Genomic DNA, 72,089 nt, shown 5'->3' on the forward strand with positions numbered 1-72,089 from the left:
AAATTTATTTCCATTTAGATGACAACTGCTGCAAATGAGGCTAGCCATCCCTTTTAAAGAAACATAGCCTAGTCGAATTGAGAAGCTTTCATCTGTTGAAGGGTTCTAAGTTGGCAAATGCAAAAAGCTTGAGTGGTAATCCTTCCACCAATCCACCAGAAGGCTTGAGTGGATATAGGATGCGTATCTTTTGATTTATAGGGAAGATGATGTCACAAGGGGAGCTGCCCCAACACTGAGTGATGCAAGAGCTATGAGATTTTCTACTTTGATCATATTCTAATTGGATGCTAAGTTGTCACAATCTGCTTAAATTCTAAGAAAACTGAAGTCTACACTGAGTGTGTTAATGATTTAGTCAATTCGGTGTATTCTATAATATGCTATCTTCAGTTCTGTATATTCAGTCTCATGATGCTATACAATCTTTTGACATTTTGCTTGACAGGCCCTTGTTGCTATACGTGAAAGTGAATTGAGTATTAGAACATTACACAATGTATTTGAGTTTTGGAAAATCTGGTGCCAAAAGAATTTCCAAAATTTGTTATATTAGAGGAAAGAAATGTACGATTAGAAATGTGAACACAAAACATCTACCAACATTGTTTTTGGAGACTAGTACTCTTGATGATGCGTTCGCCTACAAGCTGATAGGTTTCTGTATCTTAACCTATCATTTACTACAATCAAAATTTTGCTAGCTATGTTTGCAAGCTTTATATTTTAATCAGAACAAAACTTTTCCATTTCATATTTTAATCAAAGTACATACAATCATTTTACTTACACAACCGGTGGCCTAGTTTTAGTATCAGCTATACCAAACTTTAAGATACCACCAATTCAATGAATCTCATTGTTTGGTTGGTCAATGAGTGGATGTGAGTTATTGTCTCTGTTAGTAGACAAACCACTTTGTCTGCACAATATAAGCATCGACAGAGAGGAGACATGAGAAGAAAGGTCAAGTTTCCATTTTGAGTTTTTATCAATGTTTTTAGAACCGGACCGGATCGGCCGGTTTGACCGGTCAAACCGCGAACCGGACATGTCACCGGTCCGGTCTGATACCAAAGCCGGAAGTTAATGAAAAACCGTTAAAAACGGTCGAACCGTGTGAACCGTTAAAAATCAATCGAACCGTGTGAACCGTTAAAAACCGTTCGAACCGTAAACCGGCGGTTTTCTACTTAATTTAAATAAAATACTAATAATCAGATTTTTAAAAAAAATAGAGAACCGTTGAACCGGCCGGTTCGACCGATCGAACTGCGAACCGGATCCCTCTCCGGTTCGCTGGCCGGTCCGAGTTTAAAAACATTGGTTTTTATGGGGATGGAAAGCATAAAAATGGACAGATATGAGCGGATGGCTTTTGGAGCCACAGTTAAGAAAGTGTCCAATTGGTGAGAAATGGATTAGAGTAACCAAAATGCAACTTTTAGCCTCAAAAATATATAAAATAGGATAGCATTAAATTTACCAAACCATTTCTTTCATCTCTTGAACTCTAAAAACAAGATTTAAAAGCTCTCTAATCTCTTGCTTCTCATCTCCTATCATTTTTTGTGTCATTAACTAATTTTTCTTCTCTCTCTCCCCTAAACTCCAAAACTAGCTGTACTTATGCATTGATTCATTTTAACACGTTGCCAGACCCCGAAGTTTTTATCAATGTTTTCAGAACCGGACCGGACCTGCCGGTTTGACCGGTCGAACCGCGAACCGGACATGTCACCGGTCCGGTCTAATACCAAAGCCGGAAGTTAATGAAAAACCGTTAAAAACGGTCGAACCGTGTGAACCGTTAAAAATCGATTGAACCGTATGAACCGTTAAAAACCGTTTGAACCGTAAACCGGCGGTTTTCTACTTAATTTAAATAAAATACTAATAATCAGATTTTTAAAAAAAAATAGAGAACCATTGAGCCGGCCGGTTCGACCGGTCGAACTGCGAACCGGATCCCTCTCCGGTTCGCTGGCCGGTCCGAGTTTAAAAACATTAGTTTTTATGGGGATGGAAAGCATAAAAATGGACAGATATGAGCGGATGGCTTTTGGAGCCTCCTAAATCAATTGGGAAGCTAACTCATTTGCGGTACCTTGATTTATCAAGACCTTCAATCAAAATAATGCCAGACTCTCTTTGTCGACTTTATCATTTGCAGACATTAAGAGTTGAAGGTTGCAAATCATTAACAAAGTTTCCAGAAAATTTCACGAATTTGGTGAATTTGAGGCACTTTGAAGTGCGAAATTGCACAAACTGCAAAGAGTTACCAACTCTTGGGCACATGTCCTCCCTCAGATCTCTTCACTTGGAAAGTCTTGATGGCATAACAAGCATAGGACCTTCTTTTTATGGAGAATCGACCATACATAGTGGAAGCGGCAGTCAAAGTCCCCTAAAATTGTTTCCAGCACTTGAACATTTCATTCTAAGGTACGCGCACAATTTGACTGAATGGACGGAAGCAGAAGTTCATGATAGAGAATTGATGGTATTTCCTGTCCTTGAGACGATAGAGATTAAAAATTGCCGCGAACTAGCAACTTTTCCAAGTCATTTTCCAAGTCTCAAGAAATTGCACATCGAGTCGACTAAGAATGGGTCAGCAGTAATGGAATATATTCGCAGCAGCGGAGTTAGCACTCTCACTGTTCTTTGCCTTTCGTTTGTGAATGGGTTCACCAAGCTACCAAATGTGTTATTTCAAAACAATCCAAATCTTGCACATCTCCAGTTAAGAAGTTGTGATGATTTGACCCAATTCTTGAATTTTCCGTCTGATGTTCCTCAAACTTTAGAAGGTCCAAATTCCCAAACAGTGCTTGAGTTGAGCCAACCACACACTTGTATTGACAATAGTGCTACTCAACGTTTGGTTGGTCTTGAGTCCCTTGAGAAATTACTTGTTCAAGAATCAGGAATCAGGAAAATCAGGAACTGTAGAATTGAGTTACTAAAATGGAGGAACACGTTTGCAGCAAACTCTAAAAGGAAAATTGTAGAGGTAAAGGAAAGACTGGAGGCCTTAAGTAGATCTGAGGATCCCAGTAAGAAGGAGAAGATGACTGAGCTTAAACACCAGCTTAAGGAAGCATATCAGGAGGAGGAGAAATTCTGGAGCCAAAAGGCTAGACTTGACTGGCTCAGGGAAGGAGATAAAAACACCAAGTATTTCCATACCTTGGTGAAGGGAAGAAGGATTAGGAATAGAATCAGAAAACTGCAGAGGAAGAATGGCTCTTGGGCTGAAAGTGAAGAAGAAATAGTTTCAGAAATTTCTGGGTTCTTTCGAGAATTGTTTACAAGTAGAGGAAGGAATGAGATGTCAGAGATCCTTGAGGGTATTCCCCATTCTATTACTCAGGAAATGAATACAAATTTGACTAAACCAGTAGAGGAAGAAGAAATTCAGTCAGCTATTTTTTCCATGCAGGCTGATAAAGCCCCAGGTCAGGATGGCATGTCCCCCTTATTCTTTCAAAAGTTTTGGAGCATTATCAAAGGGGATCTTACTCCAGCCATTCAAGCCTTTTTCAGTTCAGGCCACATGCTAAAATCTATAAATCACACGGTTATTTCCCTCATTCCCAAAACTTTGCACCCTTCTTGCTTGAAGAACTTCAGACCCATCAGCTTGTGTAGTGTTATTTACAAAGCCATCTCCAAAATTTTGGCCAATAGAATGAAACAGGTTCTAGGAAAATGCATTAGCAACACCCAAGCAGCCTTTATCCCAGATAGGCAAATTTTAGATAATGTAATCCTAGGACATGAGTATATGCATTACCTCAAAAATAAAAGACAAGGGAAAGAAGGTTTTATGGCAATTAAGCTTGACATGGCCAAAGCTTACGATAGAGCGGAGTGGCATTTTTTGCAAGCTATGATGCAGAAGATGGGCTTTTGTGCAAGATGGATCAACTGGATTACTAGCTGCTTGAGTTCAGTAACTTATTCCTTCAACTGCAATGGGGAATCTAAAGGTTTTGTTACTCCAGAAAGGGGAATAAGGCAGGGAGACCCTCTGTCTCCATACTTATTTCTGATATGCTCAGAAGGATTCTCCAACCTTTTGAAGAAAGCAGAGGAGAGGAAGGACATAAATGGTCTGAGAATCAGCAGGCAAGGTCCTCTCATCACTCACCTTTTCTTTGCTGACGACTCACTAATTTTTTGTAAAGCCAACACCAGGCAAGCTACTGAAATCATGAAGATTCTCAGAACATACGAAAAGGCATCAGGACAGTTGGTCAACTTGGATGAATCAGCTATCTTCTTCAGCAAGAATGTATCGAGGGAGCTGAGAAGTGAAGTGTGCAGCTCCTTAGGAGGAATGGCAGAGATGAAACAAGGCAAATATTTGGGGCTGCCAATGGTGATTGCCAGGACTAAGGATCAGATCTTTGGGTTCATCAAGGAAAATATAAGAAGAAAGATGCAGGACTGGAGGAATAAGTTTCTGAGTAATGCAGGTAAGGAAGTTCTCCTCAAGGCAGTGTCAATGGCAATGCCTACTTATGCCATGTCTGCTTTCAAACTATCTAGAAAGATGTGTAAAGACATCAGCTCTCTGATGGCCAACTTTTGATGGGGAGAAACAAATGGCAAGAATAAAATGCATTGGGTTTCCTGGAGGAAAATGTCAATGAAGAGGAATGAAGGAGGCCTGGGATTCAAGGACATTGAAACTTACAATAAAGCCTTGCTTGGGAAGCAGATCTGGAGGATAATCACTAAACCGAACCTTCTGGTTAGTAAAGTGCTGAAAGCTAGGTACTTCCCCAAAGACTCCATCTTTTCATGCAAAACCTATAGGAATGCGTCATGGTTCTGGCAAGGATTACTAGGAGCCAGAAACTTAATTGACCAAGGCATGATTAGAAGGATTGGCAATGGGAGGAGTACAAGTATCTGGGGTCATCGATGGATTCCTGGATCCAGTTCTGGGAAGCCAACTACTCCAAGACCTCTAAACTCTGAATGTAAGATGGTGCATGAGTTAATTAACCAACAGAGGTGGAATAGGAACACCATTTTTAAGTATTTCAATCATGAGGATGCTGAGAAGATCTTAAACATCCCCTTAAGTCTGTCTGGGAGAGAGGACTGTTATTATTGGCAGCATAATGTAGGGGGGCAGTATACGGTCAGCTCAGGCTATCAATTCCTTATGAAGGAGAGAAATGAAGCTGAAAAGGAACAAGTAGAGGCCGCTGGTTCAAGCATCAGAGAAGGAGGTCAGGCAGCCAGACAAATGTGGAAAACATTATGGAAGCTCAACATTAAACATAAGATTAAAATTTTCATCTGGAAATGCATAACAGGTGCACTACCAGTGCGAGCTGAAATCTATAGGAAGACAAGGTTGGGAGATCCAGTGTGTCGAATGTGTAGGGAAGAACAGGAGTCAGTGGAACATTTATTCTTCAGCTGCCCACACATACAGGAGGTCTGGAAGGTTGCTCCAATAAAGTGAGATGGTGTGGTGGACCAGCAGGGGAGCTTTAAACGATGGTGGTTCACAGTATCAGAAGCTAGGAGAAGGCCAAGAGGGTTGGAGCATATTGGTCTGACAGCAAACATTTTATGGCAGGTGTGGAAAGAGAGGAACAAAAAAGAATTTGAAAACAAAGGCAGTTGTCTACCAGCTAGGACTATAAGTAAAGCCCATAAGGAGTGGTTGGAACAGGAGGGAAGCTTAAGTAGGATAACTAGGCCAAGCACAGGAGAAACAACTCCCATCATTGAAGAACCTTTCCAGGAGCTAGAAGAAGCAGACACAATTGTTTTGGAGGTGGCAACAGAGAGTCAGGTTGGGAAAGTCCCTTTGGGGATTGGAGTCAGAGTGAGGAGGCATCCAAACACTTTCCTGGCAGAATGGGCACTTAGAGAGAGAAGTTTGGGTGACAGAACCATTAATGATGCAGTGGCCATAAAACTGATTCTGTGTAAAGCTCTAGAGCAGGGATGGAGCAGAATTGCGATTCATTTCCATAACCAAGATCTGATGAGACAGATGAAAAATAGGTGCCCCTCCAACAGCAGTTTAGCTACTTTGATAGAGGACATTCTTAACTTGCAGTGAATGTTTCGCATGTGCTTGTTTAGGTATGTTAGGGATGAAAGAATAGAAAGAAGTAAATGTTTAAGTCATCATGCCTTTGGCATTATAGTGGATGAGGAATGGATTGTTCCTCAGTGCTTTTGAGCACTGGTTTGTACAGATATTTCGAGCCTTTGCTCGTACTGTGTGGTTTACACTTTGGAATGAAAATGATCCTAACGTTTTGAAAAAAAAAAAAAAGAGAAATTACTTGTTTGATTTTGCAATTCACTCAAGTCAATTTCAATCCCCAAGGAGACAAGTACCTCACTGCCCTTGCGAGAATTAAAAATTTACTATTGCGATGGGTTGACCCACTTGTCCATCCCCCAGCTATCTGAGTCAGAGTGGGATTCCACTTCTTCGCCCTCCCTCTCCGCTGCTTCTCCTCCTCCTCCTCTACCTCTCGAGAAATTGGAAGTATACAGCTGCCCCGATCTCCTTTCCAATTGATTTAACCCGAACACCTTCTCTCTCTACCCTGGACATAGCACGTTGTCCCAAATTAACGGACTTGCCCCAGGAGAAGCTTTGTTCTCTTACAAGCTTGAGAACCTTATCGATTGGACCATTCTCAAAAACCACAGAGTTGCATTCCTTCCTATACCTCTCTGATGCTCTCCCACCACCGCACCCCTACTTCCCCTCCCTTTCAGAATTAAATCTGCACGGACGGTCTCATTGGGAATCTCTGCCCGAGCAACTTCAGCGCCTCTCTGCCCTAACAACTCTTTATTTAAATGGTTTTGGAGTGAAATCATTGCCCGATTGGTTTGGGAAGCTTTCGTCACTTGAACAACTTTGGCTCTGGAATTGTGAAAAGCTAGAGAATTTACCCTCTCACCAATCTATGAGAAGCCTCACCAGACTAAGAAGGCTGCAGATTCGCTGGTGTCCCCTTCTAGGGGAAAGATGTAAACCAGAGAGCAGCAGTAGCAGCACCACCGAATCCAATTCTGAGTGGTCGAAGATCTGCCACATTCCCGAAATTGAAATTGATGACTAGCAAATTAGAAGCTAATCCCCATTTGAAGCTCATGAATAACGTCAGTTTCCCCAATTAAAGCTACTAGGTATTCCTCTGTCTTACTACTTCACAGTTTTTTCAATTAATTTTGCTTCTTCTATCTATCTATATTTCTTTTCCCTTAAAATCTTTTCTTTGTATTTACAGCTGAAATGTATTGATAATATTTGTTAATCAAGTCTCATTTGTGCAGCCTAACTTCTACTCAATAATTGATGCGAACTATTTTTCCTTCGTCCTGTGCGTTTCTGCTTTCTAGGTAATGTTTCCATTTATGTTTGTGTGATCTTTTTTCCCTGAATTAGCACTTTCCAGATATTCCTTTGTGATCTACTACCTTGTTTTACTTCCTCCAATATTTGTGTCTTTCAACATGTTAAAAGGATTAACATTATTTGGAACTTTGTTAACGAGAGAAATTTTGTGAGACCATTTTTGAAATTTATTGCAATATGGTCGGAAAACATAATTGTTGTATTAGCTATGGTTATCCAAAACCTTTCTCAGCTATCATAGCTTATGTTTGAAAATAGTAACTACAGGTCATTCTTACAGCTAATAATTTCGAAATTTTGCAGTTTATAGTGTGCAACATAAAGTTTGCAAATTCATTGCTATGAATAATGCTAACTTTTCAGCATCCACCAAAGTATGTTTGATCAAATTTGATCATCTTATTTTTCTTTCTACTTTGCTTATGCATTTAGTATGCCATATCTATCCTTTATCTCCATTTGTTTTTTACATTTGCATCGTCGATTATTTCAGTGAATTGTTAATTCAAATTTGGTCTATATGCAGTGGTGAAGGTTTCAGACTAGTTTAAGTCTTGCTTTTAGCTCAAACAAATTCCTAGATTGCGTTGGTGTCTTTTGAAATTCTATAAATGGTAAATTTTGTATGAGTGATCCTCTATGTCAAAAATATTTAACTACAGAAGCTACTTCAGCCTGCCATTAACTCCTTAGAGTCAATCTTCATGGTTACTCTTTTATTTTGGCATTTACTTATTCATCCTTGCATATTTCTAGTTTGAAATTTCGACACGAGTAATGTGCATGTGAGATTGTAAGGATTGACAATTGAAGTAGCCAACTAACACCACTATTACTTTGAAGTTTTAAGAATGTTTTACGTGAGAATGACTGTGGACAAGCTTGGCGACTCATGTAAGCATACATTCTTTTGCGTATCTTTCTAGTAAAAGATTTGTAACATAATGAAAAAGTGACATTTTCTACCAGTGTTTTCCATTCAGCTCAGGATTTTCACTTATAGCTGAAAGTAAGAGCTTTTTCCTCACTGTTTTTTTTTTAAAGAATGCATTTCATGAAGTAAACTGAATTCCCTATGCTTCCATGGAGATTCTAAACTTAGCATGATTTTCAACATGATCCTATATGTTACTTTCTTCGAACAAATTGTTATAGTACTGGGAGATTGTTAGCCTTTAAAGTTATGAACTTGAAAAAAGTCAATATTTCAAGTGATAAGGATAACACTGGTTTGGGCTTTATATGGTTCTGGTAAATCATCTCTTCCAGCTCCCTTTCAGGATCTCAGGGAAGTTAACCTGTTAATTCGTGGAAGTAGTGTGGCTTTATTTCGTTTGCCATTTCTGCTGTGGCATCAAATGCTGCAGAAACCCATCTTTCACTACATTGGAAAATTGTAATGACTATTTTGCTTTGTCTGACAAAGTATTTGATAACCATCCTATTTTGTGTCTCTGCTTTTATTTTTTATTTTTTCCATGTATGATCTTTTCTTTATATGGGCACAGAAATTTTGGAACAAAAGTTTTCAGCTATCACAGCTTCCTGTTATATGGTGACACAGATAAATACCTACACATTCTTGGACTTGCAAAAAGGAGGGGCTGTTTTCTTGGCAAGGGCTTGTTTACGTCAAATGGATCCAGCATGGCTCTCTCAAAGGGAACTCATTCTCCTTCCTTATATGGAGAAGGTTTAGATTCAATTCAGGATGGCTTTAATGCTTTCCCTTTGCTATATTCAATTATTGTGCAGCTTTTGATCTGATAGCATCTTTTCTTATATTGTAGGCAATACTACATCTAGTTTGAGAGTCTAGAATGAACCATTGGTAAAACCCATGGTATAATATTGAAGGCTAAGGGTGTAATAGATTTTCTTGGGGGCTTGGAGCTCTCCAGGATGCTGCAACAAAGATTATTCTGCTTGGCTACTGGGATTCTCATACATGAGGTAAACTCTTCTTTCTGATGAAAATTTTATGATTCCAAAAAGTTTTTTTGACTTTTAAGGCAATTTAATGGACTAGCTTATGAGGTTCTGGATAATCAAATTCACAAACATCATGAATACTTCTTCTTTTGGAAACCCCTGTTCAGACCCTCCCCCCAAAGGCACCACTTTATGTATTCCTCTTAGGCAACTTTTTCGGTTATTAATCCTTTAAATGTCAAGAAATATTGAAGCTTGTCACATGGTTGAATAGTCAAGCAGTGCAAGCAATTCCATGATATATCTTCCATATAGAGCTACTTGGGGTCATAATTAGGCAATCTGCTTTTATTTTATTTTATTCCCACTGGGTCTACAGTAATTTATTGCTGGTCCTTGAAATTACTTGTTTATCTATAGTTAGCAAACCAGAATATTTGATGTGGTTCATCTCTTAGTTGTGGAGTTAGCTCTTATCCTGTAATACATTATGTTCCTGTCGTACAATATTACAGGAAGATTGCTTTCTTTTATGTTCTTAATTCTCTAATGCAACTCTGCTTTGTTATACAGTTGTTTGAGAGCTGGAAATCTGAAGAATGGTCGGAAAACATGTTCTCAAATTTTTTTTGTGTATGAAAAGCTAAGAGCACAAGCTGTTCTCTAAATCTAGTGATGGGGCAGCTAATTCAGGACTATTAGATGGCTGATGGAAAACATGCCATGGTTAGTACTCTCCCTCTGCTCATCTCAATGTTGCATGAAATTCTCCAGCCTATCATGAGTTATTTATCATTGTGTCTCTGAAATGAACTAGGTATTGGACTATGAAGATTGTCAAATTTTTTGCATAGGAGAGGAGGAGTTCGACATGTAGAGTGTATGAGCTGATGGATAACATTCAATTAGGAAGTGAATTTCTAAGATGAGAGATCAACCATTTTAGCAGTAGAATCCATGTGGATGGCAGTCTTTAGATGAAAGAGTTTCTATGCCTGACTTGGTGAGTTATTTTTCCTTTGCAAGGATCTTAAGTATGATGAATGGGCAAAGTTAAAGACCGTTTGTAAAACATACTGAAATTAGAAAAAAATATATGAAACTAGAAGATATGAACCACCTCAAAGGATTACCGTTTGTAAGAAAATATGAAGCTGACAATGACAGATTTTCTTGAGGATTAGAGCTATCCAAGAAGCTGCATCAAAGATGATTCTGGTTTGCTACAGGGATTCTCATGCATGAGGTACAATTATCTTTGTGATGAAGATTTTCTGATTCAAGAAAATTTATCTGATTTTCATCACTTCTGCTGATTTCTTTGTGCTTTCTTCAGACTTTCACAATTAATAGAGTCGGCAATGTCTCTATAAGTTGCCATTTATTCTAAAGTTGTCTAAAGCAGTGAGTTTTCACCAATGTTTACCAGGTAAAGAACAGAGCTATGGATAAGCCAATACATGGGAAAGCTACCGGTTGGATTTTTGAGTCGTGGTATGTCCTTCCTCTCATAATCATGGATATACTTTCTGGATCTGCTACTTCCATTTTCTGTAGTTTGTCTACTATTGCACTTCAACTGGTGGAGATTGAATTCCCTTGAGGCCTTTTAGAAACTAAATTTGTCTCCATTCAGATGACAAATGCTGCGAATGAGGCTTGTCTGTCGTTTTATAGAGATATAGCCTGATCGAATTGTGAAGCTTTCATCTGTTAAAGGAATCTATGTTGGCACATTTGAAAAGCTTGAGAAATGACCATTTGACCAGTCCATCAGATGACACCCTGTAGAATGTGCATCTTTTGATTTAAACAGAAGGTGCAGCCACAAGAGCAACTACCCTGTCTATGAGTGTGGTGTGTTCCCAGATTTCGCACTTAGAGATTGACCATATTCCAAGGAAACTCTAGTCTACACTTGTATTTAGGATTTCTTCAATTCTGTGTATTCAATAATACTGTCTTCAGTTCTGTATATTATTCTCATGATGCTATACATTTTCTCTGACATTTTGCTGAAGAATACATTATTGCTAGATGTAAAAGTGGACGAGTATTACAATATACTAGCACATTGTAAAGTATGTGATCTTGTAAATTATCTTCCATCTTGTGTCAAAAGAAATTGCTAGATTGCATTTTAATCATTTAGAGAAATGACATTTACGGTTAGAAATGTTCGATGGGAGATATCTGTAGAACATTGTTTTTGGCGACTAGTACCCTTGATGCTGTGATTACTTGCAAGTTTCGCGTGTTTTTATCTTGACATAGGGAGGTATTATGCAATGCAGTTGCCAACCTCAATTAGCATATCTTGATCTGTCAAATACTACAATCATAACTTTGCCAGTCTCTGTTTACTAGCTTTACAAATTAGAGACTTTTGAGGATTAAAGAGTCCTCTCTATGCAATTCGCTATGAGAGCTTCCAGATCAATTCAGGATTTTGAAAAGCCAGAGGCAATTTGGTTTTTGTGCAATCGAGTCCAATTTTAAAATGCTGTCAAGGATAGGGCAGCTGTCTTGTTTTCAAATATTAAGATTCTTTTAATGTTGATCAAGACACAGTCATCAAATTGAAGAATTGAAATATTTGAAGAACCTCTCTAGTAGGGTAATTATCCGCAAAATTGAGCGACTTGATGGTAAAGAAGCAGCTTAGGCTGCAGTGTCGAGTGGAGTTGGGATAGGAATGGTGCTGAGAATGACAAATTTATCTTAGAAGGTTTCTGGCCTAAACATACAACAGGAACAGAGAGTTTAGACTGAGCAGGAAGTATCACTTGAGGTGCTCGACCAAATCTTAATTTAAGACTTGATGAACTCTTGAGCTGCAACCAGAAAGGTCTCCAACTTCTAACACTAGGCCACCAAACCTAAAATGCCATACGACCAGCAAGCCTGCTTTCTGATATTCTTCTATCAATTGCAGCATCAATCTGGAACACATTATCCGGAAAAAGAAACTTAGAACAGAAACATCATCAAACCAGAGATTACATGCTGAACCATTCATACAAATTTAGCTAGCTTCGGTGCAATGGGTCTTATCAAATTTACAACAGAGTAACATAAATATGATAAAGAACCATTCAAAAAAGTATTGCATCATCATCAAAACTAACAGAAAATTATAATAATAATGTTGTCAAACAAACATTTAATGTTGGCCAAAAGTATCAACACTAGAGTAAGAAGACCAGAAAATTATGAAATATACAGCTTACCTAAATATGAAGGTTAGTAACTTTAGCAACTATAGGTGCAAAGTCAATACTCAGTCTTTCTTTGTCTTCTTCATCTTCAGAAGCTGAAATCAAAAGCAAAGTTCAATAAGTGACTAAAAACAGTAAAATACAAGATCATGTACATGAAAAGGTCAAGTACAACATACCTGCTACTCCATATAACCAATCCCTAGTACGTAACAAGACCTCCACATTTTCTGGTAGGAGCGAAGTATGAAATTTACCCACAATTCTACCACCACCACTGAAAGCTGATTCCGAGGCCACTGCAGTGATAGGAATACTTAAAATATCCCGTGCCATCAAAGAAAGAATGACAAAACTTAATATTCTGAATCTAATTTTGTATATAATTTTAGGCTCATTCAAATTAACAAACAAGCTGCTCAAGTTCACAGGAAGGTTTAGTACCTGAATCTAATTAGACTTGTTTACACCCTGATAATGTATAGCAAATGTAGTCACTTTGTATCTTTTTTTTTTTTTTGGGTTGTGTTATCAATTCCGGCCATAAGCTGACTTGAAAAGAGAGATCAAAGCATGTAACAAGAAAAAACTGCAGAGTAATCATTCAAATATTTCCTTCAAAGCCTTAATGGGATTATGGAATTAAACCACAACTAGTCTAAAGCATCTGCAATAGAGTAAATTTTGAATAATGCCTGCAAACAAGGGCTCGACAGTAAGCGTAGAACCACAAAAACAATAAAAAAATAAAAAATTAAACATTCTGAGCTGAACATTAATCAGCTCTCAAAATTAGACCCACAATTAATTAGACCCGCAATTAAACAGCTCCAAAATCGAAAGCCACCCAAAGCTTCTATGAACACCATATCTAGTTTAGTTAACCTTAATAAAGGTAGAATAGAGCTATTGATAATATATCAGAAAAGTCCTATAGAGGGTCATTTAACTCCAAAATTACATTCCAAATGCCAGTATGCAACTTATTTCACATCAGAAAGGATATCTCTATGAAGTTCATTCTCCAAAGGTCAGTTTTTGATACGTATTTGGAGTTACATAACTTGCTCCTGTTAGCACAAAAAATCACGCAGCGAAAGTAATATTGGAATCTCACAAACCAATCAATAAATTAAAAAAAGTTTTATGTTTAAAAACTTGCAAAAACGCAAACTAAAATCTTGGAGAGGCTAATGAATTTTACTACTCGTAGGTAGGGATGGCAATGGGGGCGGGGGGCCGCTGCGGGGGGAGTATACCCCCGCCCCGTCACCCGCAAAAAATATATATATATATATAATTATAGATAATATGTAATGATGATTTACAGTGGTGATGTTATGAGAAATCAGGGATTACAACACCACTACTGCCTTCCTTCTGAGGCAATACTACTTTATTCTTACTCTATTCCCATTTTTTTCAATCTCTTTTTTTGGGAAAAAAATTTTCAAGCTACGTTTTAGATTCTCACTTTAGCTACGTTTAAGTTTGATTCTTCATTAACCAGAAGGTATAACACAGGGCTACTTTTTCATACTTGTTTTAGACGAGGAATTAATCGAGTCATGGGAGATTGTGAAGTCAGGTGATGATCAGAAGCATATAGTTCAAATGATAAATCATTTTTTTAACGTGATTATAAAATTTCTAAAGTCTTTCGCTCCTATCTGATGGCACTTCTGACTCCCATGAAATTATTTCATTTTGCTCTTTAATTTTTTTCTTTTTCTTTTCCTTCTTTAATGGTTAATCAAAAAGTATCATCGCTCTTTGTAGCATTTCTTTGTTCTGGAATATTGCAGACGATTTTTTTTTTTTTTTTTTTTTTTTTGAGGGAAAGGATTACAGAAGATTCAACTTTTTCCTTCTTTTGGGGACTGTGATGAATAAATCATATTGGTCTCGTTAGTGATTATATTTGTACCAAAAGTGAAAACTTGACTATTTTAGTTATATTTATTTTATCATGTTGGATTGTGTTCAAATAACTTTTGTTTGATTGTTTTTATGAGTTTCAATTGTAAAATTATAATGAATAATAACTTGGTGATGTGTTGATATTTTAGTACTTGATTATTTATTAAAATTTAATTATAATAAAATTATATAATAAATTTTATTAACCCCGCCGCGGGTGCCCCCGTTCACCATAAAATCTTTCCCCATAAAATCTTTTCTTAGTATTGACAGTGGTAATTTATTGATAATATTTTTTAATTGAATCTTTAATTGTGCAGTCTGCTGAATAACTGCTCCAAACGTATCTTTCCTTGGTCCTCTTAATTTCTGCTTTTCAGGTAACCTCTCTGTTTATGTGTTTGTGTGCTTTTTTCTACTTTCATGATACTCATTTGTGATCCACTATCCTTTTTTACTTCCTCTGGTATTTGTTTGAACTTCAGTAACGAGAAAATTTATTGCAATTTGGTCTCAAAAAAAAAATTGTTTTATCTGACGTGGTTATCCACATAAATTTTTCTGCTATCAAAATTTGTGTTATATGGTGAGAAAGGCAACTATCTGCACATTCTTTCCAATTATAAATTTCAAAATTTTGTAGTTGTTAGTGGGTAGCATACACTTTCCCAATTTAGTGCTGTGAAGTAGGCTAGTTTTTTCAGCATATCCACCACTTATTTTCGATCAAATTTTTCCATCTTATTTTCTTTCTACTTTGCTTGAGCACTTAGTACATACGCTATATATTGATCTTTTATCTCTATCTGTTTTTTTTTTAATTTCATTGTCGATTAGTTAGTTGGTTGGTTGATTCAGGTCTAGACTTGTATTCAGTAGTGAAAGTTTCAGACTAGCATAGTTTTGCCTTTTGGTCAAACAAATTACTAGACTGAGAGACATAATAGCATTACTCAAAATTAAAAGATTTTGAGTTTCTCATTTGTTTGAGCATTTTTGTATTCAGCCAAGAGTATGCCATATCTAGTTTGTGGTTTGAAATTTTGACATGAGCAATGTGTTTGTTAGATTGTAATGACTGACAACAAAAATAGCCAACTAGCACAGTGATAATATTTAAGCTTTAAGAATGTTTTACATGAGAATGACGTTGGAGTAGCTCGGTCAGTCATACAATTATATATACTTGAGCGTGTCTTTTTAGCAAAAGATTTGTAGTTCTATGAGCAAAGTGATAATATTTCAAGCATTGATCAGTGATGCAAAGTATTCCATTCAGTTGAGGAATTCCACATATTAGTTGAAACTAAGAGCTTTTTCCTCAAAATGCTGAATTTTTTTCCCTGCCAAACAATGCACTTCATAAAGTAAGCTTAAATCATCATGTTTACACTGAGATTCTGAACTTAGCATGATTGTGAACATGCTTTTGATCCTATTCACTTTATTGGAAAAAATTGTAGTAGTACCAAGAGATTGTTAGCCTTTCAAGTAATGAACTTAAAAAAGCCAATATTTCAAGTGATTAGTATAACACACTAAGGCCTTTAATTTGTTCTGAACTTAGCTCAAGGCCATTGACCAGTTAATTGTTGGAGCTTTTGTTTCTTTTGCTATTTCTACTATAGGAACAAATGCTAAAATCTATCTTTCACTGCTTGGGAAGATGGTGGTCACTATTTTGTGTTGTCTAGCAGATCCCTCATTTTTTGACACGAATGAAAGTGTAAATAGCAACTTTTCCAGTTATTAGTACCTTAAATGTCAAGAAATATCAATAAATAGTGTTGCTCTTCAGTTGATTGAATGGTCAAGTAGTGCCTTGAAGTAGTTGGTTGATATATCTTCCAAATAGAGCTGTTAGGTGTAATGATATGCAATTTCCTGTGGATCAACCTCATTGGCAGTACAATTCATGTGGATTGCAACCTCTTGGTGAAAGAGAGTATCCTTGTTTTGTCAAGGGAACTTGTTATGAAAAATACTTGGCTAGTTATTATTCCCCTGCAAAAATTCAAATTCCTTTTGTAAACATGCTGAAATTAGAAAAACAAATAAAGAGATTAATAAATAAATAAGAAGAAAATGAACCACCTCAAAGTATTCTAGTTTGCTAACTACTAATAAAAAGTCAATTTTGAAAATCAGGTATAAGGATGGTATGTAACTTCATTACATTTAATCACTACCCAAATAACCGGTGAAATATATGTGCATTATCTCCATTAAGTAGCTATGCAGGAAGAAATGTCAAGAAAATGCTATTTAATTATCAAGAAACATGATTTGTCCAGATTAGTTTTTGTAGTCTCTTTCAAATTTAGTGTTTTCAATTATTTAGTGAATTCTTACAAAATTAATTTTGTGGATTTTGAAATTAAACATTTTGGGAAGAACTTGGTATCTGAATGCGACCGCCATCCTCTAATGTTCATATCCTTTTCCTTTTTATTGGTGATTCCTTGTGTTTGTGGTTATGGACTCTGATTTGATATTTCAAGAATGTAAGGACTGTTCCTGTTGAAACAGGTTGTCTTATCATCTTTGAGGAGCTATTTCCTTGGCAGTGGCATTCTAACTTCAAATAGATCCATCAAAGCTCTCCAAAAGGAAGATTCTTTCTCGTTCTGTATATGGAGAAGGTTTAGTTACAATTCAGAATGACTATAATGCTTTCTCCTTTTCTATATTCAATTGGTGGGCAACTTTTGATCTAGTGGCATCTTTTCTTATGTTGTAGGCAATGACAAATCTAGTTTGAGGGTTTACAGTTAAGTATTGGAAAAGATTCATGGTACAGTATAAAAAGAAGAGGGTGGAATATATCTTCTTGAGGCTTAGAGCTCTGCTGCTGCAACAAAGATGAGGTACACTCCTCTTTATGCTGAAAAATTTTTTATTCGTAAAAGTTTATCCAATTGCAAAGACAATTTAAAGAACCGACCTTTAAATTGTGTTGCCTTGAAGCAGTAAATAGCAACTTTTTTAGTTATTAGTGGCTGAAATTTTAAGAAATAGTGAAGCTTGTCTGACGGTTGAATAGTCGGTCAAGCGTTGCCTTGAACTTGATTTATCTTCTAAAAAGAGCTACTTGTCGAAACAATGGGCAACTGCTATTTTTTGGTTCACTTGGTATGTGGTAACCGAAGGATGAAGTTGCATATATTCATTTTTGTATGTGGTTCTTGAAATTACTTATTCATCTGTAGTTAGCAAATCGGAATATTTTCAGGATCTCTTAGTTGTTGAGTTAGTTCTTATGCCCTAGTGGATTGTGGATCCGTTTAACAATGTTACTAGTAGATTACATTCATTCTTTAATTCTCTAATGCAACTCTGTGTTGTCGCACAGTTATTTGAGTGCCAGAGATCAGATGAATTGCCTATAGACATGCTAAGGAAGTTTTCCTGTGTATGAGTAACTAAGAACACAAGCTATTCTTGCAATCTAGTGATGGGGCAGTCCTTTAATTCAAGGTTATAGAATGGTTGATGGCAAAGACACCAGGTTAATACTCTCCTTTTATTGGTTCATCTTAATGTTGCATAAAATTCTCTAGCCTGTCATGAGATGTATATCATTTTGAGTCTTTAAGATGAATTAGGTTAATGGACGGTGAGACGGTTAAAATTTTATATGGAATTCTGATGGATATCATTGAATCAGGAAGTAAATTTTTGAGAGGAAGGCTCGCGTTATTGGGAGTACGCGTCATTGGACGGCAATCTCCTGGTGGAAAAGACTGTCCATGCCTTGAAGTGGAACCGATGAATAGGCAAAAATCTTCAAGTACTTAGTTAAGAATGAATAGGCAAGTCAAACACCTTTATGGTACTTTTGAACACACTGAATTAGAAATCAATGAACAAACAGATAAATACAACCAAAAAGAAATGAACACCTCAAAGTATTTTGTTAGCTTACTATAGATAAACAAGTCTTCAAGACAACAAGGATTATGTAACTTCATTAGCATAACCTATGAAATAAATAATAGTAGACTTCCATTATCTTCACTAAGAGCTCCATTGGGAAGAAATATGAAGAAACTGCTTTAAGGCATGACTTAAATATCAAGTAATATAATTTATTGACTTTATTTTTTGAGGTATCTTGCAAATTCAGTTTTTTCTTTATCTAATGAATTCTTACAAAATGAACTGTGTGGTTTTCGAAATTGAAATTGCTTAGAAATTTTGGGAAGGATTTTGGTACCATAAATGCTGCTGCAATCCTCTATCAGCTTTATCATTTTGCTTTTTATCTGTTTCTTGCTGTTTATGTTTTTGTGGACTTTTGATTTTGTTCCTCAAATCTATGGGGACTATTTCTATTGAAACAAGTTGTCTTGAACAAAATCTAGAGTCCTGATACATTGTTTAGATAGCTTGATCACTTAGATGAAGTTTGAATTTGGCTATATTGCGGGTGCAAAAGGGTTTCTGGCCTCAGTAACCTGATATTAATCTATTCATGACAAATTTGGCACAACCAAAAACATTGAGATGCTGGGTTCCAAGGAACAACAGTCAAGTTTAATAAATTAGAATAATTTAGCTAGCTACTTATCCTCTTATATTCATGTTAGTATTAACTACTCAAGATCTAAATCTACGCTTCATTCCTTTAAAAAGTAAGTGCTTAGTCATGTTGTTATCTTCTAAGAATTGAATGTTACTAATTTTTCTTACTTTGTTGGTGCCTGATGGTAGCTACTTTTTTGCTCAAAGGACACTCTGTGAACAGGAGAGTCATTGCACATATTGAGGAACCTCTTCTATATCTGGTCTAGTTCAAGACCTCCCAAGATTTAGGTCTTGACTGGCCTAGTTCAAGACCTCAATCACAGTTGCACTAGAAAAAGTAAGCAGAAAGCTTCCTTTGTTGGAGGGATTTATCTGGGCTCTCTCCCAAGAGGAAGATTCTTGCACTTTAATTCCATATAGAGAACGTTAAATTACAATTCACCATGAGTGTAATGCTTTCTACAGTGGTGTATGCTTACTATGCAGCTCCTGATCTGATGCCATTTCTTCCCGTGGTTGTAGGCAGTATTGAGTCTAGTTTGAGAGTCTACTCTCAGATTGGTAAATCGTGAAAGAACATATGAGGCTGACAGCGACAGATCATTCTAGCTAGCTACAGGGATTCTCCTGCATCAGGTAGACTTCCCTTTGTGATGAAAATTCTCTGGTTTTAGAAAATTTGTTTGACTTTTGTCAATACTGCTGATTTCTTTATGGCTTCGTGAATTTTCATAAACAATAGAATTAGTAAGATCTTCTTAAATTGCCAATTATTTTAAACTTGTCTGAAATTTTGAATCTTCCACCCATGGTTTTCAAGGTTAAATAACAGAGCTATGGATGAGCAATACATGGGAAAGCTACTGGTCGGATTTTTAAGTTGTGGTATGTCCTTGCTCCCATAATCATGCATCTACTTCCTAGGTCTATTACTTCCACTTTTCTGGAGTGTATTTACTATTGCACTTAGCCTAACAGATACCAAATTTATTTCCATTTAGATGACAACTGCTGCAAATGAGGCTAGCCATCCCTTTTAAAGAAACATAGCCTAGTCGAATTGAGAAGCTTTCATCTGTTGAAGGGTTCTAAGTTGGCAAATGCAAAAAGCTTGAGTGGTAATCCTTCCACCAATCCACCAGAAGGCTTGAGTGGATATAGGATGCGTATCTTTTGATTTATAGGGAAGATGATGTCACAAGGGGAGCTGCCCCAACACTGAGTGATGCAAGAGCTATGAGATTTTCTACTTTGATCATATTCTAATTGGATGCTAAGTTGTCACAATCTGCTTAAATTCTAAGAAAACTGAAGTCTACACTGAGTGTGTTAATGATTTAGTCAATTCGGTGTATTCTATAATATGCTATCTTCAGTTCTGTATATTCAGTCTCATGATGCTATACAATCTTTTGACATTTTGCTTGACAGGCCCTTGTTGCTATACGTGAAAGTGAATTGAGTATTAGAACATTACACAATGTATTTGAGTTTTGGAAAATCTGGTGCCAAAAGAATTTCCAAAATTTGTTATATTAGAGGAAAGAAATGTACGATTAGAAATGTGAACACAAAACATCTACCAACATTGTTTTTGGAGACTAGTACTCTTGATGATGCGTTCGCCTACAAGCTGATAGGTTTCTGTATCTTAACCTATCATTTACTACAATCAAAATTTTGCTAGCTATGTTTGCAAGCTTTATATTTTAATCAGAACAAAACTTTTCCATTTCATATTTTAATCAAAGTACATACAATCATTTTACTTACACAACCGGTGGCCTAGTTTTAGTATCAGCTATACCAAACTTTAAGATACCACCAATTCAATGAATCTCATTGTTTGGTTGGTCAATGAGTGGATGTGAGTTATTGTCTCTGTTAGTAGACAAACCACTTTGTCTGCACAATATAAGCATCGACAGAGAGGAGACATGAGAAGAAAGGTCAAGTTTCCATTTTGAGTTTTTATCAATGTTTTTAGAACCGGACCGGATCGGCCGGTTTGACCGGTCAAACCGCGAACCGGACATGTCACCGGTCCGGTCTGATACCAAAGCCGGAAGTTAATGAAAAACCGTTAAAAACGGTCGAACCGTGTGAACCGTTAAAAATCAATCGAACCGTGTGAACCGTTAAAAACCGTTCGAACCGTAAACCGGCGGTTTTCTACTTAATTTAAATAAAATACTAATAATCAGATTTTTAAAAAAAATAGAGAACCGTTGAACCGACTTATGAATATAAATGTAATTTTACTATTAAAATTATATATAATATATATATTCGAGCTCACAAACCGTCTTAATAATTTTAAATTCGAACTCGAGTTTGAATTCGATTTGACCAACTCAAACTCGACTTAAACTCGATCAATATTGATCGAGTTTGAATCGAACTTTAACTCAAATCACCCGCGAGCGGTTAGGTTCATTTGCAGTTCTAGTTTACACCAAGGAAGGGATTGAAGTGTCTCCCTATTGGCCAATTAAAGTCTAACAAATAGCAAAAAAATACTTGAAGTCAACTGATTGGTTTAAAAAAAAACACTAGTAAAGCGAGTTGCGTTTCTTTAAGGACAGCACTACTGTATTGTCAGAAGGCCAAGTACAATGGACAAGGGGCTGGAGCGGTTGTCAGACAAACAACCGCTCCCAAACTTTTCATGGTCAAGATGTAGTGGGCCCATCATCATTGGCTAAAATGAAGCCGAACAAAACGGAGATGAGTGTAGAGGATTGTTGCTTTAATACAAACTTGACTTTTAACTCCATTTGGTCTGGCCATTAAGGGTATGAAAAATTCAAAATTAAAATTTGAAAATCAACTTTTGGTACGGTCGACGGGTTTTAAAACTCTTTCAACTTAAAAGATGTGGGAAGAAAATGGCGGTAATGGCTTTTGTCTGAACACAATACATTGTCGCTGTAGCTCATTTTGTTCTTTTCCTCTCAACAAGCTCCTTCTGTTCTTCTCCTCTCAACAAATTATTTCGCATAACATAGACATAAATTTGTGTCTTCTGCTCTTCCAACTCTTAAATAAACCCTATCAAAACGGACATCTTGTCTGAGGTGTGCACAAGATAATTGTGAAGATCCGCTGCAGCAACAATACACGCCGATTTAACTTGTGGATGACTGAGATAGATATTTATTGAGTAACAAATGCATAGCCTAGATTTGTGAGCGGCCCATCTGAAATTCACTGCTTGGTAAACTCTGTCCAAGATGAATGCTAATATTATATGTAATTTGATTGTAATAAATATGTTATTTAGTGAAGCATGATTTAAAAATTATAAGAAGTATATCATTATCCTTTTAGAGAGAATGGTTAACTTGTACAATAAAAATGTCGTACAGAATTTCAAATATCAATGAAGATGTGTACAAATAAAATAACATAAGCGTAAAAATAACTTAACAATGTGACAAACTTAAATAACTACACAAACGGTATAAATGACAATGTATAGATTTGGAGAATTCTGTCAAACCTTACGCTATGTAAAAGTTTATTTTGCATACATGAATTTGTTATGTTACAAGTTGATATAAAGGGTGTACACATTGTTATAAAGTGTTTACATATGATTGTAAAGTATGTAAATACTGATATTATACATAAATTAATTATAATATTTGTTTGAAATGTATATATTATATAGTGTGAAATATGCTTTGCAAATTATTAGAGTTATGTGATTACTTATTACAGAGAAGATACATATCCATATAAATTATTTTACAAAATGTTGTAAAGCATGTATACCTTGTTATAAAGTATGTACATATGTGAATACAATTAATTAAGTGCTTATGATGTGAATAAGGAAATAAAAAATAAATATAATAGTTTGTCCTGAAAAATAATAACAAAAAATGTTTTTGTCGAATACAGCACAACGGAGGAAGCATTGTGTCCTAAGATCGGCATGGAGTTTCAATCAGAAGATGAGGCATACAACTTCTACAATAGGTACGGATTAGTTGTTGGATTTAGTGTTCGGAAAGACTACTTGAACAAGGATAAAGACGGTGTAGTTGCATTGAGAAGGTACACATGTTACAAAGAAGGTTTCAAACGACGGTAAGAAGGAGATGTAAAATCAAAGAGAACTCGGACTGAAACAAAAATCAGATGTAAAGCTGAAATTGGGATAATTTTGAACAGAGAAACAGTGAAGTATCAGGTTCGAGATCTAGTAATCGAGTATAATCACACACTACACATTTCAGAATGTGTTCGCAAAGAAAAGTAAGTATTTCTCAAGGAGTCCAAGCTAAGATTGCACATGATACAGGAATATCCTTGAAACAATCCCATGAACTCATGGGAAAAGAGGCAGGTGGATTAGGCAATATTGGCTACACTGGTGATGACTTAGAACGCTATCTACGAACAAAAAGAGAGAGGGGATTAAAGTATGGTGAAACTGGTACAATGCTACGATACTTTGAAGAACTAGTGCATTATAGTTCACTGTTCGTTATTTAGTTGTTACAAATTAATGTTTTACTTGTACACATTGGTTATTAAGGTATACATATTAGTGATAGAATGTTCATCACATGTTATTTATTTTTGACATAGTAATATACATTTTGTACATTTTTTTTTTACAAATTATTGATTTATTTGCTCACATTCATTTTTTAAATCGTACAAGTTACAATTATTTATCACCCGTTGTTTAGTTTTGACATCATATTATTATTCTGGTACACGATATATTTTAGTTGGTACATATTACGACGATCTCTTGATTTAATAGCATTTACATGTTATTTTTTTATGTGTACAAACTGATATATATGTTGTACGCATTTATATATACCATGTACCACTGGTTACTTTATTTTTAAATATCATTATTGCATTTGAACACACGATTACACTTTTAGATAAAATTTTTTACAGATTATTGATTTATTTGCTCATATTCATTTTTTAATCGTACAAGTTACAATTATTTATCATCCGTTGTTTAGTTTTGATATTGTGTTATTATTTTGGTACACGGTGTATTTTTGTTGGTACACATTATGATGGTCTCTTAATTTAATAGCATTTACATGTTATTGTTTTATGTGTACAAACTGATATATATGTTGTACGCATTTATACATACCATGTACCACTGATTACTTTGTTTTAAAATATCGTTATTGTATTTGGACACATGATTACACTTTTGGATAAAATTTTTTACAGATTATTGATTTATTTCCTCACATTCATTTTTTAAATCATACAAATTACAATTATTTATGTGACAGCCCCACCTTCCCCTAAGGCGAACCAAAGGGATTAGCGGACTGTCTGTCCAACTCTCGCCAGGACTACGGATCAATTTACGTCGATCTAATACGTTCCGGAACATACCGACGCTTATTACCAGCAATTGAGTCGGGATCTACCCCTGTTGAAATCTTTCGACTGAGAACTTCTTGGAGCTTATTGGCTAGTTCACCCAACCGTCGATTCTTTTGAATAATGAACCACAAACTCTTAAGTCGCAAGAAAATCGTCCTGTGCCCGACGGCCCCAAAACCGCGATGCTGTTGGGCAAAAACGCGGCACTCCGAGAGTTCAGAAATGAGGTCATAAATCAACTTCCGGATGTCAAGATCCGTACCAGAATTAGCACTGGTGGTTATTTTGCTATTATTGATAGCGTTGGCGTACTTGGATTTGATGCGGGTCTCTGCACTTCGCAAGGGAGAGATGCAAGAAAGTTTGCTGACATCTGTATCTGTTTCTGCTTCGTCAAGAAGGGCAGAGAACTTATCTAAAAGATAATGGGATACTTCTCCAAAATCCACCGATCCCATTTTTTCTTTTTCCCCCACTCTCTGGAGTAAGAATCAATCCTAAAACTGGAAGAGAATCGGCAGATGGAACCGACGGAATACAGAGAGATGGAAGGAAGAAGACTCGAACACTCTTTAGGCTGAATTTAGACAGATGGAAGGAAGAAGACTAGAACGAGTGAGAAAGTCTTTAGGCTGAGTTTGGATCTAGAGATTTGACAAAAAAATTTGAAATTTTTTCAAATTTCTCTAGTTGTTTAGGAAAGATTTACTCTATTAGAGGTGTTTAAATTTGTCAATCACAAATTAAAATTATTATAGCATTTAAAATGTGAATTATAAATTCAAAAGTCTTTTAATTTAGACATTTTCTTTAATTTTAAAAAAATTCAAAGGCCTTTAGGCCTTTTAAATAATTCAAACAACTAGAGAGATTTGAGTGAATTTCAAATCTTTTATCAAATCCTTCAATCCAAACGAAGCCTAAAAAGAAATTGATATGTTCTTAAGGGAAAATTTTCAGGAGCAAATTTAGTCGTCTATGTTATTAATTTGACGCAAATTTAGGACAATTGATTGATGTTTCCACATATTGAGGGAATTAGTTACGTGCGTGTGGATGTTTGTTTAATTAAACTTTAAAAGGAAGAAAACTAGCGAATACTCTTGAACAATAAGAACAACTTATATGGTGGCACGTTAGTAGCTAGTTAACTAAAAAATGAAAGAAAAATTTGTTAATCTATATGAAAAGTTAAATTAAGAAGCTTGGAATAGTGGGGTTTGAGAAAGAAAATGAGTTCTATATTAATGAACTAGATACTCTTGACTAGTTTTAGTTTAAATTTTTTTTCTTTATTTTACTAGTTACTAGTTCTTAATTTTGTTGTTTAAAGTTAGATACTGTTTTGCTTCTTTTGTTTTGAAATTTAATTTCACAAACACATTATTATATGTGACTAAATTCTGTGAATAGTTGGAAAAAAATTTTCAAATATCCTAAATTTGCTTTAAATTGGATGCATTAGGAGCCAGATTTACTCTTGCTAAAATTTTAAGAACCAAAACTGTAGTGGCTAAATATTGAGGACCAAATTTGTTTTTGTCAAAATTTTAAGGACTAAACTTGCATTGGGGCTAAATATTGGAGATTAAAACTGCATTTTTCTCATTTTAAAGAATAATTTTTTGTACACTATATCATTGTTATGCATGACAACATGTGAATGAGTCATAACAATTAATCTAAATTTTAATTTGAAATTTAGATTTAATTTTGCATATGTGTTCACCAAACTATGATAGTAATCTAAATTAATGAGTGCGTCCAACTATGACTGCGATCAATATACAGAAGAAAAGAAGTTAATTACACTAAGCCCCTACAATTAGGGGTAAGTATCACTTTGCCCTCTAAGATTTTTTTTTTATCATCATTTAACAGCCACAACTATCCATGAGCCATTATGGTTAACTTTACCACTTGAAATATCATATTTAGTCTTACTAGCAGCTATGCCTGGGCCCAGTATTTTTTATACATAAAAATTTCTCCTTCAATTAAGTAAATTATACGAAAGAGGACTTCAAAATTCAACTTTTATGGATGTAGAAAAGTGTGTATTCAAAATCTGAACAATTTAAACTACAAAACTTCTGCAGAATATATATCTAAAGCAGAAGAAGTTCAGTCTTTGGACCTGCATCCCGAAAGTTAAAATGATAAATTAAATATGACAAACAAATTGTAATGACTGAAGTATATTTATTTCGACAAAGTAATCTTTGCTCCAAATAAAAACAAAAAATACAACATAAATGGCATGATAAATTTTAAACATTCTGCACCATGTCAATTAGAGAATGGATTTGCCATGATATGAGATTGGAAAAGTGTATTAATAAGAGGAATAGTAGAAGTTTTTCCATTAATAGCAATCAAACATTAGAATAAAGCATGTCGAGTGAATCAATCCTAATCAGTTGTGTCTTAACTACATAAAACGTGCTGATTGCATTGCCTTGAGAAATTAACATTTCCCTATCCATAATTCATGTTATCATCCATAAATCAGGCAGGTTTTTAGTTTGGAGGAGTAAAAATCTGAATCTGCTTGGTGGAGTAAAAATCTGCTGGTCTTTTTTTTTTTTTTTGTCAGCAACGATACATTTGTATAATCTACTCTATCCTAATCTAGGGGGAGGGGGAGGCTAAGGAGACTGTGGAAGGGGCTAGTGAGTATACAGACCCAACTAGATCAAGGAAGTATTATGACACAACCCTGAGATTTTTTTCGCTGCTGGTGAGGTTTCAAAACTCACCAGCAGCCCGGAGGGACCCTGGTGGCCACTGAGCCAATGGCCTAGTGGTTAAAATATATATATATATATATATATATATATATCTGCTTGTCACTAGTGATATCTATCCAGGAAACATCTTCAAGCGCCTGTTTCATGTCTTCATCAGCAGTCCTTAGACTAAGACGGATCAGTTTCTTGCTCGTATAAGCTTAACAGTGCTGTGTCACTTGCTTATTTGCTCCTGGAAAACTTTGACATGATGGCGAACAGAGCAAAAATGGAATGGTTCTCAAAAGCTGCTGCAAGCTGCCCTTCCAGTGGAATATCCTTTTTTTTTTTTTTTACTTGTAAATGAAGAAGAAACATGTTATATGGTATGCACTTTACTCTGAAATAGCATAAAACTTAACAATGATGATATCATCTTATTATGCCCTGTTCAATTTAATGTTTCTGATTTGCTTAGTTATCATAGCAAAGATTTATTGCATAGTAGTGTAATGAGTGCATGATTTGGAACTTTTATATGATAGACAACTAGGGTGTTAGTTTTCAAGAATGTTCTTTTGGAAATAGATTTTTTTGCAAAACTCCATAGTTAGCAACAACAACATCCAAAAACTTAAGACTTTATGTGCACAATAATTTGCAGAGTATTAGTTCATAATTTAAATTTTCATGAGCTTCTTTAAACTAAAAAGTAAAGAATGGAGTCAGTTTTTAGCATCTGGAGAGAATATTGCTGCATTAATGTTAGCACACAAAAATCACGTATAGCGAAAGCAATTTTGATACATATAAAAATATGTAAGAAGAGGAGGAGAATAAACACTCAAACAAATATTTAACTGTTTATTAATCCAAAACTCAACAACAGCAATATTAAATCGTAGCTTTTTACTCATAACAACTCACAAGTCTCAACTGTGAAGTTTTTCCTCAAACCTATTCTTTAAAACTCAACTCAACTCTTCAATTAATAATCTACTAGATTGATAGTATTTCTAGATTCCAAAACTTTCTAAAACAAATACAATTATAAACCGTAACATACTTGAAAACTAATTTGGGATTTCCTAATTTAATATGAAGACTAAACAAACAAGACATCAAAAATAATTAGAAAACTAAATATTAAGACAGTTTGGTTTAATTTCCTTCATTGTCTTCCTTAAACCAAACTCTTAATGTTGTTATCTCCAATGCCATCACGAGCTTGAATTTTCATCAAAAAGCTCAGTTGTGGTAGACACAACATTTAACCCCAACTTATGATTGGTTTTCATTTTCATCTTGAAACGTGGTAGCGGATGAATATTATACTTCTAGGACAATTTTTTCGCTTGATCACTCTTATCAAAAAAATTCAAACATATTTACCCATTCTTTATCAAATTCTCCATAATTTAATTCATCCACGTCACAAAAAAAATCTTCCAACACTAGAAAATCATAATTTTCCACCACTGGGATTTTCAATGTCACTATGCTTTTCCTTTACTTTTTCCACACTAACAATCGCATCAATTTTAGTAGTACCACAAATTTCAATTAATTTATCCAGTCCACAATTCATCTCAACCAATTCTAACACTAGATTTTTATCTTCAAAAAATTCACCAACTTCGATAAAATCAATAATATCTACGTCGTCACGATCTTAGCCACAATATCATCCTGTAAAAACTCCAGTAGCCACAAAGGGAAAGCTAATCTTCCACTTTACATCATTAATTAGTTTTTGTTGCAAACCTCGCTAGCTTATGACTACATTCATTTCCTGTTCTATGGATAAAAGAAAATGAGCATTGTTCAAACAAGTCTCTCAGGCTTTCAATATCTTCCAAAGTGTTGCAATCAGAATATGTTTCCATCTTCTGCCAGTTAGCTTCCTACATGCTTGCATTACCTTTTATTTTTCCTGCATCTCCCAGGTTTTAAGCAGTGATCCTGTCCAATTTCTTGCAATTATCCCTATTCCTGTTCTGATCATAATGACCCCTTGGTCTAGTGGTTTTCAATCCCTTGTCTCTTAATGTTGACTTGCTTCTTCAATGCTCGCATTTCTTGAACTCTTTTCTACTTCTTTGTAGTCCAACCATTCATGCTGAGCCTTTCGTAATATAATTGATGGGTGTCAAACCACTAAAAATAAAAATTCCTACTCTAAAAACTTAAATTCAAGTATAGCGGTGAGTAGGGTAGTCTCCTTACGGACTGGATCATTTATTTCCTTCCAAACAAGAATTAAATAGGGGGTTTTAGAAAATTAAAGACAATAACTAATTAACTAACTACTAAAGAAATTCACAAAAATAAACATAAATTTTTCAATAATAACATGACCCTAGTCAAAGGTGTAACTTTTCAAACACGGCCTACAGAACTGATCATCGATGTAAAGATAATTCAATTACTCATTAATAGATTGGTTATAGCCATCAACAAGTTCTGACAACCAACTTTTCCTTAGTTTATCGATAGTCAAGGTACAACCGTTAACTATTTCTCTAACCAAGAAATAACTCTAGATATGATCGTAGGATTTAATTTTTTGATCGCCTTAAATGCTAGAAAAGCCCAATGTTACAAGAGTTTGTTTATATTAGATCACGCTAGTCACCACTGATATCAACCAATCAAACGATTACGGATTTAATTGATTAATATGGTAGCAGATTATTAGATTAATTCGAATATCAAACCCTTGACAGTCAAATAATAAAACAATCATAAGAAGTTAAACCAGAAAATGTATGAGTACGAATGAATAAAAGAAATAAGTAAAAGTAATTCGATTTCACAAATATTTAGAACCTCATCTTCAAGTTGATCCTTGACTATATTAGAAATTTTAGCTACTTCTCATTGAGTTAAATCCCAACGTGAAAGCTTTTACAAGTGATAGAGACATTCGGCTCCCCATCTCCCCTCCCCAAAAGAAATCAAAGAGGTGCAAACGAGTCGAGTCGAGTTGAGTCGAGTTTTGACCTAATCAAACTGAATCTCCAATTAATTTTATAAAGATCGAACTCGAACCGAACTCGAGCTCGATGAGCTCAAAATGTCAAGTTCGAGTTCGACCTCGACTCAAATTCAAGTTGAGCTCGAGCTTAAAAAATAAAAAAATAATTATTATTTTCTTTTTAAAAATGAATAAAATAATAATTTTTCTTAACAAATAATAAAATATTAGAGATATGTATATAATTTTACTATTAAAATAAAAAATTAAAAAATATATATAATCGAGTTCGCGAGCCAACGAACTTAATATTTTTGAGTTCGAACTCGACTTGATTAGCTCGAACTCGATATTAACTGTACCTAGGGCTGTAGAGCAGCTCGAATACGAGCTCGATATTGACCGAGCTCGAGTCGAACTCGTATTTGAGCCGCTCTACAGCCCTAAGCACAAGCCATCGTTTCTTTTTTAAGCCAAAAACCCAAAACTCTTGTTTCCTTCTTATCTAATGAGTCCCAATGCCACCCAATTTCTTTTTGGAAGTACTAATCAATCCAATAGCCAACCGACCCTTTCTCCTATTTTATCTCCTACTTTATAACTTTTTAAAATGAAGTAAACTCCTAAGTGGAAAAGAAAACTACCAACGATAATACCCAATATTTCCTAAATAAATATTCTGCTAACAAAAATATGAATCTTCTTAATCTTTAGCTAAAGTCTTGCTCATGGTTCGATTTGGATTAGTAAAGCTCCACGCATGGGAAAAACTTGAGTCTTCCGAAGAACAGGTTCATAATCTTCTGAAAAATCGTCCTTTCAACCACTTTTTGCTTCACTTCCCTACAATTAACACCATGAACTAAATATAAGTAGAATTTATTAATTAATATAATATTTGGCTAAAATTAAGGAAAAAACAATCAGACAATCATAAATTTAATAACAAAAATATAACCTATCAATTTTTCCCACATTTAAGTCGTGATTGTTTTCAAGTATGAGAACAACAAATCAAACAATGAAGTTCAAACAATGACTATCACTAAAATCATATATTGCTAAGATACAATTAAAACATGTGTCAAGCATTAGTGGCTAGATTCTAAGAAATATCTCTCCAGTTAAAGTTCAAAATCAATGACTTTTTCAATTTTTGACTAACTAATTTAAGAAAATAAAATACTCAGCCAGCTTTCATCAGCAAATGGTTTGACAATTAAGCAAAATTTCAACATTAAAATTGAATCAGCAGGCTAATATAACTATTCACATACTCTTACATTCATATGCACTTTTTCATTTTTCACTACGTACTAGCACAACTTTTTTCTTTTCTAAAATGTTCCCCACACTTGAGTTCTTTTTTTTTAAGATAAAAATGTTTAGTCCTTAACCATTCAAATTTTTTTACGTGAACTCTGACATCTCTCAAATGATGGAATCCGGTTACTCAACTCTCATCATTTAAAGACATTTGAATCTATTAAGTTTAAGTGTTGAATTGAGTTATCAAACAGACCTTAAGTCATCCTTTTGTTTAGTCAAAGTGTTTTACACTTTTTGTACTCTCCTTAGTTGTTTTTTGGGATAAATTTGGAAATCTCACCTGAGATTTTTCTAATATTATTTAGCACCTCTAAAGTCTTTAAAATTTCACTTACTTCCTTTGTCAGCTTGATAAGGCTAGATATCCTTTCCAACAATCACAAATTGATGACATTACCCTTACAATCTTAATAATTATTTAACAAAAAATTCCAAACAAAAACAGAATTTTTATCCAAAAAAAAAAAAACCAAATGACCATCCAATATTAGTCCATATTTCTATATATCCAAATGGTGGCAGGGTAGCAAAGGAGGTGATTAAGTTAAATTTAGTAATGTCAACCATTTAAAAGGATTTTGGTAAATAATTTACACCTACGAAAATTTTGTGGTACGGATATAAAGAAGTCAAGCAATGTTTTCAGGAAATATATTTTAATACATAATGTAATTCAAGTTGTATTCAAAACTAAAAAATCTTTTTTTCATGTGGTTTGTGCCTACTTATATAAAAAAAATATTAGTAAGCTAGTATTAAAAAGATTAATAAAAAAATGATCTTATGATAAAATATCAAAAAATTGCCTATGCTATTTTTTTCTATGATAACAACATAGGCAATTTCTATTTTTTTAGCTGGGCTTTTTGGCCTTATTGTCATTTTTTTATTGATGTAAGTTTCATGAATAGCATAATATAAGAATAATATTAGAAGTAAAATTTTATCCTTTTTGGTTTTCTCCCAAAGGAGTTAAAATGTTACAAAAAAAAAAGTCAATTCAATAGAGGTAAGTGAAATTTTAGAAACCTTAAAAGTGCTATGTGATATTATGAAAAATCTCAAGGGAGGTTTCTAAAATTATCCCTTATTTTCCATACAAGTCTGTCTACTCATGAAAAGAGGAAATGACTTGGGTTAATCCGTAAATTAAGCGGTTCAAAATTTGGATATGCACAATGAAGATATGACAAAATTTGGATATTAGATCTAATAAATCAAGTCGATCCAAGTTTTTGCCATAAAAAGAGAGCAGAAAAAGTTACCAAATAACAAATGAGTGTAACATCTATTCCAATGCCAGTCCAAAAAGTAAATTCAAGCTGTTATTTTTCAAGGTTAGACCAAAAACACAAAAATAAAAAATAGACTAAAAAACAAAAAATAAAATAAAATGCGTCTAACAAAACACGCCTTCCATGGATGACTATGGGGAAGGGTTGTAAGTTCCTTTTCAATCCAGCTAGAATGAATTATTGAAATGGCCCAGTAGACTTCTGAGCATAGACTGAAATGATAAGAATCCAACGAAGGACTAGTCACCACAAGATAGAAAAACACATGGATAGACTCAATCATCTTTGTATGGTCAAGTCTTTTACACATTTCGTACTCTGCTTTAGTCATTTATTTCGTACAAGTCTGTCTGATCGTGAAAAAGAAAGCAAATAAATAGCAAACAACAAATAAGTGTTATTCTTTTTCAATGCCAGTCCAATGAGTAAATGCAAACTGTAATTTTCTAGGGTTAGATGCAGAGAAATTGAATTTCAACTTCCCTTTTTTGTTGTTCCTTTTCTCAATTGAATTGAATTCCATCTTAGATGGTAAATTCATACACCTTGATCTTTTGTAGACCTTCAGGAACATTCAAAATTATCCTGTATTAGCTTTTGTTTAAGAAACCATCCTACCATGTTTGTCCGAATATTTGGCATCTGATTTTCAACTCAGTAGTAAGATGATTTTAATCTTCTATAATCTAAGATAAAGTAATATTTGGAAATTAATCAGTACATATAATGCGGAATAAGATTAACAATCATAATATTTGAGAATTATTCACTAGATTCATTCACTTGAGCGATTTGAGATTGGGGTTTCATTTCTTCATTTTCAACTTCATTTTCAACTGCATCTCTAGATCCTTCTCCTTGAGACTCTTGCAGTTCCTCGTTACTTGTCAGGATAATTGCACTCTTATCTTCTTCAAGGTTGATAATGGTTTGTGAGGACAATTTTTCACACATTTGAGAAGTCAATTATGTCACTCTAGATATCAATAGATACATTTGATCCGTTAGATTATGAATGTTCATATCTGTCTCCTGTTGAAATCGAAATGTGTTAGTAGTTAGTGATTCAATCATTTATTTAGGAGATATCTCTAATGTGGATTATGGTTGTTGCTATTGATATTAATGTTAAAAATCTATTGGCCTTGCTGCACGATGAAAGTTATAATTGACTCACCATCCTTAATCATATATGTTGGAATAAGGGTTATCCCATATTTGAGACAGGGATGAAAAATCTTCAAAAGTATTTATTGGGGTGCTCAAATTATCTTGAAATATGGGGCACATATCAGTGGAATAATTCAAGGCATAACAAAATCCACAAGTTGCAACAATCAATTTTTTTACATAAGAAGTATCTAAATATTGATCATTAGAAAAAAACACGAATCTCGTTACCCCTTCTAAGAATAAAATCCAGTCTATCACCAAAATATTAAATGTTAGCAGTCATAAACTAGTAAAAAAATAAGAAAAAAATAAAAAAAGATAAATTCATAAAGAAACAAATTAATCAAGCACCAATCCCCCGCAACGGCGCCAAAAATTGATGGATGTCAAACCACCAAAAAAAAATTCCTATTCTACAAACTCAAATTCAAGTATAGCGATGAGTACGGTCATTTCCTTAGGAACTGAATGGTTTATTTTCTTCCAAACAAGAATTAAATGGGGGTTTTGAAAAATTAAAGACAATAACTAATTAACTAACTACTAAAGCAATTCACAAAAATAAACGGGAATTAGTCAATAATAACATGACCCTAGCCAAAGGTGTAACTTTTTAGACATGGTTTATACAACTGATCATCGATACAAAGATAATTTAATTTTTCATTAATATATTGGTTATAGCCATCAACAAGTTCTGACAGCCAACTTTTTCTTACTTTATCAATAGTTAATATATGACCATTAACTATTTTTCTAACCAAAAAATAACTCTAGATACGACCGTAGGATTTAATTTTTCAATTGCCTTAAAAATTAAAAAAACTCAACCCTAACCAATAAATACATTACGAAGGTTTGTTTAAATTAGATCATACGTTCCTCTAACACGGGACCAATCATGCTAGTCGCCACTAATATCAACTAATCAAATAATTACAAATTTAATTGATTAATATGACAGTAGATTATTAGATTAATTTGAATATCAGGCTCTTTACATTCAAATAACAAAACAATCATAAGAAATTAAACCAGAAAATGTACGAATACTAATAAGTAAAAAAATAATAAAAATAATTCGATCTCATAAATATTTGAAATCCCGTCTTCAAGTTGACCCTGACTGGATTAGAAATTTAGTTAAACAACACAAAAGAAAACAAAGGCACGAGTCGTTGTTTTCTTTTTTAAGCCAAAAACCCGAAACTCTTGTTTCTGCTTCTTGTCTAATGAGTCCTGATGCCACCCAATTTCTTTTCGAAAGTACTAACCGATCCAATAGCCAACCGATCCTTTCTCCTATTTTATCGCCTACTTTATAGCTTTTTGAAATGAAGTAAACTCCTAAGTGGAAAAGAAAACCACCAACGATAATACTCAATATGGATATGAGGCAGGGACGGTCATCAGAAGGACCGTTTCTGAACAGTTTACGACTTAGATTTGACCCAAAAAAAATTGTACCGGTTCAGATTTTATCTTATATCTCAATTTTAACAACATGTGTGGAACTTCCAAAATTTTGTTCTAAAGTTACACGTTGTTGAAAATAAGTTACACCATGTGCAAACAAAGTTATTCGTTGGTTGACCCAATATGTCCTAACTAAATATTCTATTAATAAAAATAGGAATCTTCTTAATCTTCAGCTAAAGTCTTGCTCATAGTTCGACTTGGATACTTGAACCTCCACGCACAGGAAAATCTTGAGTCTTCCAAAGAACAGGTTCATAATTTTCTGAAAAATCATCCTTTTAAACATTTTTTACTCCACTTCTCTACAATTAACATTATAAACCAAATATAAGTAGAATTTATCAATTAATGTAATATTTGGTTAAAATTAACGGAAATATAATAATAAATTTAACAATAAAAATGCAACCTATCAATAATTGTCTCATCTGTAGTGGCAAAGCTGAGCTATTTTCAGAAATGCAAGTACTCGCAAACTTTTATCTTATCTATTTCAAGTATTCATGGCACGTGTTGAATTCTACAGCATGTCAACCCCTGACGGTCAACATGCAGAGGAGCTAGCCATGCTGCTTGATCCTCTCTGGCTTTACTAGACGAAACAATTTCCTAATTAAGCAACCCAAATTTTGTTCAACCTTTTTTTCAGAAACAATCGAACAGTTAATTGATGCTAAATGTATTGGTTTTCTTTTTTCTTTTTTTCCTACATGACGTGCAGTACTCAGAAATTATTACAGCCCAATGCAACTAGAACCGGGAAGAGACTCGCTTCTCAAATCTGAATAAGTTTCTATAATTGCATGGCGAGCTAGAGAAGAATTGATTACCCCTTTTCAGTAAGAGATGAAAGAACTAAACGATATTGAAATAGCTTTTCACTTTGTTTAGAAGACAAAAGTTAATTAAATTAGGGAAGTACCAAGGGCTGGAGCTCCTACTTCTCAATTGATGACATAGTTATGGAAGAACCACAAGCAAATTGCAGGGTGAACCTGCAGCGTAACATTTCAGCATTGGAATGACAGACTAGACCTAAAAACGAATCGAGCCACTCGCGAGCAAATATGAGATCGAGTCGGGTTTGGTCAATATCGAACTCGAGTCGAGCTCGAGCTAACCAAGTCGAACTCGAGCTAAAAAATACCAAGCTCGTTAGCTCGCGAGTTTAATTATATATATATTTTTTTATTTTAATAGTAAAATCACATATATATCCCTAATATTTTATTATTTATTAAAAAATTATTATTTTATTCATTTTTAAAAATAAAATATTTTTTATTTTTTTAAAGTTTGAGTTCGAGCTCAAGTTCGAATTTCGTAAAATTAACTTGAGACTCGACTGGATTAGTTTAAAACTCGACTCGATTCGACTCGTTTGCACCCCTATGATAGACTAGTTTACGATCATGATATCTTGATTAAGCAATTAAGTCTTTCTGACACTAAATGTGAAGGTACACTAATTTTGTTGAAAGACCTACCTAAGAATTGTAAAATGAAAAACAAATGGACCATGTCTACTCAAAATAAATATACATACAGAAGCACATAAAGTCACTTTCTCCTCATTCAATAGAGACCTCAGTAGGAATCTTGGACAGTTCAAAGTTGCCTTGATCATCTCTTCTGCATCTTTTCTTCAACAATGGACAGTTGATAACCAAGAGACACCACAGTTTGGTCAGACGTTCCAGTGCTTCAACAGAAGGCAAGTTGATGAGCGCAGAATATACATACAAAATTAAGCTTAAATTCACAATCAAGTTTTATATTTATAAATTTCTAAATATCTCACACGCAATTTTTTGCAAGTATATAGGTCGAGATTAAGTACAAAATATTAAAGTTGAACCCAGAGAGAAGAATGAACAACTACTGCGACTACTAAAATCCCTCTATTATTTCCAACAAATTGAAAGAAATAAAACTACACTAAAATGTACAAGAAAATAGTAAATAAAAACTCCTTAGGTCATGGTATACCTAACTACTAATGCAAGTGCAAATTTTTGCACTATTGAGCACTACTATCTTAGCTAATTATGGCATAATTTTCTTATGCATGTGAAACCCACTTTCGTAGTGAATTAATTATACCTATAACTAATCCATACCTACTCTCGTAGTTATGAAATTAACTACAAGTTCATTTTTCCTATGAAATTATATGGAACAAAGCAACCAAAGCCACTAAGGTACATATCTACTCTCATGAACATACTCTCCCAGGTTTAACACTTCATTGAACTAGTGTTAAATCCCAATTTTCATTGAAAAAACAGCACCTTAAGATTATCACAAGTTGTGGTCAGTTAATCATAATTAGAAAAGTAAAAGTGCTAAATAACTTGTTCAAAATAATAATATTGAATAGCCAAAAAGTCAACACAAAACAATCATAGAAAGTTCAACCAAAATTTTCAAGGCATGAAACTTTAGAAACATATTGTGACGCCCGAAAGAAGAGAAAAATGAAAATTTCTGGTGAATAGTGCTCTTGACAAATCCAGCCGCAAATCCGGCCAGTTCTTGGCCGGATTGTTGATGGATTTTGAAAAAAAAAAAAAGGTTCGCCACTGCCTGGAATCCGGCCGGATTATGACGTGTCGCAGGCGGCAACCAAGTTTGACTGGCTGGTTTGCTTCATTCTTATCTTGTTTCTTGGTTGAAATATCTTCCATTCTTGCTCCTTCTTGGGCCGTGCATCATAGAGAGAAAAAAGAGAGAAAGTTCTTCATTTTTCTAGTTTCAATCTTTGCTCAAATCTTGATATTTCACCAATGGTTTTGGAAACTACTTCGTACAAGTGTGTACTAAGGAAGATTAAAGAAGTTGATGGAGTGATTTTTGAAAGGGAAGCTCTAAGTTGCTAGCTTTCTTGAGTTTTGAGGTAAGTGGGATAAGAAAGTTCTCTCTTTGCTTTAATAATGGTTAAGTAGTGGTTTGTAGAGGTTAGATATGTTATTGTGTGGATGATTTCATGATTTTAAGTAAAGTTGGACCAAATTCTGATTTATTGGGGAATTTTATGATTTTATATGATTATTGTTAGTTGGTCATGGAATGATAGCTTGATATGGTGTGAAATGGGGCCTTTATATGTTAATTGTGGTTATTTGCGGAAAATTTCAGAATTTGTGCGGAAATTTCAGTTTTAGGGTTTTAATTTGGGGCTTTCTTATGGTTGGTTTTTGAGCTCTTAATTGATTAAGATTTAAGGGTATTGTTGCCTTAACTAGGTGTGTTTTATATTCTATGATTTGTATGTGTAATGGTGATTGAATTGAAATGGTATTGGTGTTATTTATAGGATGAAAAATAAGGAAATTAAAGGGAAATGTTGTCCAATCTTTGAGAGCATTTGATAGTTGTGTTATGTGAAATATTGATGTTATATGTGCTAGTTTCACTTGCCTCCGGAAATTCCAGCTTGTGTAGGTCAATATCCATGTTAGGGTTTCGAATAAGAGCTTAATTATGATTGGTTTTGGAGCTATCAATTGGCTCATATTGAAGGGGCATTGTGGCCTAATTAGATATGTGGTATACCTTATGATTCGTATGTGTACTTGTGGTTATATACAAATGTTAGTTAGAAGTGTAATTTCAGTTTTAACTCTTGTTTCTGGACTCAACTTGGACTGCACATTTCTCCATGTTTTAGACCGAACCAGCTTTTGAACAAAACATGAAAATTGTAGGTGTATGAGTTAGTTAGCTACCTGCAAAATTTCAGATCGATTAGACTACTGTAGCCTGTGAAATGATTGAAATACCCTTGACTGCCCATAAACCCTATTTCATGGATAGTTTCCATTTTTCTCTAAGATTTCAGTTTTTGACCCTGAAAATGTATGATTTGGCTTTGGAGATGTTCATACGAAATGTTGGTATATGGCTTAGCTTCGTAACGCCATAAGATTCGTTTCAATCGGATAAGTGTAGCGTCAATTGTGATTAAAATGCCAAAAGGTGATAGGAATTTGATGCTTTTAGAATTCCGTTTGTTTGACATGATAATTGTGATCTAGGGTTTGGACTCGAGCCAGACAATGATGGATGAGGTTCATGAGCTGTGGTTGGTGAGTGATTCTCAAACTATTTCCAAAGTTACTTGTGAACTATTTCTTGCATTGGTTACTTGATTGCATATCATTTGTGTGCCATGACATGATTTGGCTCTATTGAGTTTTTGGAAAATCTTGTGCTTAGAACCAACGTCTCCCCCACTGTTTACTTGTTATTTGGAGCACCGATGGCTCCCATGTATTGTTTGACTTACTAGATCTATTTGAGCGTTGAGGTTCTAAGTACGATGACTTCACTGGCTCACAAGAGCAACATACATACATTTGATCACTGCTTCAAGATATCATCTAAATGCATTATTATGAAATATACTTGATTACTGATTTTACTAGTCACTCGCTGAGTTTCTAGCTCACCCCAAAAATATATTTTCTCCTCACAGGGCTCGAGGCGAAGGAAGTGCTTGTATTAAGTTCTCCATGTGACTGGCTGGATTACCTTCTGTACAGTTTGTTTTAGATTCACCTTATGTACCAGTTGGCATTGCATGAATGTTTGGAATTAAATCGGATGTATGTGTACGTTCCACGCTTGAGAATTAGTATTTGCCTCGCTTGATATGTATATTCTTGGAGACTTTGATGTATTATTTGAGATGTACCTTGTAAGTTATTTGAGGCTTTGGATTGGGAATGTAATTCGTAGAGCTTTTGAAGCTGTAATAATTGAGTTTTACCTTGTAATTTAAGTGAGAACTGTAGTGAGTGAGTGAGTCCCGGCGAGAGCTGGACAGTCGGTCCGCCGAACCCTTTGGTTCGCCTTAGGGGGAGGTAGGGCTGTCACACATTTAATGAAACACAAATCCGAAATATTAATCACACCTAAGAATCCAATACAAAAAACAAAGAGTTGGAGAAGAAAGAACCCTTATCATATGAGTTGCATCCCCTCCATCTTCATCTCCGTCTTTATCCTAGTCTAGCTAATATACAAGAGTGGGTAACACATATTACTAGTTCAAACTATACTATACTATATTAACCTAAAACTAAGAAAGTGTAAGAGCTACATTTTTGCAATATATTCTTACACTCTCCAAGGTCTCTTTGATTCTTGAAGATAACCATCTATTTATAAGTGAAACAAGTCAAGAAATAAATCTTCAAATGTCACTTTTATAGTTGAAAATAGCTGCCAAACGTCACTCAAAAGATGTGAAAGAATGGAGGTGAAAACAAGTTATGCAAGTGAAAGCTACAAAGTTCTACCAGAATCCCTCCGGCAATCCGGCCAGATTCCTCCGGAATCTTTTGCTAATTTTTGTTTCAATCTAACATTCTGCCATGAATCCCTCCAATAATCTGGCTAGAATCTTGGAAGGATTCTTGGAGGGATTCAACCAACTTTCTTCTTCTTCAAGTTTCTTCATTCTTGTTCTTGTACCTCGATCTGCCCTTGAAACTCGCCAACCTTCCGAACTTTAGGACTTCAATCACATAATGAATAATTATTTCTCATTCCAAGTAAAGTCCATTTCCATCTTCTACAAGAAATATAGACAAAGTGCAATTAAAAGGGACAAAAATCACTTGAAAGCTTTAAATGGTTATAATTACACATTTTTGCCACAAATGTATTTGTTTCAATCTATAACTTCCCATAAGTGACTAAAAATGACCCAATATTTCATCAAAAGATAGGGTAATATAGTCACTTATCAACTCTCTCACATTTAAACCATTGCTTGTACTCAAGCAATAAACACATCAATTCCAACAATGGCTTAAAATTTTGAAAATTACATGTATTCTTTCAAATTCAAGTCCTCTTCAACTCGGCAATCAATCACTATACAATTATTCAGATTACTTCAAATACTCATAATATCAAATAAAGGGAAGAAAATTATATCCTAATTTTAATAAGTTAAACTTAGTGTCTCACCCTATCTTAATGTCACAAACAAGCAACTCACGTAGTCAATTTATTCTTTCCTCTCCCTACAATCATCTTTTTCTTAAATTTCACAACTAAGAGGGACTTTATTCTTAAAAATTTTACTCAAATAGTGAAAATACCTTTTGATATAAAGATAGACACTTTTAGGTGAAGGTGTCCATTACTCAACATTTCACTTATTCCAATTGCTATACATACTCTTAATTTAAGCACCTTTTTACACGAGTGTTGATATTCATTCTAGCATATTTTTATGTTAAAGTTTTACATCCGTTAGCAATATAATTAATTAATTTGCAATGTCAAAAAATAAATTACATGAAGCCAAACAAATATAACATATTTTAAATTCTGTTATGTTTTCATTTTTATATAAAATACAAAAAAAAAATTCACACAAGTGTTCGAAAGTCAAAGAGTAAAGTATCTTAAAATATTTGTTTGCCACTAAAAGGGAAAATTTTTATTTTAAACACAAGAATATTTATTTATTAAGAAAAATTACATTTAATTATTAAATGAGCTCACAAATATTCTAAAATATGGTGATGGAGTAAAAGATTTACAAGGACAAACTTGACATCTTGTTAATTTAGGCATTGTGGGATGAAGTTGGAAAGAGTTTTCCCAATATTTTGATGAAGAATATAATTCCGAAATAAAGTTGAATTAGGCATTTCAAGGGGAAAGAGCTTTCCCACTTAAATGGTCTAATAACAAATTTAGAATAGAACGAACAGGTTTAAAAGGTTTTTCCTTTCCTGGTCATTCCTGAGCACGAAACGTGGGGTATGGGATAGAGGTGACAGAATAATGAATGGGTAATGAATGTGTACTGGTCGAACGTTAAAGTCATAGAATTAGTAATGGTGGATTTACACTAGTATCTACCCTTCAAATTTTTGCAATATTTTATTTTGCCAACCTGTTTGGATTGCTATTTTCTGATATTTTTATAGAAAAATACTGTAACGATTTCATATATGTGAGGCAAAAAAAATAACTAAGAAATGTGTTCACGAAAAATATAAAAATTTTTTTTTGAGGAAAATAGCTTTCCAAACAAGGATCACCTCCTCTATTCAACTCCTTCGTCCTGTCACCTTCTCATGTAGTTGTGAATAAAAAGGTTGTAAAACACGAAGTCTTGAAAACTTGACTCCAGCAATTATAATGAAATCCTATATTTTTTTTAAAGGAAATAATTGTTTCATTAGTATCCTCTAGCGTGTCATTTTATGTTACATATACATCTGGTTTTTTTTTTTAAAGAAATGATCGTATTATTTTTAATTATTATGTGAATATTGTTGTTATATATATCTTAGTTTTACGGGAAAATTAATAAACATATTTTATGCTGTCTGGGCCAACGAATGTTTAGAGACTAAAGCTCCATCTTGCAAATTGACATTTCTTATGGTTGAAAATGACATTTTTCAGATTCAGATGCTGAGAACTTGATTAGCCATAAACTTGGTAGTAGAAGTTTTTTATGCCCATTTAGAATTTCATAACTTACTCTTTTTCAGATCCTATTAATAAATTGTGCACAAATTGAAGAAATTTAATTTGATAAGCGTCCATCAGTTGGCTATTTGAAGATATGTTTTAGCTCCAGCAGTGATACTGTTTAATTAGAACATATATATATATATATATATATATATATATTTTGAGAAATTTAATGATTCTAGAAGGCAGTAATCGAAATATTGGATCTTGAAATGCACAAGATAGTTTAATTTTATAGCTAATAACCGAACAGTACCAATTGATAAGGATATCCACGAGCCTTAAAACTCAACGATAAAAACCAAGGAAAAGTTTATCAATACAAACTTAACACCAAATCTGCACAAACAAAAATGCAATCATTAGTACAAACAGTCATAAATTAGTAAACATTATATAAGCTTAAAAAAAAAGCATTTTGCATTGAAATCTTGCATAGAATAAAGAAGTTTATGCAAAGGAGTTCAGTAGTCCATAAAGCGCCATAAGCAAGACAACCAATTACGAGTAACACTTTCACCAACCAATGAACTATACACACTTAAAATAACAGCAACAAAAATGAATTTAAAGAAATTACTGTAGACTAACAAATCAAATTCACAAGTCAACTGGTGAATAGTATACTTGGTGCATGGAAAGCCTTCGAGTAACCATACTTCTTGTTTTTCAGAGTCAAGGAAGCATTATGCCACATTTGGATAATTGGCCTATGAGATAAAAATGGTCATTGAAGAATCATGGATAAAATGGCAAAACAATCATGCAATGATTGGATGAGTATTTTTTTTTATCGTTATTTATTTGCAAATGTATAGTTCAAAATTTCAATGCTAAGTTAAAAGAAATACCAATGGCCTTACAAATATTCTTGGCCTCTTGGGTGCCACAAACAAGGAAACAAAAGAACTTTTTTTTTTAAAGAAAAAGAATTTTGATTGTGAAATCAAAGCTGGGAAAATGCTAGGAAGTTAAGGCGAAGATGCATGGTAGCTTGGGTTAGCCATTAGGAAGATTTTCATGTGGGGCAGAGATACAGGTAGGCCTATTGGGTGATTTTGAATGTGTCTAAGCATACCAGAAAGATCCTTTTTTTTTTTTGTCACTACTTCGTACAAGAGGAAAAATCATAACAAATAATGATATAGGTATTGTTCTCTTGTTTCATGAGTTGTTTCCTTTATATTTCATTTGTCATCATCCTTCTTTCTCTTGAATCTATCAAGAAATTTGATTAAAGTTATGTAAAAAAATTGATTGAATCTATAGCCAACTGGGAAATGATGATAGGTTTAATGCTTTCTTGATCATATTTGTTCCATCAATTATCATACCCTATCCGAATGATTTGTCTATATTGTAGCACTAAATATTTGATAAAAGTTATTTCATAGATCATGCAAAAATGAACCTTCAACATCATAATTAAACATATCTAAATTACATAACCACCATAATTCCTCTACGCTCACCAAACAAATAAGCTTATCGAGCAATATTTTCCATTGTATAGAAATTGAAGTTTTTATATATATATAGTTGAATCCCATCTTAGGCAGTCAATTCAGGTACTTATTTTTCTTTCTAGACGTCCAGGAACCTAAAGAAATCATCCCACAAGCTTTTTGCACAAGAAATCATCTCACAAATTTTTGTTAATTGTTTGATAGTCAATTAATAACTCTTAAACAATGCAAGATTGAGGAAACATGAAACCTCACTGCCATGACCAAATTGAATATAGTCACTTGTACACTTGCATTGAGCCTACGACCTATAGACCAAAAGTTATATGCACTCTGTGAGTATGGCTTAGTAGGAGTGCTGACAAAGTTTTGATCTAATAGTTAAGGTTGAAACTCGAAAATTAAAGATATTGACTTCAAATCCCTCAACCTCTTCCTTGTTGTTTAAGTTCCACTCCTCTCTTGCTAGCAAAAATTAAAAAGAAAAAGTAGGAGTAGGAGTAGATTAAAACTTATCGTATTTAAAATAATAAAAAATAAAAATTTTATTAGAATGTGTGCTTAACCCTTTATCTCTTTCTAGTTTTTAACTCTCAACTCAATGGAAATTAGGGACAAAGTTAAAAGTTAAGCAGATTAGCCTAAAAGCACAAAAAATATTTTTAAAAAAATCTAAAAATGCATCTAACAAAATGTGTTAGCCATCTACCATAGATGACTATAGTTGTAAGTTCCTTTTCAATCCCACCCAAAGTGAATTATTGAAATGGCCTAGTAAGGTCATCATTGCTTCAAACTTCTGAGCATAGACTCAATTAATATGAGATGATAAGAATCCAATGAAGTACTGGCCACCACAAAATAGAAAAACATGTGGATAGACTAAGGATGCATTTGATAAACTAAAGTCTAAAATCTGAAATTTAAAGTCTAAATTCATTAAGTTATTAAATTATTAAATATTAAATTTAATACATTTGAGTGCATATCATATTCAGTAATAAGTGAATAGTTTATCACTTAATTTTGGGAGTAAATTATGACTAGAAAATTCAGTGCCACTTAATTAATTCAGATGTTTAATTTTTAGTTATCAAACGATTTGAATATATTAAGATCTAAATTCATTAAATTTAAATACTAAATTGGGTTATCAAACAGGCCTTAAATCATCCTTTGTTTAGTTAAAGTGTTTTACACTTTTTGTACTCTCCTTAGTTGTTTTTTGGGATAAATTTGGAAATCTCACCTGAGATTTTTCTTAATATTATTTAGCACCCCTAAAGTTTTTAAAATTTCACTTACTTCCTTTGTCAGCTTGATAAGGCTAGATATCCTTTTCAACAATCACAAATTGATGACATTACCCTTACAATCTTAATAATTATTTTACCAAAAATTCCAAACAAAAATAGAATTTTTTATCCAAAAAAAAAAACCAAATGACCATCCAATATTAGTCCATATTTAATAATTATGTAACAAAAAATTCTGAACAAAAACAGAATGACCATCCAATATTAGTCCATATTTCTATATATCCAAATGGTGGTAGGGTAGCAAAAGAGGTGATTAAGTTAAATTTAGTAATGTCAACCATTTAAAAGGATTTTGGTAAGTAATTTACACCTACGAAAATTTTGTGGTACGGATATAAAGTAGTCAAGCAATGTTTTCAGGAAATATGTTTTAATACATAATGTAATTCAAGTTGTATTCACAATTAAAATAATCTTCTTTTTCTTGTGTTTTGTGCCTACTTATATAAAAAAATATTAGTAATCTAGTATTAAAAAGATTAATCAAAAAATGATCTTATGATAAAATATCAAAAAATTGCCTATGCTATTTTTTTCTATGATAACAACATAAGCAATTTCTATTTTTTTTAGCTGGGCTTTTTGGCCTTATTGTCATTTTTTTTATTGATGTAAGTTTCATGAATATGATAATATAAGAATAATATTAGAAGTAAAGTTTTATCTTTTTTGGTTTTCTCCCAAAGGAGTTAAAATGTTACAAAAAAAGTCACTTCAATAGAGGTAAGTGAAATTTTAGAAAACTTAAAAGTGCTATGTGATATTATGAAAAATCTCAAGGGAGGTTTCTGAAATTATCCCTTATTTTTCGTACAAGTCTGTCTACTCATGAAAGAGGAAACGATTTGGGTCAATTGGTAAACCAAGTGGCTCAAAATTTGTCATATCATCTTACCAACTCAAGCAATATATGCACAATGAAAATGTGACAAAATTTAGACATTAGATCTAATAAATCAAGTCTATCCAAATTTTTGCCATAAAAAGAGAGCAGAAAAAGTTACCGAAGAACAAATGAATGTAACATCTATTCCAATGGCAGCCCAAAAAGTAAATTCAAGCTGTAATTTTTCAAGGTTAGACCAAAAACAGAAAAATAAAAAATAGCCTAAAAAACAAAAAATAAAATAAAATGGGTCTAACAAAACGCGCCTACCATGGATGGATGACTATGGGGAAAGGTTGTAAGTTCCTTTTTCAATCCACCTAGAATGAATTATTGAAATGGCCCAGCAAGTTCACACTTCTGAGCATAGACTCAAATGATAAGAATCCAACAAAGGGCCAGTCACTACAAGATAGGAAAACACATGGATAGACTCAATCATCCTTTGTATGGTCACGTCTTTTACACATTTCGTACCCTGCTTTAGTCGTTTTATTTCGTATAAATAGCAAACAATAAATAAGTGTAATTCTTTTTCAATGTCAGTCCAATTAGTAAATGCAAACTGCAATTTTCAAAATCATCCTGTATTAACTTTTGCTTAAGAAACCATCCTATTAGTGTTTGTCCGAATATTTGGCATCTGATTTTCAACTCAGTAGTAAGATGATTTTAATCTTCTATAATCTAAGATAAAGTAATATTTGGAAATTAATCAGTACATATCACTTATTATCTCTGTCATCTAGTTTTTCTAGCTTTAACAATCAACTCTATTAAGTCCATATAATGCGGAATAAGATTATTATAAGGTGACAAAAAAAGAAAATTTCAGCAAAAAAAAAAAAGAGAATAAATTTGGATTAAAGTTCACCTTTTCTATTTTTTTCTTTTTTGTCATTTGTGTTTTATCAAAGAGAAAAAAGAAATGAATGGAGAAAGAAGTGCTAAGGGATGGTATTTAGCTGTGGTGGCAATGGCACAGGTGGAAATGGAGAACCAATAATTGTCTAATTCGATAAACATTGACAAAAATAGGAGGCGTTGGGCTTTCAATCTTTTTGCCTCTGTCTTCCTCACCTCCTCTTTTTGTTCTCCTTTAGATTGGTTTTCAATATTGCAAACAACTTTTTTTTTTGGTTGAATTTAGTTAGTGTCCTGCCATGTCTTTGGCAGGATGAACCATGCTGACGAAAGCATTCTCCAAGTCCATGAGAAGATCGCAGGGTGACGTTTGTGATGTTGGGTGATCGAGATGATGATGAAGGATGCGAAATGATGATTGTGGATTATCATGGCAAATAGCTCTGCTCTTTCCCATCTTTTTTCCTTCTTCTTATTTTTTAAATCCATTCCCTTCATTTTTTTTTTTTTTGCCCTCTTTCTTTTTCCCCCAAAACAGTTTTTTTTTTTTTTTTTTTAGTGTAAGCAGGAGGACTCGAACTCGAGACCTCTCACTTACACTCCCTCCCCCTCGTATCACCCAACACAACCCTTCTCCCAAAACAGTTGATTTCATTTATGCTCTTTTTTCTTAATTCTTGCTACTCCACTATTTTTTTTTTATATTTGTTTGGTGTTTGAGAGTGTTTACAGAGGCTTTCTGATTTCTGAATTGCTAATTCACCGATGCCTATCTTCTAAAATCTAGTTCTATTTATAGAGGCTCGGGTTCCTTTGAATCTTCATTTCATCTGTATTTGAATTTCATCTTCTTTTGTTGAATGGCCGACATCTTTTCTAAAAGTCGTTTGGATTTTGTCCACCGATGGGATCTTCAAAAGGATCAAAAGTTGAATCTGATGATCCTGCTGACTCATCAATTTTGTCTGTTTCTTCTTTTTTGACTGGCTTTTGCAAATAATTCAGATACTCTTTAAGCATCTCGGGATTCTGCATCATTTGCTTTATTAAAAAGTTACTGGCTATTTCTTCGGATGCCATTTCCGTCATCTTTTCTTTTTCTTTCTTTGGAGTTGGTGGAGTAGATGTAGTGGTTGGAATACTTGTCTGCTGTCTTGTCTCCTTTTGAGTAGTGGTAGTTGTTGCAGTCCATTTTAATTTGTCTCCGGTAGTCAGAAATCTTATCACATTGGTTTGATCTCCATATTCTTGATTGAATCCGGTCCACCATTTTATTTTGAATTCTCTGACTAATGACATTGGAAGAGGCTTTTCCAATTCTTGATGAATCTTGAAACTCCAACAAAATATCCATGGTACTTTGAATTCCATGTGAAATAAAATTGGTCTTGTATATTCTTCCCCCTTTGCTCTTTTTAGATAGGTTTGAAATCCCATAAGCACATTTGGAGGTAATATCTCTGGCTGTGGTCCAAACCATTTCCACCAGTGATTGAACCAAATTGGAAATTCTTTGCTACAATGTTCTTTGAAGGTGAAAAACCAAGAATGATTGAATGGTCTAAAAAGGAAAGCACGATACCATGCCATTTTGTAATCCTGATATGTAAATCCATCTGGAATAAAGTTTACTGAAAAGGATTTTTTAGAATAAAGAGAAGTCCATTCATTAGGAGAACAAACTTTCTTTATAATACACTTTGAATGACTAATAATATTTGGATTCTTTTTATCTGGAATAGGGTAAATCTCTACAGATTGAGTATCTGTAAGGATTAATTCATAATAATCTAAATTTTTTGAAGGATCATCTGGTTGCCAATGGCATTTGGGAGGAAAGATCCTTTGAGTAATTTGCTGAAGAGTAGAGTATATGGGTATTTCTTGGAATCTGGTTAAAGTAATATGTTGAGTAAATGGTTTTGTAAAATAAGTATTTCCTGGGGATTTGTCTGGGGATTTTGCTATTTGTTGAATTGGTCTTATTTGAGAAGCAATTGGAGTGGCAGCTTGACTATAAGTCAATGCTGGAAAATCTGATAATAATTGAAATCTATTTTGAGTAACAGGAGTTAGACTCATCTCATAATCTTGAGGAGTCTTTGGTCTGGAATTTCCTGCTTTTGAATCCATCTTCCTGCAAAATTTAATAAATAATATCTTTAAGTTGATCAGATAATTCTCTGTTCTGTTTTTGGTAATGTTGAATATATTGATTGTGAAGAAAATCTCCACTTCTGCTTAATCTCTGATGGGTAAGAAGTCTGATAGTGTTTTTCTGAATCTGTCTTTGTATAAGAAAGGCTTTTTCTTTTGGAGTAATAGTTGCATAGGGACTTTTGTGAATATAGATTTCATCGTATTTAGGAATTTGGTAAGATGGAATAAATTGTCTTCCATTTGAAGTCTGAATGGAATAGACATATCCTCTGGATTGGATTGATTTTTCTTTATTTTGAAGGCTGGGAGAATCTCGTTGAGTTCTCAAATAATTTGTATATTCACGATCATTTCTTTGAGCCATCATTGCTGGATCCATGTCCTTGTAAGAATTCTCTAGTAAGAAAATCTGGTAAGGAATTATTTTCTCCTTTGATAAATTCAATCTCAAAATCAAATACAGATAAAATAGCTTGCCATCTTGCAAATATTTGTTTTGAAACTATATTTTGAACATCTTTTTGTAAAATTTCTTTGGCAGATTTACAATCTATTCTAATTAAAAATTTCTTATTATATAAATCATCTTGGAATTTTGATATGCATAAGACTTATTGATAAAATTTCTTTTTTAATTGTTGAATAATTCTTTTGAGGATCAGACCATGTTCCTGAATGAAATCTAACTAATTCTTCTTTTGAATTATCTATTCTTTGTTTTAATATTCCACCATATCCTAATTCTGATGCATCTGTTTCAACTATCATGAATGCTTTAGGATGAGGTAAACATAAACATGGTAATGACTCTATTTTTTCCTTTAAATATTTTATTTTTTGAGTATGTTCTTCTGTCCAAGGTTTTGGATTTTTCTTTAATCTATTAAATAATATGGAACATTCTTGTCTTAATTTAGGAAAGAAATCTGCTATATAATTTAAGCATCCTAAAAATCTTTGTAATTGATTTTTATCTTTAATCTCATTTGGAAATTTAGTAGCAAATTCTAAAGCTCTATTAATTGGTTTTATTGTTCCTTGATAAATATTATGTCCTAAAAATCTTATTTTAGTTTGAAATAATTTCATTTTTGGAGCAGAAACAACTAATCCATTTTTCTTAACTATTTTTAAAAATATATTTAAATGTTTAAAATGTTGTTCTATTGATTCTGAAAATATTAATACATCATCTATATAAACTATACTGAATGAACTATAAGAATTGAAAATATCATTCATTATATTTTGAAATTCTGATGGTGCATTTTTTAATCCAAATGGCATAACTTTCCATTCATAATGTCCAAAAGGTGTTGTAAATGCTGTTTTGTATCTATCTTTTGGGTTTATTATTATTTGCCAATATCCTGATTTCATATCAAATTTTGAGAATATTTTTGCATTAAACAATCTATTAAGCAAATCTTTTTTATTTGGAATAGGATATCTAATCCATTGTAAAACTTTATTTAAAGGTTTATAATTTATTACTAATCTTGGAACTCCTCTTTCTTTTTCAGCTTGATTCATTACATAAAATGCAGCACAGCTCCAAGGTGATTTTGAAGGAGTTATTAATCCTTTATCTAGTAATATTTTTATTTCTTTTTTACAAAATTCTAATAACTCAGAATTCATTTGTATTGGTCTAGCTTTTGTTGGAATATTCTTTTCATCAAAGTCTTTTTCATAAGGTAATTCTATCATATGTTGCTTTCTATCCCAAAAAGCATTAGGAATATCTGCACAAATTTCTTTCTGTAATAATTTTTCTAATTCGGATATTCTTTTTTGTATTTTGATATCATTTAATTGTTCTTCAATTTTTAGATAAGATTTTTCTTCTTTAATATAGCTTATTTGTTGTTGTACTTTGGTAATAGTGTTTATTGTTTTATATATCGAAGATGTTTGTAATGTATGTAATTCCTTTTGTTTAATTGGAGTTAAGAATTTAAAGATAACAATTTTTCCCATTATATTTACTGAAATTCCTTCATTACTTACTAAAAAGGGATATATTTGAATTAAAAAGGGTGTTCCTAATATTACATCATGATGTATATTCTTTACAATTATGAAATTATGTCTAATACAATATTCATTGTTACATATTGATCCTTTTGTAAATTTATAACTTACTTTCAAATCTTCTCCATTTGCTGCCATTAATTTTTCATTTGTTCTTTCACAATATTTAGTAGGGAATTATTCCTTCTTTAATACAACTTGTGTCAGCTCCACTATCTATTAGAGCTACGAATGTTTCTTTGAAATCTTCTACTGTAATAGTTACTAAAGCAAACCATTTTTGAAATGTCATTCTTTCAATAGTATTTAAATATTGAGATTCTTCTACTAATTTTTCTGATATTAATATTTCTTCTGTTTTAGAATTAGAAGTTGAAGGCTGATTACTTATTAATTCTAATTTTGATTCTATCTCTAAATCTTTTAATTTTAATTCTATATTTCTTGTTGTAATTGCTTTACTTGTATTTTAAGATTATTAATCTCTGTTTGAAGATCTTTAGTAGTTTCTTTCTTCATTATATTTATGTTAGGATATTTATCTATTAATTTTGATATACTAAAAGGTTCTATTATTTTTGGCATTTTATCTTCTTGAATAATTAAACTTTTTAGTCTTTCTAAATATTCTTTTTTAGCTATTGGATCATCAATTTTTTCTATTATATCTAATAAAAATTCTTTATCTTCTTTTTTAGTTATAACATTTATATATTTTGGAGTGCAATTGCAATTTTCTTCACTATCAGAACTAGAAATATCATTGTAATAATCATCTTCTGTACTTTGTTCTTTTTCATTTATTAATAAGTTTAATAGTTTATTTTTAATTTCTTCTTCGTTAGAGCAAATTTCTGTAATTTTTTCTTTTAATCTACATTTGTTTGCTTTATGTCCTATTTTTCCACATTTATAACAAACTATTTTCTTTTTAATAAATCTTCTCTTTTTAGTTGGTTCATTTTCCTTAGGTTTTATATATCTTGGTTTCTTAGAATATTTTTTAATTTTCTTTTTATATGCTGATGGTGATTTGATTCTTTTAATTCCAAATGCATCACAGAATGATCCTACTTCTTTTGTTTTAGATCCATATTTTATTTGTAATCTTAATTCTGAACATAATATTAATCCTTCTTTTTTCACAAAAGCAAATAATTGTCCAAAAGTAATATTTTCGAATGAAATTACATCTGTTCCCATTTCTTTTTGTAAATTATCCATTATTCTTTGTGAAAATAAACTTGGTAATCCAGTTATGAATCTTTCTTTCCAAAATGAAGCATTACAATTTGGTCTTCTTAATACATTTGTTAAAAACATATCTTTATACCATCTAAAATCTGATAATGTTGGACATCTTAAATTTGTTAAAAATGTTTTATTAGAATTTAATTCTTCTTTTGGATTTCCTATAAAATACATTACTATAGTTACAATTAGAAATTCTGCAGCATCTGATTGTATTTGAATATTTCCTTGATCATCTTCTAATTCTTGTGTATGATCTAATATTGATAATTTATCTTGTAATGTTAAAGCATTATCCCACCAATTCTTTAATTGTCCAGTAAATCCTGAAACTAATAATGTTGCAATATTTCTTTCTTGAATATTTTTTTATTTTATAAGCTAATCTTGCCATTCCCATTTCTTGCAAATTATTTAATACTTCATATTCAGCTTTGCCATCTATATTCCATTCATATATTGAATCTCCATCATATTTAGTAGTTCTAAATTTTGATCTTTCTTCATATTGAATGTCAGGAGGACATGGTCTTGGATAATAATTTTTTGAACTTATCATTTTCCAATTATTTTTATTATTATTATAGTTTTTTCTTTTTATTCTATTTATTTGATTTCCTTCTGTTTCTTCAAATTGATTTTCTATGGGTAAAACTATATCTTCTTCTTGATCTGAATTTATTGATTCGTTACTTGAATTTTCTAATTCTTCAGTTGAATTTTCTTCTATAATCTGATCTAAAGTATTTATTTTAGGTGTTGAAGGTTTTGAATCTGTAGTTAGATTTTGTAATGCATTAGATATTTTATTTAATAAATTATCTGTATTACTTATCTTTTGATTACTAATACTTTGTACTAAATCTTGTTCTTTTTCTCTTGTCAGACTTCTAGGTTGAAAATGAGGGGCTGATATATCATTGGGAAATTTTAAATCTGGTTTCTTTAATGTATCAATTTTTGTATTTAATACTTCCATATGTTGAGATATTGTATGAAGAATTTGATTTGTATAATTATTTTGTTGATAAACTTTTTTAAGGTCTTCCAGATTTATTGAATTATTACTTGATTCAGCTTCTTTTTTTATATTTGTTTTGTTGTATTGGGATCTATCTTTCCCTTTTTTTTACCTTTTGTTAAAAGAAATGTTCATTTACTGTGTTTCAAATTTTATTTTTTAATTCTCTTACGCTACGATTTTTTAGTCATTTTCACATATCTATTAACAGGGCTTGGCAATAGTTATTAACCGGGGGTAAGCATTATTTGATCAAACTATAGGGTTCTTTTAGTAATATAAACAAATTCTAGGGAAGGTAAATACAATAAACCCCCAGAAAAGTAACAATTTCACCTTTTCCAAAGCTCAAGAAAGTCCTTTGCAAGTTTTCAAAATATAAGGAGGTTTTGTGTGCATTCGTCATACTCTGAGGGGTTGTATGTATTTAACCCAGTATCAAATGAAATATCAGAAAACATTCGCCTAGTGCTGCAGGCTAGCAAACATAGGTTCGAATCCCTTTTCCCATTTATTTAGCCTTCTAGTTTCCCCTTGCAACAAAATGATCAGAATAGGCTAAAGCGAACAGTGAAAAACAAGCAAATGGTTTGTCTTGTGCATAAGGTTCACAAAGTTTATCGTCTCATTTCATGCAAAAGGTCTTGGGATAATTACAGAAACCTCAGGGCCTCCCCTGAGGTTTCTAACATTTACACTGACCTCCTCTATAGTTTGAATAATTACACTAACCTCCCCTGAGGTTACTAATCCTTTGCAAATTCAGTCCAAATTATTAAAATATTATTTTAGAGAGTGAAATTAGAAGTTTTTATCAAATTTGTCCTTTGTACTACATGTTCAATGAATGACAAAGCACTACAAATTAATTAACAATGAATAAACTCTAAGGAGTATAGTTTATAGGCAAATACGCATTACCTATTTAAAGTACCGGCTCTTTACGGGTATTTTACTTTCAAACATTTAATTTATGATAAATATATCAATATTTGTTAGAAAAATTCAAAAAGTGTTACAGTAATATTCTTGCAAAAAGGAAATCGTTAGGTTGTTTATTTAATATAAATTAAATATTTTTTTAAAAAGAAATGGCCCATAAAGTATTAATTTTTTATGATTTTCATCCATTACATGAGTAAAGTATTCATTTTTTATGTGCATTTTATTATGAATCATTTAATTTATGTTAAATACATAAATATTTGTAACTAAAATTGAAAAAGTGTTATATTAATATTTTTACGGAAGAGAGATTAATAGGTTTTGTATTTAACAAAAATCAAATATTTGAAAGTAAATACAAATATGTATTTGAGCGTAAATATTTGTATTAAATTAAATGTTTGAAAATAAAATACTCGTAGAGAACCGGTTCTTTATGGGCAAACACGCATTACTCATTTAAATCACCGGTTTTTTACGGGTATTTTACTTTCAAACATTTAATTTATGATAAATATATCAATGTTTGTAAGTAAAATTCAAAAAAGTGTTACAGTAATATTCTTGCAAAAAGGAAATCAGTAGGTTATTTATTTAATATAAATTAAATATTTTTTTAAAAAAAGAAATGACCCATAAAGTATTAATTCTTTATGGCTATCATCCATTACATGAGTAAAGTATTGGCTCTTTATGGGCATTTTATTCTGAATCATTCAATTTATGTTAAATACATAAATGTTTGTAATTAAAATTGAAAAAGTGTTATATTAATATTTTTACAGGAACAAAGATTGGTAGTTTTTGTATTTAACAAAAATTAAATATTTGAAAGTAAATTCAAATCTGTATTTGAGCGTAAATATTTGTATTAAATTAAATGTTTGAAAGTAAAATACCCATAAAGAGCCGATACTTTAAATAGGTAAGCGTATTTGCTTATAAACTATACTCCTTAAAATTTATTAATTGTTAATTGATTTGTAGTACTTTGTCATTCATTGGACATGTAATACAAAGGACAAATTTGGTAAAAATTTCTAATTTCACTCCCTAAAATAATATTTTAATCGTTTGGACTAGATTTGCAAAGGATTAGTAACCTCAGGGGAGGTTAGTGTAATTTTTCAAACCACAGGGGAGGTCATTGCAAATGTCAGAAACCTCAGGGGAGGTTTCTGCAATTATCCCAAAGGTGTTTCATCAATTAAAAGATGCAATATAATTCAGTAGGGATTTCAATAGCGGCGTCAATCTGGTTTTCTAAGCCGAGCTTTAACAAGTTGAATTTTTATAAGTTCAAACTCCGCTCATAAATTAAAGAGTAAATCTTTCCTACACTGACGGTGTATACACTATTATCGTTGGATTCATGACATGTGTTCAAAAGTTGAATTTCAAATTCAAATTTTGCATAATTGTCATTTATCCAACGCTTATAGTGTATACACTGTCAGTATAGGTTAGATTAATCCTAAATTAAATAGGATTTTCACGTTTCATGCTTTCGAATTCTGGGCTCATATCAAAATGTTCAAACTTAGCTCACACTTTTGTATGAGTTTCAGGTCCAAATCAGACTAAACCCAAACTTATAATTGAACTCATAATTATATATAATATATATTTAATAATTATGAATTACCATAACACATATTTAAAAATTTTATACACACATGCATACATACATACATACATATATATAGACACAAACGAGTAGAGCCTTAATCGGGCCTGAGGCTTGCAAGATCCGAACTCAAGTCACATTTAATTTGGGTCTAATATTCAAATCCAAACTCTATCCGACCCAATTAAAAATTAGATTTAACGGATCTTATCAGGATGAACAAATCGATCTCAAGTAGGCCGAGCCCCATCAAGAGTACCATGTTTCAGTACCTAATAGGTCCAACCCAGCTAGTAGGACGGAGTTGGAACCTCCCTTGTACTGAAAAGATGAACATCCTGGGGGCATAGGCATTCTCGAAACAAAGCAGACTATTATCTGCATGGAACTTCTCTAGGGGAATAATGCTGTGACATGACTTCATAAACTGGAAGATAACATCCAATCTCCATCATCAATTGGAGTAATAAATCCTTTGTTTCATGGACAAAGGGGTTGGATTATAGATCTCAATCGAAATTATACAATTGCGCATATCATAAGTTATTTCATTATCCCTTTAATTTCTCTTTGAAAGAGTGTCTAACAAATCGACCCTTAGTTTCCTCATATCAGAATCTCTACTCTTAATATATAATTAGCATACTCTTATGTTAATAACTTCTAAATAACAAAAAAGTAGTCTATATAGACTAACTCTTTAGTTTTCTTGCATTAAATACTATACAAATAGTAGGAAACAAAAAGACAAACAAAGGAAATTCAATCAACAACTTTATTTATACCAGACGCTAACCACGTAAGGGCCTTTGTTGTCCAGATATCAGAGTATCAGACATAGCCACCAAAAGTTTGTGATGCAAGTTTGTGATGACAGATGAATATCAAATTCCACATTGTCTGAGGCAAATAATGCAAACATACAGATACATCAGGCCGCATACTTTTTCGTAAATAGCCTATTCCAAACTACAAGGCAGGTTAGGCAGCTGCAATTGTATTCACGTCCAGATTTGGTTAACTTCCAGGGGCCTGCAACAGCAAAGAAATTCTAATGCAAAAGGAAAATTGAAAAGCCCGGAAAATGGATCCATAAAACATAAAGCTTTTTCCCCTCATCTGAGTCACCCATGAACAAGATCAATCCCCGCATTAAATGGGCATCGCATCGAACTTTGCCTCAAATTACACCATGCAAACACTTTGCGCATGGAGAGACTGGAGCAGTTTGAGACCTGCAACATAGGCAAAGGTTCACTCACTCACACACAAAATGGGGAATCATTGACAGCAAAAAGCCAAAGCATGAGATAAGAATCAACAGACGCTAAAAAGAAGCCATAAAAGGTAGCTTTTGTTTTGTCTATTTAGTGTACCAACATTCCCCATCGAATCAGCTATCCTTTTATGCACAGGTATTCCATTTCCAGAGGTCAAGTTTAGTGAGTCTCAAGCCCCCTTTCTCATGGGCGAGAAATTATTAATACAAAGCTCAAGTTCATTCAGTCCCAGGCTCTATTGCTCACTGGTTAACAGATGTCAGACCAAGTTTAGCTCCAAAGTACTTTCTTTCCTCACCAGACCAAAAAAGTTGCTGATAAACTATCTAATTTCTTAAATACTTACTTTAGAAGTACAAACACAATAGTCCAATACAAACGAATATTTAGAACACAATGAACTTCAGAAGTCTGTCTACATGATCATTGTCTTGACAATCTATCATAACCTTCCAATCAGCAAAAGACAGCCTGAAGAGGTTATTGAAAGTCCTAGATAAGTCACAAGCAACTGTCCAAGAGGCATACAAAGACTATCACACAGCTGCATACTTCTCCCGAAAACACTGCAAATTAGGACACAGATCAGACAATCCCCATATTCTGTTGAAGTACCCTTAACAACTTCACAAGCTTTATCAGAGGTAGCACATAGAATAAGGAAATAGTACAAACGTGCAGTATGTGACAATTTCATATCAGCTTGCTTAGGATGGTAATCAAATTACTGATTATTAATATTCCATTCAAACAATTGAACTGAAGATTTGTAGTTATTCTAAAACATCTCAGAGGCTTATTTAGACACATCAGAGTTCCCAAAATCATTTAATGCACTTTATATTGCACTTTCCTTTTCTTCTTAATCAACTATCAGATCTTCATTTTCTACTTCAACGTGATGCTGGACAGAGGTCTGTCATCATCCCAAATGCAGCACTTGGACACTGCAATCTTGAGAGGAAGTAAATCCATGATATCGCCAATTTACATTGCAAGGTTTAAATGTTTGCTCGCTTATACTACTATAATTACTCAAATAAGTTGTGCATAAGATATTTAATAAGAAAGGTGAAAACACTTGATGAATGATGACTTCTGTTGAAGGTGAAACGCTTGCAAGGTGTAACTGTTTGCTCGCTCATTGTTTTTTGTCTCTAGTTTTTCTCCCTCCCTTCTTGTCAGATGTCATTGCAGGTAGACTTGTACAACTGTACAAGAAATTTTCTTTCTGGCTGAACCTGGATTTTGACATGTCAGATGGCTGGCCTATTATGTATGTCATGTCTATCAACAAACCAAATCCAATCCTGCATCTTGTGACAGGAGATGCTCAATAGTTTTGCAACCAGTTGCAAATTCACAATTCTCTTTTTCTACTTGTTCTTCACGCTCAGGTAGTAGAACTGTTACAAATGTAATAAAGCCAGCTCTTTTCCCATCTCTGTATTAGGTACACAGTGATAATAATAGCTTTTCAAGAGAGAGATTATTATTTAACGCCAAAGTTTACTTACCAAGTACTCCAACTGATTTAATGCATAGAATTGAAAAAGATGCCTGCATATGGTTCTATAAGATTATTGGTCCTCTAGTAATTCCCATTTTAATTTTCACAAAGTTGTGGCACTCGGTAAAAATAAAATAAACAGCATTGTAATGTAGTGAAGACAAAACTGCATTTGTTATAGACACTTGAGCAAATAATTACTGCCAAAATCTCTTTGATCTAAGTAGCCAAAGAAATTCACAGGCTTGGCAGCACGCTGAAGAATATAGCTCAGGTTTCTGGGGGCTGATTCAAGATAATTGTTGAAGATGACTGACTCGCTTCATTGGGAATTTGGCCATTGGCCCCTTTATGCAACCAAACAAAGATCCAATTGCTGTTTCTTCAATTAAGACTTTTAGTTCAGTTTCCTAATTATTCCAATCAAGAGGAGACAATGTCAATCGGTTGGCTATCACGAGAGGAATGGAAGCTGGAAAAGGTATAGAATATGTTGTAAATGATACTAGTGTAGTTTGGGGCGAGTGTAAGAAAAGAATGGAAATGCCCATCATAAGCTGGAAGGCACCATTGGAGAGCTTATCTCATGATATTGCATCTATAAAATGTAAAGACATAGGCAGCAGGCAGCACTATGTTGATTTCATGGACAAGAAAAACAATCCTTAAATACATAAGACAATAATCCAATTTTCCCACAACAGAGGAAAAAAATATTTCAATTGCAAACATAAGCATCAAATGATTCATTAGTTCTTTGTTTCACTCTACTTCATCCTGTTTTTACTTTCAACCTGCACTCAAAATTGCTTGGATCAAAGAAGCATGCTGAAACCTCACAAATATCCTCTTTTCACCTTACAAATTTAAAGCAGGAGGAGTTATCCAAGCAGCACTTTCTCTTTCTCCTACTCCTGGGACCATGCAGGTTAGATTAACTTTGTCTTGCCAAAATAAGAGTAACAGTAATTTCATATAGTTTTTCCTCAGATTATGTCTTTCCACTATTCATCAGTTTTGAGGGTAGTCTACTTATAGATTGAAACAAGTATCTTGCTCTGACAGGTGGAGTTAGGAAGAGAAATTTTAATTGAGACTAAAAACACGAGATTTCAGCACTAACAAGAAAATTTCAGTTACTTCTGGAAATAATATGCTCAAAATATTAACAACAAAAAATCTTACAAGGATTGTAGGGAAAATAAAAAGAGATACACGTATTACCAACTGACACGAGAACACTCAATCATGATCCAAAACAACATAAGCAATTGATTCTTAGAATTTGAGTAATATAACTCGCTTTACAAAGGGAAGATGAGGGAATATAGGAGAAATCAGGAGCAATTAACAATGAATAGTAAACAAAACAGTAGCAGCAAAACTCACTCAAGTATTTGCTACAATTGCTTTCTCATGTGGCGTTTTGTCCCACATTTGATATCTGGATCATAAGTACCTTGATCAGTCTTGTTGCATTTGATTTTCTCCAAGTACACCACTTCAGGAAACTTGCATTTTAATTCTGACTCGTCAACTTTCAATTGCTTCAGATACTTCAAAAGTACAATTTTAACTTTCCAGGTCTGTTTACCTTTGTTCTCTAAGCTTTTGAGTTTACCTCCCCTAATGTATAATTTTTTTTCAAATCTTGTAATACACCAGGCTCTAGCCAATCAGGCATTTGTTCCAAAGGGATGCACCGGAGGTCCAATTTCTTAAGAGTCAGTAGGGCTGAGAAGGTCTCTAAAGCAGCTTCTGTATGTGCTCCACATGATATTACCAGAATTTCAAGGGCTTTAAAGCCCTTCAACTTTGAAAACTCCCTTTTTCCTACAGCTTCATTTCCAATTCGTATGCTCAATTTCCTTAACCTTTCTAACTGAGCAAGTTGACTTAGCTTGCACGGATTTCTTCCAACACTTCCTATCACAAAAACCTTTAGTACTTGGAGAGCAGAGAGCTTATGAATACCCTTTGGCATGCTTTCGACCAGGTAACATTCTGATAAATCCAAATGGGTAAGGTTCCTCAGTGCTGATATATCAGAAGGCAGTTTCTCTAGATTGTGACATGCACGTAAATCAATGATCTCAAGGCTTATTAGGTTAAGCACCGAAGGAGGTCGGTTATAAAAATAGATTCACATATTACTGACTCTAGAACACTCAATCATGGTCGGAAACAACATAAGCAATTGATTCTTAGAAATTGAGTGATATAACTTGCTTTAAAAACAGGAGCTGGAGGAATATAGGAGAAATCAGGAGCAATTAAAAATGAATAGTAAACGAAAAAGTAGCAGCAAAACTCACTCAAGTAGTTGCTACAATTGCTTTCTCATGCTGCCTTTTGTTCCATGTGATATCTGGATCATATTCAACTCGAACGATCTTCTTATCTGGATCATGTTCATCTCGAACAATCTTCTTGTTGCATTTGACTTTCTCCAAGTACTCCACCTCAGGAAACATTGTTTGTAATTCTTGCTTGTCAATTTTCAAGTTCTTAAGATACTTCAAACGCAAAATTTTAACTTTCCAGGTTTGTTGACCTTGGTTCTTTAAGCTTTCGAGTTCACCTCCCCTGATGTATAATTTTTCCAAATTTTGTAATGCACCAGGCTCTTGCCAATCAGGCATATCTTGCAAAGGGATGCACCAGAGGTCCAATTTCTTAAGTTTTGGTGGGACTGAGATGGTCTTTAGAGCAGCTTCTGTATGTGCTCCACATGATATTACCAGAATTTCCAGGGCTTTAAAGTCCTTCAAGTTTGAAAACTCCCCTTCTCCTACAGCTTCATTCCCAATTCGTATGCTCAATTTCCTTAAATTTTTTAACTGAGCAAGTTGACTTAGCTTGCACGGATTTCTTCCAACACGTCCGATCACAAAACCCTTTAGTACTTGAAGAGCAGAGAGCTTATGAATACCGTCAGGCATGCTTTCGAGCAGGTAACATTCTGACACGTCCAAGTGAGTAAGATTTCTGAGTGCTGATATATCAGAAGGCAGTTTCTCTAGACTGTGACATGCATGTAAATCAAGAATCTCAAGGCTTATTAGTTTAAGCACAGAACGAGGTAGGTTAGTCAATCTAGAAACGCCTCTGAGGCTTAGATATCTTAGGGATGTCTGACTTCCCAAACCATTCAAAGAGACTTCATATTGCACTTTCTTTTTCTTCTTTGACTCAACTATCAAATCTTCACTTTCCACTTCAATATGATGCTCAACAGAGTTTTGCCACCGGCCCAACTGAAGAACCTCAACCCTATTCAACCTCGAGAGCCAATCAGGTTTAAATTGAAGATATCGATAATTCAGATTGAAAACCGTAAGAGTATCATCAGTCATTGCACTGGTTGGATCATGATCATCAGGACCTGCAAATAAGAATGCACGACGATGATCATTGCGAAGCATCCCTGAGGGAGTAAATTCAAAAAAGTGAAGTCCTTTTGCAACCGAGATCAGCATTCTTCGAATCCAAGGGCACACGGTAAAACTGTTTATACTGGAAGAATGATTCTCAAATTTGGGAATTATGAAGCTTTCATTTATCAATTGTCCAAAGACATCTTCTCCAACCTTCTCTGCAGTCTTTTCTGAGGTTTTAGTGACCATACCTTCTCCTATCCACCAGTAAATAAGGGGTCTCTTGTTTATGATGCTATTCTCTGGGAAAATTGAAAGGCACAAGGAGCATACTTTCAGTTGATTGTTCTTCAGACAGTCAAAACTTTTCCGAAAATCTGATATTACTTTGCTAACATAAATTTTTTCCTCCACACCAAGCCTCGACCACTCTTTAGGCATTGTCTGATCCTTCCCTACAGCCTGATCTTCAGACGTTGTCTGATCCTTCCCAACAGCCTGATCTTCAGAACGTGTTATTTCTGTCACCTGACTTTCTTTTGCCGGAAAGAGCTGTTTTACAGATGCAACACTGTTTCTGATGAGCTCCAGACCATTAAGAATATCATCAGCGTTGCCATGCTTCAATCTATCAAACCAAACATCAATATCGATGTATTGCACCAAAGTTCTGAACCGTTTTATGAGTTCCCCTTCCCAATCTTTCATCTTTTCAAGTTCAGTCTCAATTTCTTCAAATCCCGAAACTATTTTCTCATATTTCTCATTGATGGGTCCTAATGCATCCCTAACTTTTTTCAGACGATCCAGTAGTGTTGGGACAATTTCCTCAGGTTTTCTTTGAGCTGGCATTCTTAACTACAGAAACAATACTTCCTATGAGCTAAGAAAACATTAACAATCAAATCTTCAAAGATAAAACTTTTATATACTTGAAACAAACCAAGACAATCCATTATACTACTGATTAATGGAATCCCAAATTGCAAATCAAGATTTACTTCAAGGTTAAAGAACAGTTGCGCACAAAACTTTACCATTTCAAAAGAAGTCAGCTTTTTTACCCCCTATACTTATCGTCACAATTAATAAATGTCTGAGCAATCAATGAATCAAGAAGAAATTTAAATTGGTCGGGAGAATATTAAAGTACCTGGAAGCCTGCAGTTTGCGAACTTTTTAGAGGGCTTCTTCTTCTTTCTCCTCGGTTGGGGATCTTCAAATGTGATGTCAATAGGCAGACTAGATGGGGAGTAAAGAATATGTACATTTACCGTATAGACTATATACAGTATTATTACTTTGGTTGGATTGGATCTGGGTTCTGGACAAAGACATGGAATATTCTCCAAGGACAAAACCAGTTCTTTGGATAGAGCACCTCAAAACAACTCATTCGACTTTTTTCCATTTCATTATTGTTGAAACATAAACAAAAATTGCAATTAATTAATTTTACAAATAGATTGTAAGCTCAAAAAATCTATTAGTATTTACCTTTAGGTACACAAACATTGAGATCAATAATACCACAAATTTAGAGTACACCACACCACAATTGCTGATTTGAAATTTTTGAATTCATTATTAATGAAACATAAAAAAAAATTATAATTAATTAACTTTACAAATTGACTGTAAGGTCGACAAGATATCTAATTGATATAAATTTTACACATAAAAAAGATTTTAAGATTTAACTCAAACTTCAATTGATGACAGTAGTTAAATCTTTTTTTTTTTTTCTTTTTAAAGTTTGCTATGGTTCAAAACCACGCCTTATAAAACATTTGATACATATTCTCTTACACAAAATACTACCAAAGAAATGCATATCTTACAGAAAATTAATTTCTTTTAGGTTCTCTTGCACCGGATCAAGGACCTCTACAATTGTCAATGGCAATTATATTTGCAAACATTAGTATAACTAATACAAATATTAAAATACTAACTTGTTGAAATTGGTGCCAAAAATTATGTTGGTATTTATACTTGTTGTTTTAACGCCTGTACGCTGCAATTACCATTGACAATTGTACATGTCCATAATCCTCTGATATCCCAACTGCCACAAGATAATTTCATGTTGCTTTTGAGTCAACTTGTGAAATGCTCTGGTCTAAAGTGCTTATTTTGCCTTGAATTATGCATTGAGTTGATAATAGGAAGTACTAGTGATTGTGCCATTTTATTTGCAAATTCTTTACGCATTTGTAGGGTTGAATGATCAAGCCTTAATTTGGAACTAAATGAGAGAATATTAAAGAGTGGAAAGAGGCTTGAAGCACGTTTGAAGTCACAAATACTATTGGAGGAAGATGCCCGACACATGGAAAAAATGATGAAGTGTTGCACTTGAATAACCAACTTGAAGATGAATGGAGCTGCCTCTTGATTAGAGTTACAGGTCTAATTTCGTGGAGTGCGTATGAATTTCTTTCTTGGCACTGACTGAGAGTATTGCTTGAAAATTTTGTTTGGTCAAGAACCAGGTACCCAACCACTAAGCTTTCACCAAAGAGGGACTAGATCAGGGTTCGAATCTCACCTGTATTGAAAAAATCCAAAAAAAGGTATCAGAACACTCTTTTGATCTAATTAGATTCTTATTTCTACTAACATCTTATATACAGTTTCTTTAGACTCCCTTTCCTGTATTAAAAAAAGAAAAAAAAAAAAGAACTAGGTACCAAGCTTGCAAATTTGTTTGATATCAATCGTTAAGTAATGGTAGGTGTCATCGTCATGGGATTATTTTTCGCACAAATTTTGTGACGCAAGATTGCAGAATGCAAAATGGTAAACTAATCTACGGGCTAATTTTTCAGAATATACCAAAAAAAAAAAAAAGTCGGTGAAATGTACGTCTGACAAGGACTATGTACAAAACTATACCTCCCGTGCTGACTGAGTACGACAGAAAATATTTTTTTTTAGTCGCTGTAGGGTAGTAGCGGCAGCAAATTTTTTTTAAAAAAGGGTCAGCCGCTACCGTGCTGACTGTGCACGGTAGCAGCGGACAATTAGAAAAAGTTGTTAGTCGCTACTGTGCTGACACCGTATCGGCGCTACCAAGGGCTAGAATCCGCAATTTTAGACCAAGGGCTTGCACATGGAATGGGCCACTTAGCATCAGCCAATGTGCCCTACCTTCCCCTGGCAACTGGTGGACCTCTCCAGCATGCGGTCAACTCAGTTTTGCCAAACTAGGACGGATGAATTGGATAAGACAAAAATACATGACCTATGACTACTGCAAAGATACCAAGCGTTTCAATAGACTAATGCCAGCTGAGTGTTCGTTGGCACAGTATTAGAAATGAGGATCAATACTCAGCATAATAACCCACCCTCAGTTTATGGGGTAATCATATATATATATATATATATATATATATAATAAAGTCGTATTCTCATACTTATCTCTTCATATTTTTTCCCTCTTACGTGTCTTAATGAGATGGCAAGTAGTTACCTACGTGGCTTGTTCCTTTTTTGTTTAGATATATATCAATTTTTATTTCCTATAAGAATTCTTAATATTATATGATTCTTATTTCCTACCTAAAAAAAGAACTGGAAAGTAATACGATATAAATAAAAGAGATATAAATATCTCTATTAGATATATCTCCAAATTCATGCCAATAATTTGTGTACTGCATAGGGAACCGAAGTTAATAAGAATTGTTATCACTACAAGAAGTAAAAAAGTAACTAATTTCAAAAGAAACCATTAATAACAGAAGTCAATATCTGATGTTGGAAATAGGATTCTTAATAGATTTTATTATTAGGTGCGTTATCAAGACATAGTGCATAGCACGAAATTTATGAAAAAGAAAAAGTTAATTGAATCCAATTAATTATATATATTTGACCCGTACGGTCAAATATAAATTCTTATTCGAGCATGGGTTTGTAAATTCCTGTAAACTCGTTCGTTGTTAATCAAAACATGCAGGTTATACTCATTGCTAGGTTATAGGATTCACAATACACCTCTACTCAGATGGTGGGGAGTATTTAGTGTATGGATCCACACCATAAGAGTCCATGCACTTAAAGGACTCGATATAGTTGAGGTGGTCTTTCAATGTAGGTAAAATCTGTCTTGAGAACGCACTTTTATTTCCTATAAGAATTCTTAATATTATAGGATTCTTATTTCCTATCCAAAGTTACATACTCTAAACAACTTAAATCAAGATAAACCTACTTTTAATGTTCTCATCAATATCTCTTTATATTCTTATCAATTTTTATTTCTTATGCCTACACTATATATAGCCTCTAATATATTGATTTCAAGCATCAAATTCATGATTAGGTATTTTCAATGCAAGTGGTTGGCACATTAAAGTATCGATTTTGGGTTTTCACTCCTCTTAATTATCAGGTACATCTTCTTTCAATACATTTTTTTTTAAAGAAGCCATATTGATCTTCAATTGTAAAAGTTTAGTAACATATTTTGAATTTTATTTTTTTATTTTCTGTTTGTTTTTTATGAACACATAGGATTAGTAATATATCTTGAATTAGTAATAAATTTCTCTTATATTTCACATATTATATCTCACATAATATTTTTACCTTTAATTTTGATAAATCATTATCAGATTGGTGGAACCGACAACTGATACCAACGTGAAGCATTTTCTTCCTAGATCCCAATTAGTATAACAGATGATTCTAATCAACAACATTTCGATACACTTCATATGAATCATTCATCAGAGGGTTCAACAAAAATCACAGAGGAAGTGAATCGTCATAAAAAGATTTGCATGAGAAGGTAGATTTAATATACTATTTTACTTTCTTAAATTATAATCTTTACGTATTGTTATACACAACTTTGAATGCGATAATTCATTTATTTTTTTATACTTAGTTATCTTGCTTTGCTATCATGCAGTGATAATGGAAAATCAATAAATATTGATTTGCACGGACAAATCGAGAAGAATGTTCAAACAAAAGAAAAATAAAAACAAGTTTCTGAAGAGTATAATATTATTTGATACTATTTACTACACTTCTTATTTATTTTCAAGTTTTTGAATGCTATGGTATTGTTGAATGTTATTTTTTTCATTTTTGAATTATTATTTACTGAATTAGATGTTTCAAATTTATGATAAGAATACTTTATATTACAATACACATGTAGTAATATACTTGAGAAATGTTATAATAAAATATAGATTAAGTTTGTATTTCATATCGACATTTTTATAAAATTGACTAAATAGTTTATTATTTTTCGAAGATTCCCGTTCAACGAACGGGTACAAAACTAGTTTGACATTAAATCACACATGTATTCCTGTTTAATTTTCTTGATTTTAATTCCCTGGAGATATTCCACAAGTTTAAATTATTATTTTGATGCAAATTTGGATTTTGATTGGTTTCAGAATGTATTTTTCCAATTTTTTCCTTTCCAAGTTTGAGGAACTACAAGTCTGCAACATCAGCAACATCAATGGCAAATCCACCGGCAAGATTAGACTTAAGTACCAGATTATGGATATGACCACTTTTAATTATCTAAATAATTTCTATATCGGCGATTGTTTTAGCCTGTTATGAACTGTTACTTCAAATATGAAAAATCATGGAAAGTTAATTTTTGACTCATAAAATCTCAAGATTACCAAAGGCGCAAGGCAAAATTGCAACTTTATGCCCAAAAATACATACTGCACTTCGTATATTGACATGATGCAGAATGATAGTCTAACAAATTCAAATGCACACAGTTAAAACTTTTGGATTCCAAACAGCACAAATCAGGTGATATACACTTATTTGATGTTCACTATGGAGATTAAAGTGGGACAAGGTTTAACCTTCTCTTAATACACATCATCAGAGAAGTGCCATGAAGAAAATCTATGGAAGTAGCTACTAGTTTACTAATCACCATTCTTCTAAACCTGAACATATTAAAACCATAGAAAAAGGTTTGATCGCTCAATTCTTCCTTTCCTTCTTTTCCCTTTTTTTTTTTTGTTAGTTTCCAATCTTGAGAATACAAAATTTGGAAAGGAAGAAGCTGGAAGGCGATGGGGAAGATGAAAATTGAACCATTCTTCTAAGAGGAGGAACAAAAATCCCTCTGTTTGATCACTTACTTGCCAAAATCATACTACCGAGAACGTCAAACTCTTAGTATGAGAAACAATCCATAGTAGACAAAAAGATCAAGAAGCAAATGCAAAAGGACGGATATAACCATTTCTGTCAAGCACCTGGCGTTTTTTTTTCACCGCCTGTCCCCTGTCGTGCTGACTGTGCACGGTAGGGGACAGTCGGTTTTTAAATTTTAGGCAGCCGCTGCCGTGCACAGTCAGCACGGCAGCGGCTGACCTTTTTCAAAAAAAAAATTTTGTGACTCAACGATTTAGAAAATTTATTTTGCTGCCGTGCTGATTACAGTTTGAGAAACACTCCCATCAAACCTTCATTTGACGGATTGTTTTTTTTTTCACGTATATTCTGAGAAATTAGCCTAATCTACATGACTTTAAAAATGACTTAAAGTAGGCGCTTCTTGGTAAACTAATCTACATGACTTCAACATCACTAGCAAACCTTTGCTAAACAATGTAAATAGCAGACATTGCTGATGCCTTGACTTACCCTGTTAAATAGCAAATGGTGATGCAGTAAAGTTGAAATTGATAGGTCATACTTGTATTGTTGTCTGGCAGGAGCTATACCTTCCGGTTAATTAATTATTGGTCGTACTAAATGTGAAACTTTATTAAGCAGGTATGTTCTCTTCTAGATTTTGCTTGTAACGGGTTGATTCATGTTGTAGTAGACAAAGAAATTTTTTTGTAGAATCACCAGTTTGAAAGTCTGAAAAAATACCTAATTTCGAACATCCTGACACAAATCTTGTATATGGGTCTGGGTATGATGAACACAGGGATGATTATTAAGTGTTCCAAATTCGTCATTATGGTAAGATCATGAAGGGGCAAACTAGGCTTGATGTTTACAGTAGAAACACGAGTTCTTGGAAGACTATTGAGGATTCTTGGGGCGGTCATCCTGTTGGGAAGATTTATTATGTTAACTAGTTTTGTACCCATTCGTTGAATGGGAATCATCGAAAAATAATAAATTATTTAGTTAATTTTATAAAAATGTTGATATAAAATAAAAATTTAATATATAATCTATTGTAACTTATCTTAAGTATATTACTATGTGCGCATTGTAATACAAAGTATTCTTATAATATAAATTTGAACATCTAATTCAGTGAATAATAATTCAAAAATAGAAAAAATATCATTTAACAATACCATAACATTAAAAAACTTGAAAATAAATAAAAAGTGCAGTAAAGAGTGTCAAATAATATTCTATTCTTCATAAACTCGTTTTTGTTTTTCTTCTGTTTGAACATTCTCCTCGATCTGTCCGTGCAAATCAGCATTTATTGATTTTCCATTATCGCTGCATGATAGCAAGGCAGGATAACTAAGTACTGGAAAAAAGTGATTTATCGCATTCAAAATTGTGTATAACAAAATGTAAAGATTATAATTTAAGAAAGTAAAATAATATATTAAATCTACCTTCTCATACAAATTTTTTTATGAGGATTTCCTTCCTCTGTGATTTTTGTTGAACCCTCTGATGAATGATTCATATGAAGTGTATTGAAATGTTGTTGATTAGAATCATCTATTATACTAATTGGGATCTAGGAAGAAAATGCTTCAGGTTGGTATTGATTGTCGATTCCACCAATCTGATAATGATTTATCAAAATTAAAGACAAAAATATTATGTGAGATATAATATGTGAAATATAAGAGAAATTTATTGCACATTAACTGTGAAAGCATGAAATGTGTTTCCCTCCCGAAATTATAGTGAAACCATCTAGTCACTGTAAATCTATTACTACCTTGTTCCAGATTGTAATTGTTCAACTTGATTTGGTACACAAAAGATTTCCACGTGATCTTATTTATAATTGATGACACGATTTCACTGCTAAATCCTTCTTAAAAATGAAATGCATAATAGATTTTTTTTTGTTAGAATATTCAACGGCTAAGATAAGTGTCGGATTGTCTACTATTATTAAAAGAGTAAATCTTTCCTATACTGACAGTGTATACACTATCATCGTTGGATTCATGACATGTGTGCAAAAATTGAATTTTAAATTCAAATTTTGCATAGTTGTCATTCATCCAAACTGATAGTGTATACACTGTCAGTGTAAGAAAAATTAATCCTTATTAAAAATATTTTTAAAAATTAGATATAAGTTTACCTCGTTAAATTCGTCAAGAACAAAAGAAAGTTTGTGTTCTATTATTCTTTTAGCCTCTTGATCAAATATAACAAACCAAGCACTACCGGTTGCATCACTTGCTAAGACTTTTAACATATACCTGTATAAGCACACATATTCTAAAAGTTATGTTTATCTAGATATTGTAACAATTAAAATAATAAAAAGGTTAACATTTTCTTTATGGACTTTTCGAGAATTTTTCAATCAGATGAAGTGCCATTTCTCTTTGTACATCAATTATGCATGGGGACTGTGAGTCTTGTAAAAACTTTCTCGAGCCAACTTTCTTTAATTTCTATGTCTAGATTATTTGTATGTTGTTCTATATATGGGTAGATTATTTTAAAATAAAAAGAATCTATGATGAAGCTGTTAAAAAAAAAAGAATAAGATACTATAAAAAATTATATTATCATTTATTCCTATATATCTAATAGAGGAGATTTATGTCTCTTTTATTTACATTGCATTACTTTCTAGTTCCCTTTTTTGGTAGGAAATAAGAATCATATAATATTAAGAATTTTTATAGAAAATAAGAATTGATATATATCCAAACAAAAAAGGAGCAAGCCACATAGGAAACTACTTACCGTTTCGTTAAGCCACGTAGGAAAGAAAAAATATGAAAAGATAAGTATGAAAATACGACTTTATTATATATATATATATATATATATATGATTGCAAGCTCCATAGGAAAAAAATGGAAAATATGACTGCTAGCCTTGAGTTGACGAATGAGATCTATGGAGAGGTTGAATAGCAAAAAAATGACGAGGGCTGTTATGACTGGACTATATTGGTTATAGGAGGATGTCTTTCTGTGTTTTGTCACTATACACATCTTTGGATTATGAAGGAATTGTTGGATCCTTAATCCAACATTGGACTTATATGTGAATAATTATGTATTGCAAACTGTCAATTAAGGTTAAACCCAATTAAAGTGATCAAATATAGTTTGGGTTTAATGTATCTAATAGGATGTGGGCCCTTTTATGTGTAGAAACTTATGGGCTCCTATTTCAATGATGGGCTGAAATAGGGCTCCAAAGGTAACAGGAATGTTACCTATAAATAGGGTTATGGTCCCCAGGTCACAGGTATCGTTTTAGTTG

General features: G+C 33.2%; 1 protein-coding gene, 3 long non-coding RNA genes and 1 other non-coding gene across 6 annotated transcripts; 4 read left to right on the forward strand and 1 right to left on the reverse strand.

Moving 5' to 3' along the window:
- The first annotated feature begins 6,413 nt into the window (after nt 1–6,413).
- LOC113765632 lies at nt 6,414–11,499 on the forward strand. 2 transcript variants are annotated; one of them, XR_003467749.1, is made up of 8 exons: nt 6,414–7,191; nt 7,339–7,404; nt 8,985–9,113; nt 9,211–9,373; nt 9,926–10,078; nt 10,170–10,598; nt 10,782–10,846; nt 10,989–11,499. It is a non-coding gene; the product is annotated as an uncharacterized LOC113765632 (long non-coding RNA). The 2 variants fall into 2 exon arrangements; XR_003467750.1 differs by lacking the exon at nt 7,339–7,404.
- A 2,650-nt stretch (nt 11,500–14,149) lies between these two features.
- LOC113767228 lies at nt 14,150–14,252 on the forward strand. The gene has a single exon (XR_003467946.1). It is a non-coding gene; the product is annotated as a small nucleolar RNA snR60/Z15/Z230/Z193/J17 (small nucleolar RNA).
- Nucleotides 14,253–17,025: 2,773 nt separating this feature from the next.
- Nucleotides 17,026–18,416, forward strand: LOC113765634. The gene is made up of 4 exons (XR_003467752.1): nt 17,026–17,132; nt 17,231–17,357; nt 17,843–17,998; nt 18,158–18,416. It is a non-coding gene; the product is annotated as an uncharacterized LOC113765634 (long non-coding RNA).
- A 1,123-nt stretch (nt 18,417–19,539) lies between these two features.
- On the forward strand, nt 19,540–20,357 carry LOC113765633. Its single transcript, XR_003467751.1, has 3 exons — nt 19,540–19,653; nt 19,838–19,902; nt 20,019–20,357. It is a non-coding gene; the product is annotated as an uncharacterized LOC113765633 (long non-coding RNA).
- A 37,759-nt stretch (nt 20,358–58,116) lies between these two features.
- LOC113764635 (disease resistance RPP13-like protein 4) lies at nt 58,117–63,867 on the reverse strand. The gene is made up of 3 exons (XM_027308599.1): nt 63,784–63,867; nt 61,569–63,488; nt 58,117–58,309 (listed from the first exon to the last, which is right to left on the reverse strand). Exon 2 carries the CDS (start codon nt 63,480–63,482, stop codon nt 61,569–61,571), a length of 1,914 nt encoding a protein of 637 aa, XP_027164400.1. The 5' UTR covers nt 63,483–63,488; nt 63,784–63,867; the 3' UTR covers nt 58,117–58,309.
- Between the last annotated feature and the right edge of the window lie 8,222 nt (nt 63,868–72,089).

This window comes from Coffea eugenioides, chromosome 3 (assembly GCF_003713205.1).
Source record: "Coffea eugenioides isolate CCC68of chromosome 3, Ceug_1.0, whole genome shotgun sequence".
In the NCBI taxonomy this organism is placed as follows: domain Eukaryota; kingdom Viridiplantae; phylum Streptophyta; class Magnoliopsida; order Gentianales; family Rubiaceae; genus Coffea; species Coffea eugenioides.

What these genes read in the sequence shown, in the direction of transcription:
- LOC113764635 (XM_027308599.1), bottom strand. Translation starts at nt 63,482, where the DNA reads ATGCCAGCTCAAAGAAAACCTGAGGAAATTGTCCCAACACTACTGGAT.